General features: G+C 44.4%; 1 long non-coding RNA gene across 1 annotated transcript; it reads right to left on the bottom strand.

Moving 5' to 3' along the window:
* Nucleotides 1-30155: 30155 nt before the first annotated feature.
* Nucleotides 30156-41413, bottom strand: LOC138658372 (uncharacterized). Its single transcript, XR_011317473.1, has 4 exons — nucleotides 41360-41413; nucleotides 36344-36774; nucleotides 34070-34178; nucleotides 30156-30413 (listed from the first exon to the last, which is right to left on the bottom strand). It is a non-coding gene; the product is annotated as an uncharacterized lncRNA (long non-coding RNA).
* Between the last annotated feature and the right edge of the window lie 30676 nt (nucleotides 41414-72089).

Here is a 72089-nt window from a genome sequence, read left to right on the forward strand (position 1 = left end):
ATAGGACGAGCTCTGAGACGTGGGAACTCTGCTGACCGCAATCCCTAATCCTATCACACACTAGAAATAGCCGTGGATTGCTCCTAACGCTCCCTATGCAACTCGACACAGCCTAAGAAACTAGCTAGCCCTAGAGATAGAAAAATAAAGCCTACCTTGCCTCAGAGAAATTCCCCAAAGGAAAAGGCAGCCCCCCACATATAATGACTGTGAGTAAAGATGAAAATTACAAACACAGAGATGAAATAGATTTAGGAAAGTGAGGCCCGACTTACTGAACAGACAGAGGATAGGAAAGGTAACTTTGCGGTCACCACAAAAAACTACAAAATGACCACGCAGAGGGCGCAAAAAGACCCTCCGCACCGACTCACGGTGCGGAGGCGCTCCCTCTGCGTCCCAGAGCTTCCAGCAAGCAAGACAAAAATCAAAATAGCAAGCTGGACAGAAAAATAGCAAACCAGAGAAAAACAAGCAGGAACTTAGCTTCAGCTGGGAAGACAGGTCACAAGAACGATCCAGGAGAGAACTAGACCAATACTGGAACATTGACAGGTGGCATGGAGCAATGATCTAAGTGGAGTTAAATAGAGCAGCCAGCTAACGAATTAACCTCGTCACCTGTGGAAGGAAACTCAGAAGCCGCAGCTCCACTCACAACCACCAGAGAAAGCCCATGGACAGAACCAGCCGAAGTACCATTCATGACCACAGGAGGGAGCTTGACAACAGAATTCACAACACAACACTTTCCCATAGGAGTAAAGGTGCAAAGTGCATGTCCATCACACTGCTATAGCAATACATAGATTTGATACATTTTCATAGCTTTCGTTGTTCAAGTGTCTACTGGAAACCAAACATATGCAGTCACCAGTTGCAGAAATACAGTAAAGCGATACATTCACTTTAAAGAAGCACTTCTCCTCCTCCCATCAAAATTTTTATTCTTTTAATGTATTACAGTCATCATATTATACAGCACTGTGTACTTAGAATTGCTCATTTTGCCTTTTTACCCTGATAATTCTTCTCTTTTCCATTAAGTCTATGGTATCACGTGATTAAAAACTGACAAGCTCAATCCTCCTACAGTAGAATGTCCATCAGACTCTTCTGTGCGGTAGAACGTTCAGCAGACTCTTCTCTACAGTAGAACGTCCAGCAGACTCTTCTCTACAGTAAAACATCCAGCAGACTCTTCTCTACAGTAAAACATCCAGGAGACTCTTCTCTACAATAGAAGGCCCAGCAGACTCTTCCATATGGTAGAACGCCCAGCAGACTCTTCTCTACAGTAGAACGTCCAGCAGACTCTTCTCTGCAATAGAACGCCCAGCAAACTCTTCCATACGGTAGAACGCCCAGCAGACTCTTCTCTACAATAGAAAGTCCAGCAGACTCTTCTCTACAATAGAACGTCCAGCAGACTCTTCTCCACAATAGAACGTCCAGCAGACTCTTCTCTACAATAGAAAGTCCAGCAGACTCTTCTCTACAGTAGAACGCCCAGCAGACTCTTCTCCACAATAGAACGTCCAGCAGACTCTTCTCTACAGTAGAACGCCCAGCAGACTCTTCTCTACAATAGAACGTCCAGCAGACTCTTCTCTACAGTAGAACGCCCAGCAGACTCTTCTCTACGGTAGAACGTCCAGCAGACTCTTCTCTACAGTAGAACACCCAGCAGACACTTCTGTACAATAGACCGTCCAGCAGACTCTTCTCTACAGTAGAATGCCTAGGAGACTCTTCTCTACAATAGAACACCCAGCAAACTCTTCCATACAGTAGAATGCCCAGCAGTCTCTCCTCTACAATAGAGAACTGAAAGTTAGTAACAAGTTCCCTTTATTAGGTTCTGTGCATGAAACCTTGCTGAATCTTTTCAGCCATCAATATTTTCACAGTTGAATAATATTGGGCACTATGTTATCGCAGTTATCACTTTATTGGAACCTAAGGATAGGTAATTATCCAGTTGGTTAAATTACCAAATCTGATATACAGTATGTATAAACTTTGAGAACCCTCCAACACATCATCTGCATTTCATTTAAAAAAAATTTTTCTTGTAGTTATTATATTCACTGGGTGATTTAATATTCTATGTCTTTTCCATCTGCCAGTACACGGAGGCCCAGATATAAGCTGTGAGAAATGTGTGTGTTGTAAAACAATAGTAGGATCTAATATCATCCCAGAAACAAATTATGTGCGGTTAGTGGGCGCAGAAATGTCTTGGCAAAAAAGTAAGAGGTTGTTAAGAAATTATACAAATGTTATCGGCAAGGTAATATCTTTATATGTCCGCCATATTTCCATATACAGCAACTTTATGAATGAACTACAAAACTTATTATGAATAAATTTTAATATTTAATATTATTATTATTTAGTGGCTTTTGGATCAATCTCTCTAGGAAATTCAATCTTGTGCAAGCCTATATAAGTCCATCAGGGTGTTCGACGCCGTTATCTTGATTGTATCAAGCCATCGGGTTGCTGGTCCTCCTCTTCGCCTTGTTCCTTCTTATCTTCCACCATGATGTCCTTTTCCAGTGATTGCTCTGTTCATTTGATGTGTCCAAAGTAGGTAAGTCGTAGAGTGGTGATCCTTTCTTCGAGTGACACATGTGGCTTAATTTGTTCTAAAATTGATTTGTTTGTTCTTCTTGCCATCCATGGTAATGATAACCTTCTTCTTCAGCACCACATTTCGAAAGTGTTGATTCTTCTTCTGTCCTGTTTATATATGTGTTAATAGAACTAAAAAATCTTTTACTTCCTAAAGGTAATGCAAGCAAATAGTTCTGGTGTCAGTAGGTAGATTGGTGCCACGACAAGGAATACCCCTAGTTCCCTTTCTTTCTGGTGGACCTGCATTGTGTTCTGATGAACCCTAGTTTCTAGAGGTGAAAACACCTTGTAGAAGATAAGTGTGACATTAAGGGCTCGTTCACACTGCCGTATAAAACGGCCGAGTGCTATGCGATGTTGTACTATGGGGCAGTGCAGATCTGCAAGTATTTTCTAAGGCCGATTCGGTTTGAGAAAACAAATGCAGCATGCTGTGAATGGCTGCAAGACTCAGCTCACACGCATCCATACGAGTCTATGGGTGTGTGTGAAACATCAGATAGCACTCAGATGTTTATAGGATGCACAATGAGATGTTAATTCATCCTATTGTGGTACCCCAGTACCCGGTCAACTGCTGCAAGTGAAACCTTTGTCGAGTGGCAGTAGATTTGTTCTAGTGTGCCAGAACTACTTTGGGCACTGTGAGGAGATGTAATACATTGCCTGTGCATACACTGAGGATTCACAAATGTGAATTGAACTTTTTTACTTTGTTGCCATCTACTGGTCAATGTATGTGGAGCGCGTCCTTGGACTGTGGGGTACTCGGGTCGGGTCTGGCAGTACTTAAAGGGTTGGTCACGGAAGCGGTGACCTGGTCCGTGGGCCTGGGCATCCAACAAAAACGTTGAAGGGAAGTGGACAATAAAGTCTATGGGGGACAATTCAAGACGCCACCTGTGCTGTTGTGAATTCTGTGATCAAGCTCCCTCCTGTGGTCACGAGTGGTACTGCGGCTTCTGAGTTTCCTTCCTCAGGTGATGAGGTTAAGTCGATAGGTGCTGCTCTATTTAACTCCACCTAGTGCTTTGATCCTGGCCTCCAGTCAATGTTCTAGTATTGGTCTTGCTTCCTCCTGGATCGTTCCTGTGGCCTGTCTGCTCAGCATAAGCTAAGTTCTGCTTGTGTTACTTTTGTTGCTATATTTTCTGTCCAGCTTGCTTTTTTGGTTTTGCTTGCTTGCTGGAAGCTCTGAGACGCAGAGGGAGCACCTCCGTACCGTTAGTCGGTGCGGAGGGTCTTTTTGCCCCTCTGCGTGGTTGTTTGTAGGTTTTTGTGTTGACCGCAAAGCTATCTTTCCTATCCTCGGTCTATACAGTAAGTCGGGCCTCACTTTGCTAAATCTATTTCATCTCTGTGTTTGTATTTTCATCTTAACTCACAGTCATTATATGTGGGGGGCTGCCTTTTCCTTTGGGAAATTTCTCTGAGGCAAGGTAGGCTTATTTTTCTATCTTCAGGGCTAGCTAGTTTCTCAGGCTGTGCCGAGTTGCATAGGGAGCGTTAGGCGCAATCCACGGCTACCTCTAGTGTGGTTTGATAGGTTTAGGGATTGCGGTCAGCAGAGTTCCCACGTCTCAGAGCTCGTCCTATGTTTTGTGGTTTTTGTCAGGTCACTTGTGTGCTCTGAACTTCAAGGTCCATTGTGGTTCTGAATTACCTATTCATAACAGTACTGGAGGACCAAAGTACTATGCTTCTCAATAGAGGGAAAAAAGAAGTTCTGAGACCATTTTTTTTTCTTTGCACTGTGTTTTGCCTTTTTTTTTCCCTAGACATTTGGGTGGTTCAGGACACAGGTGTAGCGATGGACATTAAAGGTCTGTCTTCATGTGTGGATCTTCTCACTGCAAGAGTACAAAATATTCAAGACTTTGTGGCTCAGAATTCTATGTTAGAACCAAGAATTCCTATTCCTGATTTGTTTTCTGGAGATAGAGCTAAATTTCTGAGTTTCAAAAATAATTGCAAACTGTTTCTGGCGTTGAAACCTCGCTCCTCTGGTGACCCAGTTCAACAAGTTAAGATCATTATTTCTTTATTACGTGGCGACCCTCAAGACTGGGCATTTTCCCTTGCGCCAGGAGATCCTGCATTATGTAATATTGATGCGTTTTTTCTGGCGCTCGGATTACTGTACGATGAACCTAATTCAGTGGATCAGGCAGAGAAAAATTTGCTGGCTCTGTGTCAGGGTCAGGATGAGATAGACATTTATTGTCAGAAGTTTAGAAAGTGGTCTGTGCTCACTCAATGGAATGAATGTGCTTTGGCAGCAATCTTCAGAAAGGGTCTCTCTGAAGCCCTTAAGGATGTCATGGTGGGATTTCCTATGCCTGCTGGTCTGAATGAGTCTATGTCTTTGGCCATTCAGATCGGTCGACGCTTGCGTAAGCGTAAATCTGTGCACCATTTGGCGGTATTATCTGAGCATAAACCTAAGCCTATGCAGTGCGATAGGACTTTGACCAGAGCTGAAAGGCAAGAACACAGACGTCAGAATGGGCTGTGTTTCCACTGTGGTGATTCCACTCATGCTATCTCCGATTGTCCTAAGCGCACTAAGCGGTTCGCTAAGTCTGCCACCATTGGTACGGTACAGTCGAAATTTCTTTTGTCCGTTACTTTGATCTGCTCTTTGTCTTCCTATTCTGTCATGGCATTTGTGGATTCAGGCGCTGCCCTGAATTTGATGGACTTGGAGTTTGCTAGGCGCTGTGGGTTTGTCTTGGAGCCCTTGCAGTGTCTTATTCCATTGAGAGGAATTGATGCTACGCCTTTGGCCAAGAATAAGCCTCAGTATTGGACCCAGCTGACCATGTGCATGGCTCCTGCGCACCAGGAGGATATTCGCTTTCTGGTGTTGCAAAATCTGCATGATGTGGTCGTTTTGGGGTTGCCATGGCTACAAGTCCATAACCCAGTATTAGATTGGAAATCAATGTCTGTGTCCAGCTGGGGTTGTCAGGGGGTACATGGTGATGTTCCATTTCTGTCTATCTCATCATCCACCCCTTCTGAGGTCCCAGAGTTCTTGTCTGATTACCGGGATGTGTTCGATGAGCCCAAGTCCAATGCCCTACCTCCGCATAGGGATTGTGATTGTGCTATCGAGTTGATTCCTGGTAGTAAGTTTCCTAAGGCTCGACTGTTTAATTTATCTGTACCTGAGCACGCCGCTATGCGGAGTTACGTAAAAGAATCCTTGGAGAAGGGTCATATTCGGCCGTCGTCATCGCCATTGGGAGCAGGGTTCTTTTTTGTGGCCAAGAAGGATGGTTCGCTGAGACCTTGTATTGATTACCGCCTTCTAAATAAAATCACGGTCAAATTTCAGTACCCCTTTCTGCTGCTATCTGATTTGTTTGCTCGGACGGATTAAGGGGGCTAGTTGGTTCACCAAGATAGATCTTCGTGGTGCATATAATCTTGTGCGTATTAAATGGGGCGATGAATGGAAAACTGCATTTAATACGCCTGAGGGCCATTTTGAGTACCTAGTTATGCCATTCGGACTTGCCAATGCTCCATCAGTATTTCAGTCCTTTATGCATGACATCTTCCGAGAGTACCTGGATAAATTCCTGATTGTATACTTGGATGATATTTTGGTCTTCTCGGATGATTGGGAGTCTCATGTGAAGCAGGTCAGAATGGTGTTCCAGGTCCTGCGTGCTAATTCTTTGTTTGTGAAGGGATCAAAGTGTCTCTTTGGTGTTCAGAAGGTTTCATTTTTGGGGTTCATTTTTTCCCCTTCTACCATCGAGATGGACCCTGTTAAGGTCCAGGCCATTTATGATTGGACTCAGCCGACATCTCTGAAGAGTCTGCAAAAGTTCCTTGGCTTTGCTAATTTTTATCGTCGCTTCATCTGTAATTTTTCTAGTATTGCTAAACCATTGACCGATTTGACCAAGAAGGGTGCTGATGTGGTCAATTGGTCTTCTGCTGCTGTGGAAGCTTTTCAAGAGTTAAAGCGTCGTTTTTCTTCTGCCCCTGTGTTGTGTCAACCAGATGTTTCGCTTCCGTTCCAGGTTGAGGTTGATGCTTCTGAAATTGGAGCGGGGGCTGTTTTGTCGCAAAGAGGTGCTGATTGCTCGGTGATGAAGCCATGCGCCTTCTTTTCCAGGAAGTTTTCGCCTGCTGAGCGAAATTATGATGTTGGCAATCGAGAGTTGCTGGCCATGAAGTGGGCATTCGAGGAGTGGCGTCATTGGCTTGAAGGAGCTAAGCATTGCGTGGTGGTCTTGACTGATCACAAGAACTTGACTTATCTCGAGTCTGCCAAACGGTTGAATCCTAGACAGGCTCGTTGGTCGCTGTTTTTCTCCCGTTTTGACTTTGTGGTTTCATACCTTCCGGGCTCTAAAAATGTGAAGGCGGATGCCCTGTCTAGGAGTTTTGTGCCCGACTCTCCGGGTTTGCCTGAGCCGGCGGGTATTCTCAAAGAGGGAGTAATTGTGTCTGCCATCTTCCCTGATTTGCGGTGGGTGCTGCAAAAATTTCAGGCTAATAAACCTGATCGTTGCCCAGCAGAGAAACTGTTTGTTCCTGATAGGTGGACGAATAAAGTTATCTCTGAGGTTCATTGTTCGGTGTTGATTGGTCATCCTGGAATCTTTGGTACCAGAGATTTGGTGGCTAGATCCTTTTGGTGGCCGTCTCTGTCGCGGGATGTGCGTTCTTTTGTGCAGTCCTGTGGGATTTGTGCTCGGGCTAAGCCCTGCTGTTCTCGTGCCAGTGGGATGCTTTTGCCCTTGCCGATCCCGAAGAGGCCTTGGACACATATCTCTATGGATTTTATTTCGGATCTCCCCGTCTCTTAAAAAATGTCGGTCATTTGGGTAGTTTGTGATCGCTTCTCTAAGATGATCCGTTTGGTACCCTTGTCTAAATTACCTTCCTCCTCTGATTTGGTGCCATTGTTCTTCCAGCATGTGGTTCGTTTACATGGCATTCCAGAGAACATCGTTTCTGACAGAGGTTCCCAGTTTGTTTCGAGGTTTTGGCGAGCCTTCTGTGCTAGGATGGGCATTGATTTGTCTTTTTCCTCGGCTTTCCATCCTCAGACAAATGGCCAGACTGAACGAACCAATCAGACCTTGGAAACATATCTGAGATGTTTTGTTTCTGCTGATCAGGATGATTGGGTGTCCTTTTTGCCGTTGGCTGAGTTCGCTCTTAATAATCGGGCCAGCTCGGCTACCTTGGTTTCACCGTTTTTCTGCAATTCTGGGTTCCATCCTCGTTTCTCTTCAGGGCAGGTTGAGTCTTCGGACTGTCCTGGTGTGGATACTGTGGTGGACAGGTTGCAGCGGATTTGGACTCATGTAGTGGACAATTTGACCTTGTCCCAGGAGAAGGCTCAACGTTTCGCTAATCGCAGACGCTGTGTGGGTCCCCGACTTCGTGTTGGGGATTTGGTTTGGTTGTCATCTCGTTATATTCCTATGAAGGTTTCCTCTCCTAAGTTTAAGCCTCGTTTCATTGGTCCATATAGGATTTCTGAGGTTCTTAATCCTGTGTCTTTTCGTTTGACCCTTCCAGATTCTTTTTCCATCCATAACGTATTCCATAGGTCATTGTTGCGGAGATACGTGGCGCCTGTGGTTCCATCTGTTGATCCTCCTGCCCCGGTTTTGGTGGAGGGGGAGTTGGAGTATATAGTGGAGAAGATTTTGGATTCTCGTGTTTCGAGACGGAAACTCCAGTATCTGGTTAAGTGGAAGGGTTATGGTCAGGAAGATAATTCCTGGGTCTTTGCCTCTGATGTCCATGCTGCCGATCTTGTTCGTGCCTTTCATATGGCTCATCCTGGTCGGCCTGGGGGCTCTGGTGAGGGTTCGGTGACCCCTCCTCAAGGGGGGGGGTACTGTTGTGAATTCTGTGATCAAGCTCCCTCCTGTGGTCACGAGTGGTACTGCGGCTTCTGAGTTTCCTTCCTCAGGTGATGAGGTTAAGTCGTTAGGTGCTGCTCTATTTAACTCCACCTAGTGCTTTGATCCTGGCCTCCAGTCAATGTTCTAGTATTGGTCTTGCTTCCTCCTGGATCGTTCCTGTGGCCTGTCTGCTCAGCATAAGCTAAGTTCTGCTTGTGTTACTTTTGTTGCTATATTTTCTGTCCAGCTTGCTTTTTTGGTTTTGCTTGCTTGCTGGAAGCTCTGAGACGCAAAGGGAGCACCTCCGTACCGTTAGTCGGTGCGGAGGGTCTTTTTGCCCCTCTGCGTGGTTGTTTGTAGGTTTTTGTGTTGACCGCAAAGCTATCTTTCCTATCCTCGGTCTATTCAGTAAGTCGGGCCTCACTTTGCTAAATCTATTTCATCTCTGTGTTTGTATTTTCATCTTAACTCACAGTCATTATATGTGGGGGGCTGCCTTTTCCTTTGGGGAATTTCTCTGAGGCAAGGTAGGCTTATTTTTCTATCTTCAGGGCTAGCTAGTTTCTCAGGCTGTGCCGAGTTGCATAGGGAGCGTTAGGCGCAATCCACGGCTACCTCTAGTGTGGTTTGATAGGTTTAGGGATTGCGGTCAGCAGAGTTCCCACGTCTCAGAGCTCGTCCTATGTTTTGTGGTTTTTGTCAGGTCACTTGTGTGCTCTGAACTTCAAGGTCCATTGTGGTTCTGAATTACCTATTCATAACACTGTGGTATTCGGCCAGGACAGCCGACGCTGCTTAAATGGACCTCTGGGGCAGATGGCAACGCAGTGAGGATGGTTCTGCTCCCCACTGGTGGAGCGGGGGGCCCCAGGGATACTGGTGCAGTTGGTGAGGGATGATAGGTGGTGGGGTGCAGGACTGAGGGTACAGGAAATACTGTAATTGGAGGACACAGGGTTTGCAGCTTCCTTTACCTTTTACTGGTGAATTTCAGGTGCAGACCGGGGAACAGGTTACAGGTGTGGATGGGGTCCGGGTGGCCTGGGAGTAACTTGGGATCCACTTAGCCAGGTGGGTTCGGAGGCCTTCCTTCTGTGCTGAATTCTCTATCCCTTCCTGCCTGAAGCTTTACACAAGTTCCTCTCAGTATCAAAATTTCCAGCTTCATTTTAGTGACTGATGTCAGTCACACACAATAACATATACCTCCATGTAGCAATCAGATATAAATCAAGAGGACAAATGGAAGCTTATTAAAAAGGTATAAACACAAACTTTATTAACAACAATACCATATTTAAAAATTCAAGCGAACCGTCACCTAATGACAGTGCAATGCACACAACAAATTGCATAAGACACCAGACAAATAAGTCTACCGCACAGAGATAATATACAAAATTGAGATATACTCTATAAGTTTTAAAGGTGCAGGCACAAACATGTCCCAAGTAAATGTCCCAACAGTATAAATCCTATTAGAGGTAAACCATAAGTATGGTATGTAGATAGATAAATGACCTAACCATTGATAGGTGCCCCATAATAGACACCAAAGAGGTCAAGTAATACAGGGAAACATGCCTCACCTAGGTGCAGGTAGACCTCTGTACACACCCCGACGCGCGTTTCGCCGCTGTTCGCCTCGCTTTTTCAAGGGGAAGTATGGTCTTTGCTGCCTACAGGGCCTTTAAATAGTGCAAACATTAAAAACACCTGACCAGTCCCATAATGACGCCGTGAGAGGTCGGCGCATGCACGCGTCACCCCCCGGATCATGACCGGGGGTCATCCAGGAGATTGGAGAGCCCTTGTAGGTCCGTGTTGATCGGAGCGAGGTGGAGCCCTGCTATGGAACGGTTGAGGAGGACCGTGACCTGAGACCTGGGGATGCTGTGACTTACACGGAGGGAGACCGGCTGGGTGGCCAGGGGTGTCCAGCGATGCGCAGTCCTACAGGTTGCAGCTGAGGTTCCAGAGGGAGAAGCCCCTACTGCGGACCACCAGACAGACCAGGCGACGCGTGTCATTGTGGGTCCCACCCGTTCTCAACGGAGAGGAGTGGTCTGCGAGGTAAGACCACAACCTTCCCAGAACTAAACCTCGAAGACCCGAATATGTACATAGTTAACGGTTTCCTGTTTGCTGCTTTAAACCCGTCCAGGGTTAACTCCTAAGGGTCTCTTTGTTTACCCGGGATCCCTATTGTTTATAGTTCTTTTTTCTATTTTTGCACAAGTTCATCATTGTTTAAAAGACTGCTGGATCATGATGAACAGTGAATGATTCAAAACTGTTTTGTATATAGTTTGCACCTTCTTAAAGGTGCTCCCTACTGGTTTTACAAGCGAAAGAAGACTTTGCGAAGATAATGCTTCTGGACATGACGCAGAAGGTCTTGCTTTCAGTGGACTTGCAGACAGAGAGAATCTGCACTACTTCCTAGAGACTTGGGTCCCTCTTAAAGGGAATGTTAACATGTTGCTTTGGAAAAAGATCGAAACGTTAATAATGTTGAAAGTTAGTAAAGTTTGATAATGTTAGTAAAGATTGAGGACAGGAAAGCTTGAAGTGAACCCGTAGGGGTTAGAGAGAGAGTCCTCCTGAGAATCGTAGAATGATGGTCGGTACAATGACAGTAGGCTCAGCCAAGGAGCTAGGCGGTCCTGCATTGGTGAAGCTAGAACGGAAAGAAAAGTTGAGTTATTTATATAGTATTTTATAGTAGGCCTTTAGTTGGTTCAGCTTATACGCCCTTAAAGGAAAAGTTAAATTATTGTTCAGGGTTTGCACTTGGTAGAATACCCGGTTGGGTACTGAGAGTTATTTATAGTCAGAATGTTATTTAAAAATATTTAACCTTGTTTTTGTTTGTAATGTTCAAGTGTCCTCACCTCCCATAAAGGGAAGCATTATTCTAATTACCTGTTCTAAGCATTTAAAAATTTTGTATGTCTTTTGCTGCAATTTATTGTTGTTCTTCTTCCCAGTCCAGGAGTACTGGATTTAACCGGGGGGGGGGGGGGGAGTGCAGCGCCCCAGAGATCTGGTCGTTGCAGTATGACACTCTGCCACTAAGGGGAGTGATGGTACGTCTGATGGCACTGAAGGAGAAAAAGGCTTTATTCATTGGGCCACTCCTCACACTGGTAAAACTAGGGGTTGGGGAGGAAGTTAGTCAGAAGCTGACTGGGTTGGATTCAGGCAACATCCCGTGGCAGGGGGTGTTGCAGGGAGAAGACACAGGGGGGTCCCTGTGAGGCGTTGGGAACCTGGCAGGTGCCTAGCGAACAGAGCAGAATGTAACGGAACCGCGCCTGCACACCCTGCGGCGGTATCCAAGAGAGAGACACGAAGGGAAGGATATTGTGGAACAGTGTAAACGAGCTCAAGCACAAAGGAGTACCAGTAGGAGTCGTGCCGTGAGACCGAGGCAACATCCTACTGAGGCGCATAGTCGGTGGCCGGAACACCATAGGTGGCGTCACGAACCCCTGACAGACTGCACCACCTGTATTGGACACCTCTTAGCAGGGTCGCGGACCGGGTCTAGCGAACGAGAGAGGCCCGGTACCGAGAACGCGTGGCCCTGTGCCTGGGGGTGCTCCATATGCACAAGCAAAAACAATAATCAAAAGGCACAATTTATGTATTAAGGCTGAGAGCATATTTAGATCAAGCTCTCCTAGTATTTAATAACCGTATAATTGCTAAGGTGGACTACTCCGAACAATGTATCCAAAACAAAAGAAAAAAAGAGTAGCAAAAAGACCACCAAATAATAAAATGAATAAATAACTTTTATTAAATAATCAAACATAATCAGACTAGACATAATATAAGTACAAATAAGGGAAAAGTAGGAGACATGAAGGTAGACAAGGGAAAGGCTGTAGGTAAAAAATAGGACTTGGGCAAGCAGAAGAAAGAAATAGTCACAGTGTAATACAGTGGTCGCTCCCCCTTTGATAAAGCAAGCAAACGAAACGCGCGTAAGGGGTTGTGGGAAGGCTGCTTGAGGTCTGGATTTACGATGGGTAAAAAAGTGGGTATTTTACTATTTGTAATTTTGATCGTTACACTGTGACTATTTCTTTCTTTTGCTTGCCCAAGTCCTATTTTTGACCTACAGCCTTTCCCTTGTCTACCTTCATGTCTCCTCCTTTTCCCTTATTTGTACTTATATTTTGTCTAGTCTGATTGTGTTTGAATATTTAATAAAAGTTATTTATTCATTTTATTATTTGGTAGACTTTTGGCCATTCTTTTTTCACATAATTGAGTGAGTCCATAATTTTTCCCCTCTGCTTGCTCTAAAAAAGTAATCATTACCGACTACAACATTTTTTGTTCTTGATTTCTTTTAGTGTTTATTAAAGCCAGAAAGTTGTCATTTGAAATGACTGTAGTTTTGTGCCATGTCTGTGATCGGCTTTTATAAAAAAAAAATAAACAACTGAATGAACATCCTCCAAGGCCGGTGATTCCATTATTTTTGCCAGGGGTTGTAGTTGTTAGCAGATTGGCCTTTCCCTCATCCTCTTCCACTATTTCACCCAGATTATTTCTGAGTGGGCCAATACTATCATTTTTGTGTCTATTATTGTTTATGTAGTTGGAGAATATTTTTGGATTTTTTTTACTTTCTTTAGCAATGAGTGTTTCTGTCTCAGTCTTTGCTGCCCTAATTTGCTTTTTACACAAATGTTTTTGTCTTCTGTTATTTAATGCCTCGTCATCACTATCCTCTTGCTTTAATTCCCTAAAATGATTTATTTTTGTCATTTATTGCACCCCTTACCGCTCTGTTTAGCCATAGTGGTTGTCTCCCATTTCGATCCAGTTTACTTCCATAGGGGATATATTGTGCACAGTAATCATTAGGCATGTGTATAAAACTGTCCTATTTCCTTTAGGCATTTTTACTTTTAAAGTCATTGTCCTTCCTGAAGTTTTTCACCCTTTAAAAATCAACAACAAAACAACTTATTAGCCCCCTTACGACCTGTGTGGGCTGCATGGAGAGGGCTCAGAATCTGAGCCCGCTTCATACATGGCCTTGCCACATGACTTAGGATAAAAGCCAAAAATCAAAATCTCAATTTGCAGACACTGTGTTTCGGGGTACTGCCCCTCATCAGTGCAATGTGTGAGATCTGGTTTGGCTGTGTGAGAGGCATCTGACCGGGATCCAAGGGGTAAAATTACTCCTTGCGGAGAGTGACAAGTTAAGCCTGACTGGCTGAGATGAGGAGACTTATAAGCCGCAATACTTCTCTGGGAAGTATGCAAATTGTCTCTTCAGAGAGGAAGAGGAGTTTGTTTTTTTTCTAGCATGGGTTGATGTTTCCTTTGGTAGCATTTTGTGGTATATACAACTTTTTGGTTGATGTTATTCCATTTTTTTTTTCGAAGACTTAATAAGAAACATCAATTTTATAATTGTTTAATACCATGATAATTTTCTGCTTAGCGTCCCTTTTTGGCAGAAAAAAAAATATTTTAATGCAGAAATGTTTAATTTTCTTTTTTTTTTACATTGTTAAAAAATGTAAACTTTATTGTACTTTTTATTTTAGTACCACTGGAGGGATTTTAACCTTTTGAGCTCAATCATTCATATAGTACATGCCAATAATTCTGTCTATTAAACCTGTTAACGTTTGCCAGGTTGCGTAATGCCTGGACTGCTCGGACTTTTTAACTGGTGCCACTGTTTTTTATGGCCAGGGCGGACTTTTTTGGTTTTTATGGCCCGGACACCTTAGATTGCATACTCTATAATATCTGAACCTACAGTCTGACTTTGAACCCCATTAACCCAAAAGAATGTCTAGCGCTAACCGATGCTCCGACTTCAGCCGTAATATATCCCAGAATGGATTAGTGAGATGCAAAAAAAAAAAGGGCTGCGTCTCCACAAATGGCGAGGCCCAGTGTCCTGTTGTGTTTGGCCATCGCTTTGTGTTTTCACATTGAGCAGAATAACTTTTTGATTACATTACGGAATGCATCAATTCAGCGTTCTGCTAACTCCAGCATACCGTGACATGTGCGGAGCCAATTATTGCACATCATTAGTCAGGTCTCCTTCAGATACGAGGCTCCACAGTTATGGTAAATGACGCCACTAAAAACAGATTTCATATGAGAACCTAACAAACGCGTTGGAAATAAAATGAACGCCGAAGATTATATACCGTATTTTTTGGACTATAGGACACACCTTACTGTTAAAGACGCGTCGGCAGAAAATAGGAAAAAATATATAGTGCCTTCTAATAAAAACTCTTCTGCATGTGTAAAGAGGTCAAACCTACTAGTTTTAACTTGTAGATTGTGAGCCCTCGCGGGCAGGGTCCTCATTCCTCCTGTACCAGTTATGACTTGTATTGTTTAAGATTATTGTACTTGTTTTCATTATGTATACCCCTCCTCACATGTAAAGCGCCATGGAATAAATGGCGCTATAACAATAAATAATAATAATAATAATAATAATAATGTGCAAGGGTAGAATAGGAGGGTTGCTCTGCAGGATGTGTATTATATACAGTACATGTAGGTTAATCATAAGAAATTGAAAGAATTGGAGACTCACCCAGATCCTTCTTGATGTGCAATTTTATTCCATGGTAAAACGTGACATCAAACAATATTAAAGTGCGGAGTGCAGGTAGCAGGGGAGCTACGCAGATGAGAGGGCCTGACGGCCCACGGCCGTTTCGCGCTTGCTTAGCACTTCTACGGGTCCATGGAATAAAATTGCACATCATGAAGTATCTGGGTGACTGCTCCAATTCTTTCAAGTTTTTATGATTTACCTTGATGTTATCTATGTGAATTCACCACCCTACTGAGATCTTAAGGAGGCATATTAAGGTGTGAACCAGTGAACATTGCTTATTTTCAGCAACAGGTGCCTAATCCTCTTTTTACAAATTATATACATGTAGCTTTACAGCGCACATATTATGTGCACTCTCTGCAGCGCACACATACGCACAACACTGCTGCATGCACTGTACATGCATACTCAGTTGTGCTCTATATACACACACAGATCTGCTACATACACACTGCTATTACAACATACACACAGCTCTGCTACATACACACTCAGTTCTACTGTATATACACCCTCAGCTCTGTTATACACACACACAGATGTGCTGTATATACAAACACAGCTCTGCTACATATACACACACAGCTCTGCTACATATAAACTCATTTTACTGTATATACACCCTCAGCTCTGTTATACACACACACAGATGTGCTGTATATATAAACACAGCTCTGCTACATACACACACACAGCTCTGCTACATATAAACTCATTTTACTGTATATACACCCTCAGCTCTGTTATACACACACACAGATGTGCTGTATATATAAACACAGCTCTGCTACATACACACACAGCTCTGCTACATATAAGCTCATTTTACTGTATATACACACTCAGCTCTGTTATACAAACAGACACACACAGATGTGCTGTATATACACACGGCTCTGCTACATATACACACAGGTCTGATACAAGTCACTCAGCTCAATTACATAAACAAAACACAAAAAGCTCAGCTACAACACGTGAAGCTCAGCAGCATCAGGAAAACACACACAACTCAGATATAACATACTTATTCCTGCTATATCATCAAAACACCACACATAGCTCAACCACAATACAACCAGTTCACTAATATTAACACAGCACACTCAGCTCAGCTACATCATCAAAACACCATGCACAGCTCAACCACAATACAACCAGTTCACTAATATTAACACAGCACACTCAGCTCAGCTACATAATCAAAACACCACACACAGCTCATCTGCAACACATTTAGCTTAGCTACATCATCAAAACACAAACACAGCTCATCTGCAATGCACTCAGCCCCGCTACATCATCAATACACACACACTGTATTAATTTCCACAGCTTGAAGTTGCTTCCAGGCACATAGCTGGTCACATGTTCTGACAGGAGGTCCTGATAACTTTCTCTCCTACCATGCACTGATCATACATGTAGGTGTGGGCAGGGCCGGGACGAAGGGCAGGCAGGGTAGGCACCTGCCTACAGTGCTACTTCCTGCCTCCCTGGGGGTGGGCAGTTTGAAAGACAAATAGCTGATCAGCCGCCCAGCTGCCTTCCTTACGGCTGCAGGCACTCAGCACTCTCATGGCCCAAGCAAAGGCACACAGGTGAGCAGTGTAAGTAAAGATACCTTCACACTGAACAACTAAACAACGATATCGCTAGCGATCCGTGACGTTGCAGCGTCCTGGATAGCGATATCGTTGTGTTTGACACGCAGCAGCGATCAGGATCCTGCTGGGAGATCGTTGGTCGGAGCAGAAAGGCCAGAACTTTATTTCGTCGCTGGATCTCCCGCAGACATCGCTGAATTGGCGTGTGTGACGCCGATTCAGCGATGTCTTCACTGGTAACCAACTAGTTACCCTGGTTACTAGTGTAAATGTAAAAAAACACAAACGCTTCATACTTACATTCCGGTGTCTGGCGCGTCCCCCGGCGTTCTGCTTCCCTGCACTGTCAGCGCCGGCCGGCCGTAAAGCAGATTACAGCGGTGACGTCACTGCTCTACTTTACGGCCGGCGCTTACACAGTGCATGGAAGGTGATGGCGAGGGACGCGACAGACATCGGAATGTAAGTATGTAGTGTTTTTTTTTTTTTAAATTTACACTGGTAACCAGGGTAAACATCGGGTTACTAAGCGCGGCCCTGCGCTTAGTAACCCAATGTTTACCCTGGTTACCGGGGACTTCGGCATCGTTGGTCGCTGGAGAGCTGTCTGTGTCACAGCTCTCCGGCGACCACACAACGATGCTGCAGCGATCGACATCGTTGTCTAGATCGCTGCAGCGTCGCTAAATGTGACGGTACCTTAAGTCACTAACACCACTCACTGCCTTTGCTCCGGCCTGCATTATCTTCCCACACTTAATTGTATTTGCATCTTTAAGATACTAATACAATGGCAGGCACTGTACTGATTAAGGAGGGGGCCTCTGACTGCAGCGCCCTCCCCTCTCCTGTTCCCTATGTTGGTATGGCACGCTCCTCCCCCTACTCACATGCAAATAAGAGGTGGGTAGATTTTAATACTGGACCAATAAGGTTAGGAGGGGGTATATACGGCCCCTCCCTGGAGTATATATAATAGGGCTTGGTGCCTTTTTTGTCCTCTTCCCCCTGACCAGGGTCCAGGAGGTGCTGGTCCCACCATCCCTCACTGTTTAATCTGTAATTTAATGTTGAAATTTGTTTTATTTCTTAGAATTTAAGTCACAGCGGTAAAGGAACAGAAAGGACACATGGTGCGACTCGTCGGGCGACTTGCCTGTGAATATGCAGCAGGGGATATCATACTGTTTTTACGAGACTGTGGGGGGATATTATACCATGCAGGGGGCTGTTAAGGACACTATACTTGAGTCTGTGGTGACCATACTGTATTAGAGGCTGTTGTGGAACTTACACTGATAATCTCATGATAATAAGAGGCTGTGGTGCCCATACTGTATAGGGCACTGCGGGAGACATTATATTGTATAGGGGCCTATGGTAACCATACTGTGTAGGGGGCTATTATACTGTGTGTAAGGGGTAACAGTGGCCATTATACTGTATCGGACTAGGGGCCATGATACTGTATGGCGTGCCATATGGGCCATCATACTATATGTGGGGGCTGTGGAGGACATCATGCTGGGTAAGGAGACAGTGTGAGGAGGGGTACAGTTTGGAAAAGGCCCTGTGGTGACAGAATGAGGGCATAGTATGAAGAGGGAGCACAAAATGGATATCGAGAGAGGTAGCATGAAAAGAGGACACAAAATGAAGAAACGTTAGCATGGCAGGGGGACCGTGCGGACATATAGAAAGTGTAAGGGAAAATAGTGGAGAGGGGACAGCCGTAATTGGTATTGGCCGTGGTTCAGATGGTGTGGTCGTTATAAGTGATAATGGCAGACAGTGTGGTGGTTATAGCTCATTATTGCGGACAGTGTGGAGGGTGTAGCTCAGCAGGGCAGACAGTATGGTGACCATATACCATAGAAGGCTTATTTAGAGAACAGTATGGACAGATATTTTTAGAAAGAGGACATTATAATGACACACTAATTTTTATTCACACTGTGTCAGGATGTGCTGCAAAAGAACGGAGAGTATGGAAGTCTGCAGAGAGGAGCTGTGGATGTGAAAAGTCATAAGGGCATCTTCACATGATGGCAACAAAAAGAAAGAGACAACTCATATCAGAAAAAATGTTGTCTATAAGGTTCCTGGATGTAAATGTTTATTTGTGATACTGACTACTTCTCATCTGTACTGTGGCACCTGTATGGTCCTGCAGTCTAATGATGACTGGTAACAACACCTCCCAGTACATCCTTGTCATTGTTTATTGGAAGTTGTAGGTTCATGTGATATAATTGGATATTGGGCTGACTTACAATTGATTGCTATTCGAAGCTTGCTGCTGTATTACTGTACAGATGGGGGTTCAGGTGATGTATTCATGTACTTATGGTGGTTCTGGTGATGTATTCGTTTACTGATGGTGAATTTGGTGATGCATTAATTTGCTCATAGTGGTTATGGTGATGTATTCATGTACTGATGGTGGTTGTGGTGATGTATGGCGCCCCTGAAGGTCCAGTCGCCACAGAGGTACTGCATCTCATCCAGAGGTGTGGTACCCCAACTGTCTGGTAAGGAAGGGACACTGTACAGAACCCTAACACTTGCACCCAACACCAGAACTCCCCAGGCTAGGGAGGGATTAGGCAGAATGTGTGGGTGGAGAGTGAGGAGTTGTCAGAAGGGAAGAGTTGTAGTGAGTGGTAGAAGGGAAGTGGAGCTGAGCAGACGTGTGGGTCTGCAGCTCCTGTGAGTGAGGAGAAAGAAAGGAAGGAAGCTCCCAGGAAAGAGAAGAGAGGATCTCAGGGGCACGGGAAGTGCAGGAGCCACATGTGGGGCCTGCATCCAGTCTGGCCAGCATCAGGTTGGAGGGACCAGGTTGCAGTAAGGGGAACCAGCCCCTGATCTAGTGGAAGAACTTCAAGTCTTAACTAGGAACCCAGAGGCTGTAGCGTCTGTAAGAACCACAGCCACATCCACCCATAACTGGCTAAAAAGGCAGCCGAATAGAATCCAGGGTACTGATAGGACGTCGCCTGATTAGGTTCGTGGTTGCTGGCTTAGGACATTGTGTGTCAGACACTGGGCAGGAGAAGTGGAAGCCAGCATGGCCAGGAAAGGCTAATAAAAGTGGGATCTGGACAGGAGCCCCAAGTTGCTGGAGAGTCTGCTGGACCACTCACCTAGAGGACACAACACCTCAGCTGGGGAGTAACACCTAATCTGTGAGTAAACGTGAAAACTGCATCTTGCTGTGTCCTTCCAATTCTTTCCTGAGACGGCTGTGTGGCACCCCAGGAGTTCGGGTACCACAGTAGTGCTGCCTTCCTCTCGGGGAGGGTAGTGCTATGCCTGGAAACAAGAGGGATCTCTTTGGCAGGTAAACCTCACACACAACACCTTCTGAATCCAGTCCAGGAGGGGGAGCTCAAAACCCTGTTTTAGGGCAGCTTCCCTGGATAAAGATCCTGGTTTGGAGGAGGAGCTAGTTTAGTCTGGATCAGATAGTCTGGAGAGCAGACAGGAAAAGAGCAGAGGAGAGATTTCAGGGTTCAAGGAGGCTACAAGTGGGCCTCGGGGGAGCCAAAGTGCAGAAACTGGGTACTGGGAGCCCGAGGCTAGAGTGAAACTGTAGGACACCTAGCAGAACTGGAGGGCAAAGAACTACACGTATACTACCCAAATGAAGCCTGTGGTACAGCAGCACCCTGGAGTCTCCGTGCAGAGACCCCAGAAGGAACGGCACAAGCTGCCTACCATACAGGCACCTGTCCCAGGACAGGGGAAAGAACCAGGATCTTGTTAGGACATTACAGACAGCAAGGGACTATAGCAAACGTGCAGTGGAAGGCTCCCAACCTGACTTGCCAAGGGGATTCCACTTGTTTCCGGGCTGCCTGGACTCCTAATGTACCTGTTGCCAGTACCCTGGACTGTGGCCTGCCAAGTACAGTAAACCAGGTAAAGACTTTACAACTTGTGTCCTTTACTCATTAACTGGCAAACACCATCATCACCATACACTCTAGGACCCCTGGGGACCTCGCTTCACCTGTGGGAAGCGTCACCATCATTGCTGCAACAACATCCCCCAGAGGACCCTTTTAAAGCAGCGTCAGTCCCCCTATTGACCGAACACTACAGGTGGTGTCACAACAGACTTATTCACAATTCCCCTTTTAAAGACCGTTCCCTTTTACAGTGAGTCCCAGGGCCACGGACCGGGTCACCGCCACTGTGACATCCCTTTTATTAGCCGACCGGACCCGATACCGAGTACCCTGCCCTGGTGGGCGACTCACCTGTCCTGCACCGATACCACCAACAGAACTTTACAACACACCCTTTTGCCTGCTGTGGGGCCAAGCTCCACCGGTGAGGAGCAGAACCATCTCAGCAGCATTACCATCGGTTCCAGCGGTCCCTTTAAGCAACGTCAGCTATCCCTGGCCGAATACCACAGGTAACGTCACGCACATTTTTCCCTTTTTCCCATAAACTTTATTCTCATTTTCTCATCCCCTTTAATTGGACGCCCAAGGCCACAGACCATACCACTGCTGCATTGACCTTCCCCTTTAAGAACTGTGTTGGGCCTGGAACCGAGTATCCCACGGCCCTGTGTGGCGCTCCAGATGTATTTATGTATTGATGATGGTGCTAGTGAAGCATTCAGGTACTAATAGTGGCTCTGGTGATGTATTCATGTACTGATGATGGTTTTAGTGATGCATTCATATACTTATTTCACCTTCTCCCTGCCCTACAAAATAATCTCTGCACAGATCTCTGGGCATGCCAAAATGTCTTCATCTGCCCCTCCCTGCAATGTGACAACTGTACAGGTCACAGAACATGGATATTGGGATATATAAATACGTACATATACTGTATTTATATTTATTTGGACACACTTTTATAAGTATTCAAGAGCCACTAGCAAACTGTTTTCTTACTTACGATAATAATGGGCGCAAACTGTAAAGCGCTGCGCAATATGTTAGCGCTATATAAAAATAAAGATTATTATTATTATTATTACTATGGTGGACTACAATTGAGTATTACTGGATATTGCAGAGTAAATGTCTGTCTGGCCATCACTATAATTCAGGCTGATCACATCTTAGAAATGAGGGTATGCCAAAATGGATCCCATATTTAGTTTTTTTTTCTGAAATGACCACTTTTAAATACAAATGAACTATATATGACAATCTATACTTTGAAATTACAATCTTTGGCTCCATTTCTTGAGATCACGAGAAGCACTCATCTCCAGTACACCTGTGTGACATGTCCTATACGTGACAAGAATAGGATTTTGGTGATGACTGATACTAATACCCATCATGATAAACAGATGTTTAGAGCAAACAGAAGAATGAGATTTGCTCCGAGTCTTGGCCATGAATTACTGTGCGGAGGATGCACCTGTTGTGTAGACAATGAGATCACAATGAACTGTTTTCTATTTATTTTCAGGATATTGTAGCCATAAAGATGACCTCTCGTATTTAGTGTACTATGTAGATGAGGCTTAGAGGTTTCTACATGGTGGACCTATTGTACTGACAGTGACTACAGTTTGTCTCCATTGGTCGGGCAGAAGAATGAACATGGTTAGGGTACGCCATGACTTTTGGTGCAACCTCTGTGACACCAATGTATGTTGACAGTGACGGAAATTGCCGTGTCAGAGTAGTGCTGCGTCCCTTTTACTGTTTTTTCCATTGCACAGCAGCCTCACATTGTGCAGGAAACTACAGCATGGACCTTTCTAAGTTACAACGGTGGAATACAACTTCCTCCAGAGTTGGGTGGTGGTTGCGACCCTCAAATGTGGTGAGCATTTAGCCAATATTCCAGCCATATTCGAAGCCTTTATCTTGCGATTCCCCATAGATTTGTTCCAGAAATTCTACATAAGTGATTGCCCTATATTAATGCTAATATTCCTCCCAAAAAACCCTTAGTCGATAAAATGATATATCCCTTACGCTCTACAGCATTACCCTACTATGGTAAAACTTATGGTGGAATACAACTTCCTCCAGTGTTGGGTGGTAGTTGCGACCCTCAAATGTGGTGAGCATTTAGCCAATATTCCAGCCATATTCGAACCCTTTATCTTGCGATTCCCCATAGATTTGTTCCAGAAATTCTACATAAGTGATTGCCCTATATTAATGCTAATATTCCTCCCAAAAAAACTCTTAGTCGATAAAATAGATATCTTCCTTATGCACTACAGCATTACCCTACTACAGTAGAACTTATGGTGGAATACAACTTCCTCCAGTGTTGGGTGGTGGTTGCGACCCTCAAATGTAGTGACCATTAAGCCAATATTCCAGCCATATTCGATCCCTTTATCTTGCGATTCCCCATAGATTTGTTCCAGAAATTCTACATAAGTGATTGCCCTATATTAATGCTAATATTCCTCCCAAAAAACCCTTAGTCGATAAAATAGATATATCCCTTACGCTCTGCAGCATTACCCGACTACGGTAGGACTTATGGTGGCAGTCATCCTAAACTTGCTGCTTCCAGTGATAATCATGACAAGAGTATAGTGAAAACTGATACAATAGAAAAGTGAACCCACAAGAAAACTGATAGGGCGAGACTCATGATCAAGCAACAATTGGCTGCCTCCATACCAAACAATGCAGAAGAAAGCAATATTTTCGAATCTTTGAAGGGAACATGTCATCAGAAAGTGACCTACTATTTAAATCAGATTTTTATGTTAAACTAATTTTTTTCGTTACTGAAGTTTTGTTTTTCTTTATTTTTTTTTTAACATCTCCATGTATAGTAAATAACACAGTTCTCACCATTCACAGTAGATGTCACAGCTCACCTTCTCCTCCTGTATATGGAAAATGAAGAAAAAAAATGATCAAAGATGTAAAACAAATACATTTAACAAAATAATCTTGTTTTAATCGAATGCCCATTTTCTGATGAGATACTGCCTTTAAAAAATAATATAATATTAATCAAATGATCTTGAAGATTTAGTTTAAAATGTAATTGGCCCGTGTACGCTCAAAAAACATGGTAGATGGAGAATTATAACCAAATAATATGACAGGTATTTGAATCAAGTTGTGGAGTGCCACAGATACCTTTATTTACAAAGCTTGACTTAATATTACCCTACAATGAACCATGACTACAGGCATCAATCATCAGGCCATGTTCTCGGAAGAAAAATACCTTGACATTAACCTGGATTTACATTATTTAAACAAGTAAAATTAAGTTAGTGTTAACAAAATATTAATAAAGCTGCGTGACTCCCAGCCCCCTCTTCACTAGGCTCCGAGTAGCTTAACACCGGAAAATGTTAAGTAAGACGCATACAGCCTGGAACTTATCAAGCCAATACCTACGTAAGGAAAGTCGTTGTCAAGATTTCGATTTAGTATGACTGTACTCGGCTGTCTCTATCAGCCCCCTGGCTATCTCTGTTTGCTGTCTCTATCAGCTCCTTGGATGTCTCTGTCAGTCCCAGATATTGAATGACGTAACAGATTGTATGCTTGATTGCAGCTTCATTAAATCTCCTCTTCATTATGGCCGTGAAGTCACTGAACAAGTTCTTTAATTCTAGGAACATTTCGCTGGTGACAAAGACATGGCTCGTTCATAGTCTCATGTTTTATGTATTAATAAATGGATGTGAAAAATAGACCATAAAGATACGAGACAGAGAAAGACTTGACGCCTTTGAAATGTGGTGCTGGAGAAGGTCATTATCAATACCATGGATGGCAAAAAGAACAAACAAATCAATTTAGGAACAAATCAAGCCAGACATGTCACTCAAAGCAAGGATCACCAAGATACAACTTACCTACTTTGGACACATCATATGAAGAGACCAATCACTGGAAGAGGACATCATGGACGGAAGACTAGATGGAACAAAGCAAAGAGGAAGAGCAGCAACCCGATGGCTTGATACTTTAAAAATAACAGCAGAGAAGACACTTGTAGACCTATCTAAGCTTGCCGAAGATCGTTCATCCATCCATCAAGTCGCCATGGCTCAAAATCAAGCCAAAGGCCGCTAAATAAATAAATAAATAAATTAAGGACCATAATTTCTGCAGTAAGACGTCCAGCAACGAACTCTTTTAGACTTCAATGGGTAGAGAAATTTGGACACATGTCCATTTATCAGTCTCTAAAGTTGCCAACTTTTCCACTTTTGCCTGGAGATTCCTTAGTGTTTGGAAGTAACCCTGGCAAGTTTGGGCTTGTCTTTTTCCTAAAAGGGGGAAAGTTTTACCCCATCCGGAAGTGGAAAGTCCAATCTGTTTTTTGAGTGTTACCAATGCTAGAATTAAACATCCCTATGATGTCAGCTGAGATGTGGTAGGATTGACTTCATCTTGGATAAGTAGGATCCTAACCATATGCCATGACTGCCTAAAGTGGAAAATCCAACTGCCCTAGGTATGTGTTCCCAGCAGCTAATAGTGTAGCTAAATGTAGAAGTCAAACCCAATTCTTGGTGACTGAAAGGGCTCAAAGTCCCCTGTGATGCACAAAACATCTGATAGGTGTTGAGCCTTGTTACAGATTTTTAGGGATGCAGAAATCTATTGAAATTTGAATTCGCCAGTTTGCCAAATTTTTCCCCAAAATTCGATATGCAGTGAATCGCAAGTACTGCATGGGCTCCAATCACCCTGAATAAACATGTGTAACACTCTGAGGTCTTGAAGGACTACGGTATATTAAATCCTTTCCAAGTATTTTAACACAAACATAGCCTTATTAATGTCCAAGTGACCTCAACACATACCGGTATGTCTACGGGTCAACGGATGGCAACTGTTCAGCAATGCTTTGCTGTCACACATTCATTCAGTTTATGTTTAGTTCTTTACGCCTTTCTCTCACTATCTTTATTGCTAAGCTGTGAGCTGTGATGTCCTGTCACTATCCAGATTCTTCCTTTTTTATTTTTTCTTCTATTTTAAATTTTGCATCCCTTAGAATTTTTTACCTAATGCAACAATCCATTTGCTACTGCCTAAATGGATGGAAGGAGGGTACCAGAATCTCAGAATCTTTTTCAATTATGAGCCCATAAGCGACCCCAGCTCGACACTGGTCTCAGCACTTCATCTTACCCAAAATACTGAGGAGTAGCCCTTAATTCCAGAAGTTCTCACTTTGGTCAACATTTCACACGTGTAAAATTGTAGGAACCAGACCCTGTAATGCTTTCATGATTTAACCAACTCATCATATTGAGATTTATATTGTAGATTATTTTGCAGGGGATCACTTGAGCATTTGCTGAACAAACTGTTGAGACGTTCACGCCGGGCGAATGGTAACTTGGCTTGTTTACAAAAGAGAAAAAAAAAGAGTTTCCATGTGTGAAAATTCACATCATTCTGCACAGTACGCATGCATTAAATCATCTGTCCATGAGGGATTATGATTTACGGCGCATGAAGTAATCAGATGATGGTGTCTGGATGTAAAGCGTTCAAACTGTGCTGTGATGTATATGGCTTGTCACGCGGGATCAGGATCTTGCTGTTAAAAATTTTAAAATGGTTATAAGGGATTATATAGTCAGATTTTTTTGTAATGAGAAAAAGCGCCACTGCAGTACATAGGCTATGCCTGGTATTGCAGGTCTAAGTTGTGTATGAGGTGCACAGTATATTGTCAGTTGAATATAAGAGGACCAGAGTTTTTAGTATTAAAAAATATAATTTATTAAACACAAAAAACATAAAAAATACAGAGAAATTTAACCCCTTAATGACAGCCAATACGTCTTTTAACTGACCTGAGATATTAGAGAATAGCCTCCCCATACAGGTGACAATCTAGCAGCTGTCAGCTGTCCACTATAGCTGACAACTTGCTGTACCAGCCACGATCAGTGTTTGCACCGTCCAAATCTGTTTAACCCCTTAGATGCTGCTTTCAATAGTGACTACATCATTATAAATGGTTTACAGACTGTGGGGGCTTCCTCCTAATCCCAATTTGTGCTCTCAGATCATGATTTTGTGGTCCTGATGTTTGCCATGGCAATTCACGACCAAATTCTGGCCTAAGAGTCTGCCGGCTGTTGTAACCTGTTCAGAAGTTAGAGGCATTTAGATGGTAAAAATACACATTTTCATTTCTGTCATGTCACTTTGCATTAATTCCGTAAAAGCAACTGAAGGGTTAATAAACTACCTGACAGCAGTTTTCAATATGTCAGGGGGTGCTGTTTTTTAAATGGTATCACTTTTGAGGGTTTCCAAATATATGGGACCCCTAAAGGCACATCAAACATGGATAAGTCCCTAAAAAAATAAATTTTGTAAATTTCCTTGAAAAAATGAAAAATTGCTGCTACATTTTTAAATCTCCTAAAAAGCTAACAAAATAAAAGAACATTTTACAAATGGTGCTGATATAAAGCCGACATGTGGGAAATGTTATTTATTAATGTTTTCCTGTGGCATGACTATCTGGATTAAATGGATAATCATTCAAAGTTTTAAAATTGCTAATTTTTAACATTTTTCTCAAATTTCTGATATTTTTTATAAATAAACACAAAACATATGGACCTAAATTTACCATTATCATAAAGTATAATGTGTCACAAAAAAAAAATCTAAAAATCACTGGGATTTGTTGACACTGGTCAGATTTCAAAAATTTGGCTCCGTCACTAAGGGGTTAAGTATCATATATAGTATATAAGCATGAAGATATAAAGGATAGTGTGATCCCTATAGTGCAAAAAACGCCAAGGGGTCGTAATCCTGGACTACAAGAGGTAGCGATGCACAATGTAAGAATACAATAACTGGCATGGATACAAGTAAATATGAACACCTATACTAACAGGTAAGATAATGTCCTTCCTAGTACTCCGTCAAATAGTTCCAGCCGTGCACCGATACTTCTATGTCATCAAGGGCACTTATTGCCCACAACCAAAGATTGCATAGTGAAAGGTTAATTACCCATAGCCTGTATGATGCCGTCCAGGACACGACCTCTCTCCCCGACACGCGTTTCGCGAGAGTAAATCTCGCTTCCTTGAGGACGGCATCATACAGGCTATGGGTAATTAACCTTTCACTATGCAATCTTTGGTTGTGGGCAATAAGTGCCCTTGATGACATAGAAGTATCGGTGCACGGCTGGAACTATTTGACGGACTACTAGGAAGGACATTATCTTACCTGTTAGTATAGGTGTTCATATTTACTTGTATCCATGCCAGTTATTGTATTCTTACATTGTGCATCGCTACCTCTTGTAGTCCAGGATTACGACCCCTTGGCGTTTTTTGCACTATAGGGATCACACTATCCTTTATATCTTCATGCTTATATACTATATATAATACTTAAATTTCTCTGTATTTTTTATGTTTTTTGTGTTTAATAAATTATATTTTTCAATACTAAAAACTCTGGTCCTCTTATATTCAATATGCTATAATTGAGTTAGTATTTTGGTACAAATTTTACATGCTGGCTTATTCTTGTATGTTATGCTAAGTATATTGTCAGTGTAGCAGATATAACAATTTTGTGGATTTGATATAGTAGTAGGCAGCTACGGACTGGGACTGAAATTCAGCCCTGGCATTTGCAATCACACAGGCCCATGTTGTTCCCATTTCCAAGCACCAGATGGGATATATTAGTAATATTACCCTGGATGGTGGAAAGCAAGATTTACTACAAGACCAATATTTATAATGATACCTGTGGCCTGCTGGTGTAAGTGTTAACAGTATGGGTCTTGAGAACACCGATTCTCTTAACAACGTCGCCGACAAGGCAGCCCACAACCAGACAGGCCCTTCTGGCATTTGCCAGAATTGCCAGATGGCCACTTCCGGCCCTGGTAGTAGGAATGCCGGTCCTGTACCAGTTCCTTGTGGTAGAAAACTTTATTAGGGGTTTACTAGAGGAGAGCGAATGTATTAAGATTAGTGTTGAGCGATACCGTCCGATACTTGAAAGTATCGGTATCGGATAGTATCGGCCGATACCCGAAAAATATCAGATATCGCCGATACCGATATCCGATACCAATACAAGTCAATGGGACATCAAGTATCGGAATGTATTCTGATGGTTCCCAGGGTCTGAAGGAGAGGAAACTCTCCTTCAGGCCCTGGGATCCATATTAATGTGTAAAATAAAGAATTAAAATAAAAAATATTGATATATTCACCTCTCCGGCGGCCCCTGGACATCACGCTGGTAACCGGCAGGCTTCTTTGTTTAAAATGCGCGCGTTTAGGACCTGAGGAATGACGTCGCGGCTTCTGATTGGTCGCGTGCCGCCCATGTGACCGCCACGCGACCAATCAGAAGCCGTGACGTCATTCGCAGGTCCTAAATTCCTAGAATTAGGAGTTTAGTGAATGAGAATGACGTCGCGGCTTCTGATTGGTCGCGTGGCGGTCACATGAGCGGCACGCGACCAATCAGAAGCCGCGACGTCATTCTCATTCACTAAACTCCTAATTCTAGGAATTTAGGACCTGCGAATGACGTCACGGCTTCTGATTGGTCGCGTGGCGGTCACATGGGAGGCACGCGACCAATCAGAAGCCGCGACGTCATTCGCAGGTCCTAAACGCGCTCATTTTAAACAAAGAAACCTGCCGGTTACCAGCGTGATGTCCAGGGGCCGCCGGAGAGGTGAATATATCAATATTTTTTATTTTAATTCTTTATTTTACACATCCCTATGGATCCGATACCGATACCCGATACCACAAAAGTATCGGATCTCGGTATCGGAATTCCGATACCGCAAGTATCGGCCGATACCCGATACTTGCGGTATCGGAATGCTCAACACTAATTAAGTTTCAAATTATCCAGCTTAGTTGAATGTTTCCAAAAAATTTCATTTGTCGCAAATTGCAAACCTCCAATTTTCCTGAAAGGACGTGTGTAATATTCTGATGTCTCCTTGGACTGTATCCAATGCCTTTTGATCTCTTCAACATGTCATGTCGAAAATGGTATCTGATCAAAGCTTTCAGTGGCTGTTGTGCCTACTACACTGAAACAGTTATGGAATCACCTACTCCCATGCTGACCACAGAGGAAAATCTCCTCCTGGAAAATCTTTCACTCAATATCAGCTCTTTACTGCTGATGCTAACACCTTTCTCCTATTATGGCCTCACCTTCCTGGCAGATATGCCTTATCCACTACACTACACAATCATCATTATCATCATCCCTGATCCGGCTGATAGTTATCTCTGTGTGGGAAATGTCTTTGCCCACCTTCTTAGTTCCCACTCGGCTGCCACTATTTCTGCCCCTACCACCACAGCTGACAGAGCCATCAACACCTGTAGGATGCTAGCAGGTGCGTAGGATGCAGTGACACACAGGAGGCAGAGCAAGGGTTAACAGGTCTTTTATATCAGAACAGTGAAAGTACAAGCAGGGGGGTAAGGGATGTGAACTTGCGGTTGGGGAAAGTGAAATGTAGAAGATAATAACAGGTTAACTTATCAGTCTCTGTGCGGTGGAGGAAGGTGGCTGGAAGATCCCTGGGCGGCGCCGCAGGTGATGCAAAATGTCTCCGATCCAGTCCCGCAGAAGGGCGAAGTACCGTCTCCTTGCGATGATAAATCCTCCGGGTGCTTTGGCATATGATCTCCTGATCCGCACACACGGTGGGGTAGAGATGAAGTTCGGCGGCACAGTGGAAGAAGCAGAAAGTTCAATAGACAAGGCCACAGTAGAGGAACACTGTCCAGAAGCACACAGTTCAGCGGACACAGGCACAGGCACGGGACAGTCCTCAGCAGGCAACGCAAGGATGGGACTAAGCGGTGCCTCCGCGGTGGTGAGCGAACCAAGGAACACATTCTATCCTGGTCACTACCCGGTGCGGATGTCTCTCTGTGCTTAGGGTAGTATGTGTCAGCAGTATTGCTAGCCGCGGATACAGGCACAGCTAGCTGGCGTGGGTCCGTCGAGAGGGAGTCAACCATCTCACTACTCACAAGCTCGTTCCCCACCAAATGTCCCGTCTTCCCGCTCACACTGCTATTTATGTCAGACCCGCCCCCACCAGTCAGGTATTCAGAACTGTGGCAGTCAGGCCCAGACACGCAGCGGGGACCGCTGACTCGGTACACCTCCCTACACACCACTAGGTGTTTCAATCGTGTCCTCTATCTTCTTTGGTCCTATTTCAATCGAGTACAAATGGTGACTGCCAGCTCATCTAGAAAATCATCTAGAAGAAGTTGTTGTGAAATGTCTTCCTATTCTCTCGGCGTTCTGTGGCTTATATGACTAATATGACTGAAGAGCAGAACAGACACATTGTGAATGAAATTGAAAGTCCGCAATGTGAAAGAACAACTATTATGGTGGTAAAGGAGCAGGACTATGCAGAACATTGACTCAAACTGACAGTGTCACTGTCAGAGGTAAAATCATCTTGCTGTTATGTGCTGTATGTTCCATAATGTCCTCCACTTCCTTCCCACTAATGTAAAGGAGAACAATTGTGACCTGCATTTGGCAGTGGTGGTGCTGCTTCTAGCAGCTCCCAATTTCTTTTCTGTAATAAAAGATTGACAGTCACTTCCAAATAGATAACTGGTGCAAATTACACTCTCTGACAGAAGTTATGTCGCTTATCCAATTTATGTAAATAAAAGCTTATAACCTGACGTTAAATTCATCCATTGGTTGTATAAATTATTCTTTTGAAAGCTGAAATCCTCCGAAATGTAGTTTAGGTTAAGAAAATAAATTGGCATCAATGCAGAAATATTGATCAGTTAATGGACACAGAAGGGTCAGATTTTGGCAAGACAAAGGTTTTGTCGCCTGGTCATATAATGCACCCAATCCTAGTTTACATCCTCATCTGTGCTCAGTTAATGATCAGTTAATTAGTGTGTGTGTATAAAGAGAAACCCAGCACCCCAGACCTTCACTTGAACTGCAACTTGAGCTCTGACAACATGCCAAAAATCCGCCCTGCGACCAAAGCCTGGATTATCAAGAGACTGAGGAGCAGATCCACTGCCGAGGTGGCTGGCACCTTTATTGTGTCTCAGCGTCAAGTACAAAGAATTAAAAAAAAGATTTGAAGAGACTGGAGATGTGTTTGACAAGCCCAGGTCCGGCAGACCCCACAAGACAACTGCTCAGGAGGAACATTTCTTGGTTAGAAAATCCAAAGCAAGCTCTTCTTCCACTGCAACAGAACTCCAACAGGCCTGGTCACCTCAAGTCCCTGTGTCAACTAGAACAGTTTGTAGGATTCTGTCTCAAAATGGCCTCCATGGTCGAATCAGTGCCGGAAGCCAGCACTAAACAAAAGGCAAATAAAAAACCATGTGGCATTTGCAAAGTCTCACAGCCTGCTAAACAGATGGATGCTGGAAAAGTGGCAGAAGGTGGATTTCTCTGATGAATCTTCAGTAGAATTACACCACTGCCACCGCAAACACTGCAGGAGACCTACTGGAGCCCGTATGGATCCAAAGTACACCCAGAAAACAGTTAAATTTGGTGGTGGAAAGATCATGGTCTGGGGTTACATTCAGTATGGGGGTGTGCGAAACATTTGCAATGTTTAAGGCAATATCAATAGCCTAAAATATCAAGAAGTATTAGCTACCTCTTATATTCCAAATCATAAAAGGGTCAAATTCTGCAGCAGGATGGTGCTCCATCTCATACATCCATCTCTACAACAACGTTCCTCCAGGCAAAAAAGATCAAGGTGCTCAAGGACTGGCCAGCCCAGTCACTAGACATGAACATCATTGAGCATGTTTGGGGTTGGATGAAAGAGGAAGCTTGGAAGACAAAACCAAAGAATCTAGATGAACTCTGGGAGGCATGTAAGACTGCATTCTTTGCTATTCCTGATGACTTTATTAATAAATTGTATGAATCATTGTTGAACCGCATGGATGCAGTCCTTCAAGCTCAAGGAAGTAACACAAAATATTAAATATGACTCTAATAGCACCACAACTTCATTCACCAATGTTATGCATCATATATTTGTATTTTAAGTTAATTATTTGTTTGAATATCACATTACTTTCTGTGGGAGACAAAACTTTTGTCTTGCCAAAATCTGACCATTCTGTGTCCATTAACTGATCAATATTTCTGCATTGATGACAATATATTTACTTAACCTAAACCCCATTTCGAGGGTTTCAGCTTTCAAAAGAATAATTTATACAACCAATGGATGAATTTAACGTCAGGTTATAAGCTTTTATTTACATAACATGGATAAGCGACATAACTTCTGTCAGGGAATGTAAGACTAGCCATCTCCCTACATAACTAACAAATAAAGTTGAACTCTTTAGCGCTATAGTATATAAACATGAAATATATGAAATTTCAATCGCATTATTGCTCTAGATAATAGTAAAGGCGACCTGGTTGGTCACATTTTTGGGAAGTCCAAGTAGTCTGTGACTCGTGCAATTTTCTGCAATATGTAAAATGGTGACTGCCAGTTTTGGTGATTCATCCAAATCAAATTGCTCATTGTTCAAATTCACAGCCCAGCTGCACCATATCATCAATCACACTGGCACTACTGCTCGTAACTCTCCTAACTCTCTTCCTCTATGGGCTGAAGTCTATATTATTCACAGACTACTAAACGCATCTTCTTCACTGCTGCATCTGTCTGGAGTATTTGTCCAATGTTTTAGAGTTTTCTCTGCTTATCTATATTACTGAGCTGTGATGTCCTATCACTATCCAGACTCACCCTAAAATGGCGGCTGTATTCCCTGACTTGGCTTTTATACAGGCTTTGACAGTCTCTCCTGATTGTCTGTGCTATAACATGCGATATGATTCATGCAAGGCATTATGTCAAAGCCCACAAAGTCACGCCCGTGATCATGTGAGCCTTCTCTGATTGATGTAATCTTTTGCTTGGTGAAAATGGCGCAAAGCTTTTTTTTGGCAATGTGCGCTAATTGAAACGTGAGTTGTTCAAATTTACTGGATCCATCGAATTTCACAAAATTTGACTGCTTTATGAGAAACTGGGAGCAAAGGGCAAAAAATAAAAATGCATGTGACCATTAGGCATTGCTCCAATATTTTTCTAGCAGTTTAGCTGAATTTTTCAACATTTTTTTACCGATATTTGTAGGTGATCTGCAATGCTGCTGGCATCTAGGATTTCAAAATATAAAATTGTGATTAATTATAATAAGCGACAGCCTATTGACGCTGCAGGTCGGAGATTAGTCAGTGGAGTTTGACACGCACTTAGGATTTCATAGCACAAGTAAAAATCATTACCTTCATCCAGAGACATGTGTAAAGAGTAGAGCATCTGTTCCAGGCTGCGGAAAGGCTAAAAGGAGCGCCTGTTTGCAGATTGTCTTGTCAGATCATCACTGTCTTTCATCTGATAGGATCAAAGAGTCCAGGATTAGTGTTAAAAAGACTTTGGAGAAAAGAGAACTTATTGGTTTTTGGGATTGCTGCGAGCCTTCAGTAGTACGCTGCTTAAATCAACTTGTCAGGTTCACCTCAATGTTGTATTTGAATGTATTGATTTTATTAAGCCTCTGCTTTGCTCATGAATTGTTCTGCTAGATTTGGAGAAGTAGATTGTGGTGGTTTTATATTTTCTTCTTTTGGTCACCATGTTGTGTTTGCTCTTGGAGGTACACTCATAACAATCATTCAATTGCATGTTTACTTTAAAGGGGTTTTCGGGACGCTAATACTGATTGTCAATTCTTAGAATAGGTCTACGATATTTCACCGGTGGAGATCTAGAGAACAGGACACAGCTACAGGACAAGGCACAACCATAACCATATTGTGTGGTTCTGTATCTGTGTGGGCTCTCACTGGAATGTTACAACCTTTTCTTCCTGCTGTTTGGAGTCCCAGAAGTTGGACCTTCACCAAACAAATATTGGTGATTTAATCCTATAAGGATAGGATTACATTTTCAGAAAACTCTTTTAATAAAAAAGATTTTCTCTTCTCTTTATCCACCCTTTAAAAAAAGATGACACTTGCAGATCAATTAGAGTAGACCAGTTTAAGTTTGGCCTTATTTAGACTTAAGTCCTAAGTTAGGCCTTTGTTCTCATACAGAAAAAATGGTCATCATCAGTGCTTGGTCAGTGTTGCAGTTTTGTCAGTGATTTTCTCAAAAAACCTAAATACAGTAAATTGCAAAGCTTTAGTACACGTTTGTTGTTTGTACAGAGACCATACTCACATTTGTCACCTATCAGTCTCTATGTGTCTTTCTCCCAAATCCTACACTTCAGCTACCCATACTCTTGTCCACTCATTTGGTCGACAGCCCTCTCTTCCAACATCCCCTCAAACACAAACTCATGGTTCAAACCCTGTTCGATAACTCTACAAAGGCCGCACATTAGGAGGTTGGCAGATCATGCAGAAACAAGCTTTTTTATCTTGTGTGTATGGGGGCCTTGAGGGCATTATCCCTTACTTCCCAGACCCAGCTGTTAAGGGACTTATCATTCCACTTATACTTGTCACTCTTGCCCTTACTCAATGGTTCTGTCCTTTTTGTCAAGGATACCTGTCACTATGTCATTCCTTCCTGCCTCTCAAGGTTAAAAGAAAATGGTTTCTGTCACACTGATGCCTAACTGGCCGACTCCCTGTTGGATGTCTAGATTATAAATTAGGCACTCTCCCCACCACATTCTCACTCACACGGAAAACAAGGGCCACTTAAATCCTGAAACTTTCAAGGGCCATGGGTAGGCCAACCATCTGTCTACATTTTCAATATTTTACTATCCAAAACTGAGTCTTCAGGTCACATCGCAGGCCTTTACTATAATCCATGCCGACATGTAGGGATTTTCTCAAACCCATTACAATACCCAACTACAGCCTCCCATGGTTTTGAGTTCATCTTTCTCATCGAATTTTTCTGATAACTCTATCAGCCCCAAAATACTACCTATCAGGTTTTCGCTCACCATCTACTCTGTGACCAAGTGTGACAGCCAACTAGTCTAACACTACGAGGTCAGCACTCATTCTGACAGGTAACCTTTGTCTGTGGCTCCTTAGACGTTTCTGACACAAAATCTAACCCCTTGTCCACCATTCCTACTCAGCAATTTATAAGTCACACACCTTTTCACCAAAATGGGATGGATAATCACTCTTGGTGATCAAAGTCTCCACCTGCCATTTGTTTAAATCAACATGACCATGTCCTCCACTTCAAATGGTAAATCTCACACTTCACCCAATGGCACCAATCAGCCGTATTTTATGGGCTCCTTCATGACTCTTCGACTAATGCAGTAGCGTAGCATGTAAGTTAACAAGCTGTCTACTCAGGTAGGTGCAGGCTCTTTCTGGGTTTAGCAAGGACAAGAAATCTCCTCTTTTACAGTCCCCAGAATCCATCTAATCCTCCACCAAGTCATACAGGTGAGCAAATCTCAAGGAGATCAGATTGGACAAATCTGCTTAGATTCAGCTGTCATATTTGATTTGGTCTGAATCTATACTGACCTGACAGTCCTGAAGAAGGAGTTAAAATAAAAACTTTACACTCACCTGTCTTCACCTGTTCTTACTCCGCCTTCACATCTTCTTGGTCCTTTTGTTTCTTCATCTTCTGTTTTCCTAAATTTTGGCGCATGAGATCCATCTCAGGCCTTTGTTTGACTACATGTGGTCCCATCGGAGAACAATGTACTGTATATAGTACACATGAGACCAATCACAGGCTTTAGATTGACCTCACTTTCCGAAATGGAGGAACAGAAGACTGCCTGTAGGGCCTATCTAATTAAAAAATATTTTCCAACTCATTAAACAGAAACTTTACAATTAATAAAGCGGTGTTCCTCACTTAGGATCTTCATTTATTAACCAGAGAAGAGAGAATGTTTTGTTCTGGAGGACACGGCTTATCAATGCATAACCTGGACGAATCAATGATTTCAAAATGAACACTGAAATACCAAAAATCCCCGGTGGTGGCACTGCAAGAAAATTAAACAGATGTCATTAAGTTCCTGAAATAATTTTGTGACCCCAGGATCTAAAATAAAAAAGGTCCATCTCTAAGATTATGTCCATATTAGTCAAAGATTGTAGAGGCCCAGAATTTCCAGAATTTATCACAAGAGCCTAGTGTATGGTTTATATCTAGCTTTATTTCATATTAATCACATTTATTCAATTGTGTCATTACATGAAAACATTTGGAATTTCCTTTGAAAGGTTTCCAATGCAAATATCCCCGATACCCGTTATGTTTGAAGTATGATAGGCGGCTGTTCTATTTCCAGGACCATGTTTTCATGTATTTATTTAATTACAAAGGCAGAAGTGAGTGAAAGAGATTGTTCTCTGTTACATGGACGAAGTCACCGGCCCCCGAACGTATTCATTCCTTTACAGCTCCATGAAAAATGATTTGCTACTGCTTTATGTTTCTTTTAAAGGCTAATTTTTCTTGAAATATTTCAATTAAACTTAAAGCGGGCTGTATAAATAGTACATACTGTTCATCATGACCACGCTCTTGACTCATGGAAAGATTGAATCAATGGTTGCTTTTTCTGTTTATTTAGTGTTGATTCTGAGATCAGGGGCGTAGCTAGAGCTGGTGTAAAGATAAGTGTGGATCGTCCCCCAAGGGCCGTGTGGTACTTGGTACCGGGTCCTTCGGTTTACAGGGGGATGTCACGGAGGCTGACCTAGTCCGTGGCCCTGTGGTATTAGGCCAGAGTGACCGACGCTGCTTTAAGGGGTCCGCTGGGGTGATGTTATGGCTGCTAGATGGTATACCTTCCCACAGGGGAAGTATGTCCCCAGGTCTTCCCAGTGTGTAGATGGTGGTATGGTGAGAGGCGCAGAGAAGAACGAGGACACAAGGTTGCAGTCTCTTTACCTTTACTGAAGACTTCAGCATCCACAGTCCAGGACACCAGATCATAGGGCAGGCAGAGTCCGGCCAGTTTGGAGGCAAGTCCAGAGTTCCCTTGTCCAAGTGGAAATCAGTAGCCTTCCCTTGCGCTGCAGTGGTGTAGTCCCTTACTGCCTATGGCTTTACATAAGGGTCTCACGGATGCGATGTTTCGCTCTCTCTGTTCCCTGTATTGGATAAGACAAAACCCGTATGTCTGGTGACTTGAGCCTGTTTATAGGGTCTCTTAGATAACCCGACTCTGTAGGTGCCACCATGCCTCCTGGGTGTAGGGGCTGACAGGTAACCTGCAATTAGCTGTCCTGTCGGTCTCTGAAATAAAGCGTACAGGTCCTTACTCCCTCGGTGTTCCGGCTACCGGGATTTTGCGCCTCAGAAGGAGGCAGCCTGAGCGGGACTGGTTTCCTTGTGGTATCCTCTCCCTTGCTGCGACTTCTTTCACGCTCGCTTCAATACCATTCTGCCTCTCAATGTCTCTTTGGGAGCTGCAGCTCTGAGGGCATGCACAGCTCCTTTAGCCTTCTGTTCTCCACAGACTACTGTCTGAAACTTTTCTAACTTTCCCTACAGACTACCATATATATATATATATATATATACATATATATATATATATATATACATATATATATATATATATGTATATATATATATATATATATACAGTACAATACAGTACAGACCAAAGGTTTGGGCACACCTTCTCATTTAAAGGTTTTTCTGTATTTTCATGACTATGAAAGTTGTACATTCACACTGAAGGCATCAAAACTATGAATTAACACATGTGGAATTATATACTTAACAAAAAAGTGTGAAACAACTGAAATTATGTCTTATATTCTAGGTTCTTGAAAGTAGCCACCTTTTGCTTTGATGACTGCTTTGCACGCTCTTGGCATTCTCTTGATGAGCTTCAAGAGGTAGTCACCGGGAATGGTCTTCCAACAATCTTGAAGGAGTTCCCAGAGATGCTTAGCACTTGTTGGCCCTTTTGCCTTCACTCTGCGGTCCAGCTCACCCCAAACCATCTCGATTGGGTTCAGGTCTGGTGACTGTGGAGGCCAGGTCATCTGGCGTAGCACCCCATCACTCTCCTTCTTGGTCAAATAGCCCTTACACAGCCTGGAGGTGTGTTTGGGGTCATTGTCCTGTTGAAAAATAAATGATGGTCCAACTAAACGCAAACCGGATGGAATAGCATGCCGCTGCCTGATGCTGTGGTAGCCATGCTGGTTCAGTATGCCTTGAATTTTGAATAAATCCCCAACAGTGTCATCAGCAAAGCACCCCCACACCATCACACCTCCTCCTCCATGCTTCACGGTGGGAACCAGGCATGTAGAGTCCATCCATTCACCTTTTCTGCATCGCACAAAGACACGGTGGTTGGAACCAAAGATCTCAAATTTGGACTCATCAGACCAAAGCACAGATTTCCACTGGTCTAATGTCCATTCCTTGTGTTCTTTAGCCCAAACAAGTCTCTTCTGCTTGTTGCCTCTCCTTAGCAGTGGTTTCCTAGCAGCTATTTTACCATGAAAGCCTGCTGCACAAAGTCTCCTCTTAACAGTTGTTGTAGAGATGTGTCTGCTGCTAGAACTCTGTGTGGAATTGACCTGGTCTCTAATCTGAGCTGCTGTTAACCTGCGATTTCTGAGGCTGGTGACTCGGATAAACTTATCCTCAGAAGCAGAGGTGACTCTTGGTCTTCCTTTCCTGGGGCGGTCCTCATGTAATAATAATAATCTTTATTTTTATATAGCGCTAACATATTCCGCAGCGCTTTACAATTTGCACACATTATCATCGCTGTCCCCAATGGAGCTCACAATCTAGAATCCCTATCAGTATGTCTTTGGAATGTGGGAGGAAACCGGAGTGCCCGGAGGAAACCCACGCAAACACGGAGAGAACATACAAACTCTTTGCAGATGTTGTCCTGGGTGGGATTCGAACCCAGGACCCCAGCGCTGCAAGGCTGCAGTGCTATCCACTGAGCCACCGTGCTGCCCTCATGTGAACCAGTTTCTTTGTAGCGCTTAATGGTTTTTGCCACTGCACGTGGGGACACTTTCAAAGTTTGCCCCATTTTTCGGACTGACTGACCTTCATGTCTTAAAGTAATGATGGCCACTCGTTTCTCTTTACTTAGCTGCTTTTTTCTTGCCATAATACAAATTCGAACAGTCTATTCAGTACAGTATGACTATCAGCTGTGTATCCACCAGACTTCTGCACAACACAACTGATGGTCCCAACCCCATTTATAAGGCAAGAAATCCCACTTATTGAAAACCATACCCGGTGACTACCTCTTGAAGCTCATCAAGAGAATGCCAAGAGTGTGCAAAGCAGTCATCAAAGCAAAAGGTGGCTACTTTGAAGAACCTAGAATATAAGATATAATTTCAGTTGTTTCACACTTTTTTGTTAAGTATATAATTCCACATGTGCTAATTCATAGTTTTGATGCCTTCAGTGTGAATGTATAACTTTCATAGTCATGAAAATACAGAAAAATCTTTAAATGAGAAGGTGTGTCCAAACTTTTGGTCTGTACTGTATATATATATTTATATAAGGGGAGTGACCTAATAAATAGGAGCAGAAGCTCCCCCTGGTGGCCTGGAGTGTGAACGTGTTGCATGTTTGTGATACCTGGATGCAGTTATCCTTCTTTGCCTCCAAACACATTATCACTCTCTCGAGAGTAAAGCAATACCACTGCGACGACCAGGACCCTGGGGCGCCGCAAGTGCAATACTGTCATTGCTCTGGTTATGTTTTTTTGTTGAAATTATTACGAAAATGCCAAACTTGTGTATTATTTTTTTTTATATTTTAATGATTAAAACAAATTCAGGGGCTTTAGATGCCAGAATTGATGGAGCCCTTGCTGTGATTAGGCCATTTAAATACCACGTGTCAGTAATTGACAGCAGCATTTAAATGGTTAAACAGTGCCGATCGGACTTCGCTCAGGTTGCTGCTGTTGTAGGCAAGTGCTGGCATTATGATACAGCCTGCACCTTCCGATTATGGAGCTTGTACAGTTACTGACATGGCAATGTACCGGAGGGGATTAAGAAGTGCGCACAAATTTGGCAATCATACTTCAATGTGCTAAGGATCAAGATTGGCGTACAAAACAATGGGCTAGATTAATTTCCCCAGTGCTGACAAATTTCCAAAAATTCCATGGAGGTGTTTGCATAAATCAAGAAACAATCCCTTGGTCCTAAAGCCCCTTCCTATAAAATTATCTGCCACGTCTTCTACCCTTGAGTCCACTTCTCCCAGATAATTTATTCTCCTACTTACTGTTCTTGATTATAGAAGAACCAACCAAAAGTTCAATAATTATCATATTACCAAGGAATTTTCCCATAGAATATTACTTTTCCGGGAAAATATGATGACTCATGGAAACGAGATGCCGCCTATGATTCCATAATACCATACCTTAGACTGCTGTAGGTGGAGCACATAGTTGGCAACAGACCCGAATTTGGCAGGACCGTCACGATTTTTTGGGATACAATCTTGACAAATTTGGGGCTAACAAAGGCTCAAAATGGGTGAGGTTTAAGAAATTCCTATGTGGAATTAGGGGCGTTCCAGACAGCACTTACCGGTAACTTGTTTTTCCCAGCTAACCCCTTTTTCATCTATCTACAGAATAGGTATAACTGGTTGATTGCTCGAACACTGTTCCATTCTATCCCCATAAGTCACTGCATTCAGCTTTTTCCAGAAGCCCCATAGAGAATGAATAGAGTGGCGGTTTGGAATCCGACCTGCTGCTCTATTTTGTTATGGGGATAAAAGTGTCCCATTGAGAATATTAGCTGCACCTCCTGCTACATAAAACAGTAGTGTTATAGATGGCACATTTTAGGTGGAAGGCATTCTATAGATATCCCATGCCCTGCAATACAGTGCCTGAGCACTTGGGAAGAGAGAGAGGACCCCGCTGATCATAAGAGCTTACACTCTACGGGAGAGAAAAAGTAAGGATGCCACTGACTGAAAGAGCTTACACTCTACAGAAGAAAGAGAGAGGACCTCACTGACCATAAGAGCTTATACTCTACAGAACAGAGAGAGGACCTCACTGACCATAAGAGCTTACACTCTACAGGAGAGAGAGGATCCTGCTGATCATAAGAACTTACACTCTACAGAACAGAGAGAAAACCTCAATGATCATAAGAGATTACATTCTACAGAACAGAGAGAGGACCTCACTGACCATAAGAGCTTACATTCTACAGAACAGAGAGAGGACCTCACTGACCATAAGAGCTTACATTCTACAGAACAGAGAGAGGACTTCACTGACCATAAGAGCTTACACTCTACAGAACAGAGAGAAAACCTCAATGATCATAAGAGATTACATTCTACAGAAGAGAGAGGACCTCACAGATCATAAGAGATTACACTCTACAGAAGAAATAGGACTTCACTGACCAAAAGAGCCTACACTCTACAGAAGAGAAAAAGAAGACCCCACTGATCATAAGAGCTTACACTCTACATAAGAGAGAGACTTGCTCAATGACTCTGGAGATAGAAAACAACTGCCATACAAACTGTGCTCTTCTGGGAACTGCTGATCTGTGAAGGCCAAGGTACTGACCATCACTGTAAAAGGTATCCACTAGATGTCATAGCTGCAGGAAGCTCACGAGGTCACGCAAAAAGACAATAGGCTGCTCTCTGATGCCTCAGCAGTGTGGGAAATGATACTTGGCAAGTTTATTATTTTTTTGCGCACTGCAAATTGAAACTCCAAGTATTCCAGTTCTCGAGAAACCAAGACTTTTAGGATACTCGACTCAATAGATCCAGGCTTCTTTAATAGCTATGGATTAAGACCTAAAAGCATCTAATTGCATGGGGTTTCCTTACTTTTTCTACAGTTCTTCTTCTGGCCAGTATCTATTTAAATACTATAAGCTATCATTTCAGGATAATATCTACATATGATTTTATACTATTACTATCACTTTTTTTAACCATAATTTCCAAGAAATGTACAGTTAGGTCCATATATATTTGGACAGAGACAACATTTTTCTAATTTTGGTTATAGACATTACCACAGTGAATTTTAAACAAAACAATTCAGATGCAGTTTAAGTTCAGACTTTCAGCTTTCATTTGAGGGTATCCACATTAAAATTGGATGAAGGGTTTAGGAGTTTCAGCTCCTTAACACGTGCCACCCTGTTTTTAAAGGGACCAAAAGTAATTGGACAATTGACTCCAAGGCTATTTCATGGACAGGTGTGGGCAATCCCTTCGTTATGTCATTCTCAATTAAGCAGATAAAAGGCCTGGAGTTGAATTGAGGTGTGGTGCTTGCATTTGGAAGGTTTTGCTGTGAAGTAAACATGAGGTCAAAGGAGCTCTCCATGCAGGTGAAACAAGCCATCCTTAAGCTGCGAAAACAGAAAAAAACCATCCGAGAAATTGCTACAATATTAGGAGTGGCAAAATCTACAGTTTGGTACATCCTGAGAAAGAAAGAAAGCACTGGTGAACTCATCAATGCAAAAAGACCTGGGCGCCCACGGAAGACAACAGTGGTGGATGATCGCAGAATAATCTCCATGGTGATAGGAAACCCCTTCACAACAGCCGACCAAGTGACCAACACTCTCCAGGAGGTAGGCGTATCAATATCCAAATCTTCCATAAAGTGAAGACTGCATGAAAGTAAATACAGAGGGTTCACTGCACGGTACAAGCCACTCCTGAGCATCAAGAATAAAAAGGCTAGACTGGACTTTGCTAAAAAAACATCTAAAAAAGCCAGCACAGTTCTGGAAGAACATTCTTTGGACAGATGAAACCAAGATCAACCTCTACCAGAATGATGGAAAGAGAAAAGTATGGCAAAGGCGTGGTACAGCTCATGATCCAAAGCCTACCACATCATCTGTAAAACACGGCGGAGGCAGTGTGATGGCTTGGGCATGCATGGCTGCCAGTGGCACTGGGTCACTAGTGTTTATTGATGATGTGACACAGGACAGAAGCAGCCAAATTAATTCTGAGATATTCAGAAACATACTGTGTGCTCAGATCCAGCCAAATGCAGCCAAACTGATTGGTCGTCGTTTCATACTACAGATGGACAATGACTCAAAACATAAAGCCAAAGCAACCCAGGAGTTTATTAAAGCAAAGAAGTGGAATATTCTTGAATGGCCAAGTCAGTCACCTGATCTCAACCCAATTGAGCTTGCATTTCACTTGTTAAAGACTAAATTTCAGACAGAAAGGCCCACAAACAAACAGCAACTGCAAACCACCACAGTGAAGGCCTGGCAGATCATCAAAAAGGAGGAAACACCGCGTCTGGTGATGTCCATGAGTTCAAGACTTCGGGCAGTAATTGCCCACAAAGGGTTTTCAACCAAGTACTAAAAATGAACATTTTATTTAAAATTATTGAATCTGTCCAATTACTTTTGGTCCCTTTAAAAACAGGGGTGGTACATGTTAAGGAGCTGAAACTCCTAAACCCTTGATCCAATTTTAATATGGATACCCTCAAATGAAAGCTGAAAGTCTGTACTTCAACTGCATCTGAATTGTTTTGTTTAAAATTCTTTGTGGTAATGTCTGTAACCAAAATTAGAAAAATGTTGTCTCTGTCCAAATATTTATGGACCTAACTGTATATCTCATTGGTTCAAAAGGGGATGTTCTTCAGCATCAAAGGAAAGTTAAGTTAAAACTTATCCTTTAATCATATAGCATAAACAATTGGCTGAATGTTAAAAAAATGTTGGAGAATATCCCTTTTTGGACCACTGGGGCTATTTAACCTGGAAGCTAGACCAGTGCATACAAAAATTCTAATAGGCCTTATAGGCAGGACCAAATTACGATTAGTGTTGCTAAAGGAAGAAAAAATAAGTGTGACGGGGAGAGGATCGGAGTTGTAGGGATGGGATATTGGGGGGCATAATTCGGACAATAATAGTCCATTTGGGGGTCTTACTTTCCTCTCAGCTTATGACATGTGGTGATGTATTGAGCAGAGATCTCCATCGGTGATTCCTCTTCCCCCAGTAGGATGCGGAGTTTCCTCTCCTCATCCATTGATGTGAGTGGAGAGTCTCTGGAAGTGGGAGGATCACACTGCTGAGTATTTGTTGCAGTGCGGCAAGAAGTGCGCCTCTTCCTCCAGGGCCCCCTGCTGACAGTGCTGGCACAGTCTGTTCTCCTGCGGCTTGTATGTCTGTCAGAGACTCCCTTTTTCCGCCTCTATGTTGTTGGCACTCAGTTTGTACAGACTCAGGGTCTGCCTGAATGGCGTAACCTCTTCAGATAAGGGGCCAAAGTATAGTGTCTCCACAGTGACTGGTAGATGATGAGTTTCTGGGTGTTTTCTAATTCACTTTTCTATCCCCTTATGTATTGCTTCTTGCAGCTCTCTGAGATCTCCTTTAATTAGGGTGTGTTGCTGACTTTGGCTGGACAGCTCAATAGGGCTTTATGATGATACAGAGCATCACCCCCAGTTCCTATGTGTTCCTGGTGTGATAGCGCCCTCTTGTGTATAGTGAGCCAAATGGGGAATCATCCCAGCTCTGCATGACAGGCTATATTTGTCATGCCGTGATGGACATGGAGGAGATATTTTCAGAACTCCAGGTGGAAGACTGCGGCTGGGCTGAGATCCCACTTTGTCCGGTGTGGATAGGTTGCTGGGCCCCATACCTCACTGCTGTACAGCAGTATAGGGGTGATGACGCTGTCAAATATCTTAAGCCAGACTCTCACAGGTGGTTTGAGTTGGTACAGTTGACTTCTGATAGTGTAGAATGTTCTGCATGCTTTTCTTTACAGGGCCTCTGCTGCTTGCTTGAGGCTCCTGGTTTGGCTTAGGTTCAGAACAAGGTTGGTATAGCTGCTGATCACCTCCAGCATGGAGCCATGTAATGTGAGGGAGGGAGTGGGGTTTTGTTCTGGTTTCTTTTCTGAAACACCACGACTTTGGTCTTCTTTTGGTTTATGGGTTTACTGTATCCATGTGGTGCTGAATGTTTCCAGCACTGCCAGGCTATCTTGGAGGCCTATTGTCACGACTCCCGGGTATTACTGCTGAAGGGAGAGCTGCACGCCACAGCAAGGGAGCTGAGAGCAGAGCGATGGGGAACTCACTGGGTAGCAAACAGGACCTGAACCACGTGACAGGGAAGGAGGTGGTCGAGGGCAGTGCCAGACGCCGGGGTGCAGAGGAGACGATATACACTGGAGAGTAGATAAACGTGCCAAGATCAAAACCAGGAGATAATGAGGTAACCAAGGGGTGAGGCAGATGGATGATCAGAAAGGGAGCCAAAGGTCAGAAAACCAGCAGAACAAACAAGCAGAGTAAAGCGGGAGAGCAAAACAAGAAATTGCAAACTGAGCACACACTCAAGGGGTCAGACACACAGACTAAACAAAGTATAGCTGACAGGGAATCCTAGTCTAGAGTGTGTATAAATACCCCTCCCAGATCCAATGAGAGGCCAGCAATATTAACCCTGAGAGAGCAGGACATGAACCATGTCCTATACCATGACACCTCTCTTTGTTGGGGAGAGAAGCAGGAGGTCATCTGCATAGAGCAAGAACTTCACCTCTTGGTCATGCAGACTGAGGCTTGGGGTGGAAGAGGATTCCAGAGCTGCAGCCAGTCTATTTATGTACTCTAGATGTTGAATTGGGTTGGGCTCAGGCTGCATTTCTGTCTGATCCTGCGGCTCTGCCTGAAGAAAGTCGTCCTTTTCATGTTCACATTCATGCTGCAATGGTTCTCAGTGTATGAGCTCTTGGTGATGTCATAGGTTCTGCCGCCTATTCCGCTCTCCAGGATTTTCAGGAACAGGCCGGGGTGCCACACTGATTCTAAAGCCTTCTTAAAGTCCAGAAAACATGCAAATATTTTACCTCATTTTTTGCTGTGGAAGTGGGTCTTGATGAGTATGTGCAGGGTGTAGATGTTGTGGTGGGTCTATGTCCATGGCTGACACCAAGAATTTTTGGGCCCCATACTGGCAACATTTTTGGGTCTCCTTGAGACTCTGCCCAGGACACACCCCAGCTCCGCTTCCACCCTTCAAACCACATAATCGCGTACACGCCGTCACCTATGCATCACAAAAGAGGCGGAGGAATCAGGAAGGCAGCGACTCCGTAGCACCAGAAAGGCGCCTGCGCAAGATGTGTGCACAATACTTTTTCATTCCCTGGGGCTGGTGAGCAGAAGCACAAGATGGAGGCACAGACTGGGTCCAGGCTCACCCTCTGTACTTCTGCTCACCGGGCCCCATACAGCAATAAGGGCAGTAATGCCCTGATGGTGGCCCTGTCCATGTCTGTTATGGCGTAATCTTCCCCACTGCTGCCAGTGTGGGAGTTTAGTCTAGATCTCCCTAATGAGTCCCCCCTGAAGCGATCTTTCAGTATATACAGCCCAAGACTCTGGCACAGGTTCAGCGGTGTTCTGTCGCTTTTGTTCACAATTCTGTCATAGCTGTTTATTGCTGTCTGTACTGAGTCACTGTAAAAGAACTCATCTCCCAGTACGTATGTAATTCCATCAGGTCACATGTAGTCCTTCTCTGTACCGGTCCTGGCATTGAGGTCTCTACAGATGAGCACCCTGCCCTTAGATTGGAATTGGGCTGCCTCCCTCTTTAGGAAGTATGGGGATTCTGATACTCCGAGCACCACACCAAAACCACAGACTGTCTACCCTGGAAGTTTCCTGGGATACTTATCTCTAACACAGGAGTGGGGAGCTGAATTGAAACTTTCCATTCCAAGAAATGTAACCCTGGTTTACCATTCATCTCCGTATGGTAATAGTTGGAAACTGGACATTGTACTTGTGGTTACATTTAATAAGATTGTTCATAACGTTTTACAAAAGTTGCACTGACAGCCTCGTGGTAGATGCTCCACCAGAGGAAATGAAATGATTCTGCAAATTGCCCGTGAACTTCCCGTCTACATTTATTGAAGAAACCTTCAGAGACTGTCCGAGACCAATTTATCTACAAATTTCTATATTGTATATATCATGAAGGAATGTGAAATATCTGACCTTCAGCACCAAATGCCTTCTCCATATAAATGGAGTAAAATATGTTTATTATTCACTGCTGACAATTTCTCTTAGACTTCGAGATTTTTGAGCTCTACCTTTCAGAAGAGTTTTGAAGTGGAGCCAAAAGAAACAGAACCTATGAAAAATTCTCATCTTAGGCCAGCACAAGAGATCCTATATCTGTTTATCTCTTGGGTCCAACCCAAAACAGTATCCTGATATACATCAAGGTTCTAGAGTCGCCTACGCAGTTGAGTTATGAGCTTTCCAGCATTACATCTGACAGGCCAGAAATGATCTCTTTCCGGTGGGTTTGACCTGTTCTAATCAGATCCAGTAAATGGCTAGAAATATATATTCCCGACGACAGTATGGCATTTTCCATAATTCTGTTTGAAGACTTGTTGGAAGATGGTATCAAATCACAGCCACTCATTAAGAGTCAGACTGTGAAAGTCGTCTTACTTTTTGGCTATTGGCTCATATAGACGGGCCGATCCAGGTGCTTTTCTGGCCTATTAAAAATAGTCCTAATGCACAGAATGATCACTGATATGAACATTCCGTGAGCATAGAACATCACATTATTAGTAGTGATGAGCGAATTTGTTCGGAAAACGATCGCCAAACATAAAGTCGGCACAAATATGGCACATTCGGATTCGTGATCGGAAATAGGAGCAAAATTTTATAAAATCGGAAAAAATCGGTAACATTCGGGAAAAGTACAGGAAAATATTTGTGTTGCCACAAAAGTATTTTCAGCGCTTTAGCAACGATAATGGTGGAGTATCATGAGCGTTTGGCACGTGTTTGATGAGGGGAGGGGGTTTGCACAGCTCAGAGGTTCAGTGCTCTTGTAAATAGTAATTTTTTCTTTCCTAACTTTATGTGTGTACATTGCGGCTAGCCAATAAGGTGCAGGAGACAGCCACAATGTCCCTCTTCATTTAAAGAGTGGACATCTTGTTTTAGCACCATTTTGACACTATAACAGCGCTGGGAGGCTGCTCCTGACACTGGCACTGTTAGCAGCAAGATTTTAGCTGGTTAGCTAGGCGGTTATATATTAGTCAGATAGTGTTGCTAACTAGTGTCCAGTGTGACTGTTAAATTTACCTTCCAGTATTTTTGGGGGGGCCATTACTGATGTCCACAGACAAAGCCAGCAGAGCACGTCCTACAAGTGTGTAGCTAAATGTGAAACAGCCTGCAGTTTCCCAGATTGTAGCTAGTTAGCTAGGCGGTTGTATATCAGTCAGATAGTGTAACTAGATAGTGTCCAGTGTGTCTGTTAAATTTACCTTTCAGCATTTTTTTTTTTTTGGCCATTACTGATGTCCACAGACAAAGCCATCAGGGCCCATGTCCTACAAGTGTGTTGTGCACTGTTTCTATTGTGCTCCATGCATGACTATAGCATTCTAAAAAATATTTTTTTCACTAGTTAATCTGAAACAGTCTGCTGTATCCCACCTTGTCATTTAGTGTTGTGATGATAAGAAACTATCTGCAGATCTAAGGCACATTAAAAAAATTATATAATTTTTCAGTTGCAAAAAGTTAGACAGCCCGCTGTATCACACTTTGTCATTTTATGGGGTTGAAATTATGCTGTAGAGGACTGATCCAGAGGCCACCCAAAATTCTTGTGTTCCTAACGTCATACATTAAGGGGACCTGACTTAAATAAAATAGTTTGTAACATTTAGTGCATTATAGGGGCCTGATCAAGAGGCTACTGACCCAAAAATTCTTCTGTTCCTAGTGTCATACAGTAGGGGACCTGACATTAAAGGGAACCTGTCACCCCGTTTTTTCAGATTGAGATAAAAATACTGTTAAATAGGGCCTGCGCTGTGCGTTACAATAGTGTATGTAGTGTACCCTGATTCCCCACATATGCTGCGAAATACATTACCAAAGTCGCCGTTTTCGCCTGTCAATCAGGCTGGTCTGGTCAGGTGGGCGTGGTGACATCGCTGTTTCTTCCCCAGCTTTCCGTTGGTGGCGTAGTGGTGTGCGCATGTCCAAGTGCCGAATCCACTGCGCGCAGGTGAAGAAAAAGCGCGTGATGTGCGCTATTACCCTTGTCATCGGTGGGTCGGCCATCTTCCTGAGGCCGCGCATGCGCAGATGGAGTGCTCTGCTGCACGGGGCTTCAGGAAAATGGCCGCGGGATGCCGCGCGTGCGCAGATGGAGATGGAGATGGATTGGCAAATTCGCCACTGGTGCCCTGTGCTCTTCACAGATGAAAGCAGGTTCACACTGAGCATATGTGACAGACGTGACAGAGTCTGGAGATGCCGTGGAGAGCGATCTGCTGCCTGCAACATCCTTCAGCATGACCAGTTTGGCAGTGGGTCAGTAATGGTGTGGGGTGGCATTTCTTTGGAGGGCCGCACAGCCTTCCATGTGCTCGCCAGAGGTAGCCTGACTGCCATTAGGTACCGAGATGAGATCCTCAGACCCCTTGTGAGACCATATGCTGGTGTGGTTGGCTCTGGGTTCCTCCTAATCCAGGACAATGCCAGATCTCATGTGACTGGAGTGTGTCACCAGTTCCTGCAAGATGAAGGCATTGAAGCTATGGAGTGGCCTGCACGTTCCCCAGACCTCAATCTGATTGAACACATCAGGGACATCATGTCTTGCACCATCCACCAACGACTGTCCAGGAGTTGGTGGATGCTTTTGTCCAGCTCTGGGAGGAGATCCCTCAGGAGACCATCCACCGCCTCATCAGGAGCATGCCCAGGCGTTGTACAGTAGGGAGGTCATACAGGCACATGGAGGCCACACACAATACTGAGCATCATTTCCTTGTCATGAGGCATTTCCACTGAAGTTGGATCAGCCGGTAATTTGATTTTCCACTTTGATTTTGAGTATCATTCCAAATCCAGACCTCCATGGGATATTCATTTTGATTTATATTGATAATTGTTATGTTTTATTGTTCTGAACACATTCGACTATGCCATGAATACAAATTTGCAACTGGAATATTTCATTCAGAGATATCTAGGATGTGGTATTTTAGTGTTCCCTTTATTTTTTTGAGCAGTGTAGTTTGTAGAATCTAGTGTGTTATAGAGGCCTGATCCAGAGGCTACAATAAATTATTCTGTTCCTATTGTCATACAGTAGAGCAGGGGTCCCCAACTCCAGTCCTCAAGGCCCACCAACATGTCATGTTTTCAGGATTTCCTTTAGTCGTAGTACATACAAGGGACAAATACCACAACACCATTTCCAGACCACATATTACCACCACATAGTGACTGAATACTACAATATTGATCAGTAATAAAAAAAACAAAAAACACAATACTATCACCATAAGTGCCAGTATTCACAGGAGATCTGTACTTAGTATGCAGTGTCTGTGTAGAGGTAATACAGAGATCACTGGTGGTATTATACACAGGAGCTCTGTATATAACGTATAGGTAATACAGTGATCACTGGTGACATTGTACACAGGACCTCTGTATATAGTATACAGTGTACAGTGTCAGTGTATAGGTAACACTGACTCACCAGTGACGTCTCTAGGTGAAGTCCTTCATCTTTCATCCAGCACAGACCGCCATCATTTCTTCCAGCCAGGACTCGTTTCTGCAGGAAATAACACAGTTATCTCGAGCTCCGCTTGCAGAACACATTACTTAATTTTTCACAACTTCTACATTACACCACATGAAGAAAAAAAGGCGATATAGTGTCACTCTGCACAGTAACAGGACCGCCCCCCCATTTAAAACAGTATACTCAAAAAATAAATACATCACTGCAGTAATAATATCCCTTAATTAGCCCCTATGGCCCCGTGTGTCTCATTCCTGGCTCCAGCCATATGTTCTCCCATCCTGCACTCATGAGTATCCATTCTACACCATATGATCTCCCCATCCTGCCCCATCTGTCTCCATCGTATCCATCCTGCCCCATGATCCAATCCTGCCCCATGTCTTTCATTCTGCCCCGTGTCTCCAATCATGCCCCGTATCTACATTCTGCCCATGCCTCCAGTCCTGCCCCCAGTGTGTCCAGCAATCGGCCCCAGTGTGTCCAGCATATTACCCCCAGTGTGTCCAGCATATTACCCCCAGTGTGTCCAGCAATCTGCCCCAGTATGTCCAGCATATTGCCCCAGTGTCCAGCAATCTGCCCGTGTGTCCAGCATTGCCCCCAGACAGTGTCTCCAGCAATCTGCCCCAGTGTCTGACTTCAGCATATTGCCCCAATGTGTCCAGCAATCTGCCCCAGTGTGTCCAGCATTGCCCCCAGACAGTGTGTCCAGCAATCTGCCCCAGTGTGTCCAGCAATCTGCCCCAGTGTGTCCAGCATATTATCCCCAGTGTGTCCAGCATATTACCCCCAGTGTGTCCAGCAATCTGCCCAGTATGTCCAGCATATTGCTCCAGTGTCCAGCAATCTGCCCCAGTGTGTCCAGCATTGCCCCCAGACAGTGTGTCCAGCAATCTGCCCCAGTGTGTCCAGCAATCTGCCCCAGTGTGTCCAGCATATTACCCCCAGTGTGTCCAGCAATCTGCCCCAGTGTGTCCAGCAATCTGTCCCAGTGTGTCCAGCATATTGCCCCAGTGTGTCCAGCATTGCCCCCAGACAGTGTGTCCAGCAATCTGCCCCAGTGTGTCCAGCATATTACCACCAGTGTGTCCAGCAATCTGCCCCAGTATGTCCAATTGTCCAGCATTGCCCACAGTGTGTTCAGCAATCTGTCCCAGTGTGTCCAGCATTGCCCCAGTCTCCAGCATTGCCCCAGTGTATCCAGCATTGCCCCAGTGTATCCAGCATTGCCCCCAGACAGTGTGTTCAACAATCTGCCCCAGTATGTCCAGCATATTGCCCCAGAGTATCCAGCATTGCCCCCAGTGTGTCCAGCAATCTGCCCCAGTGTCTCCAGCATATTACCTCCTGTGTGTCTAGCAATCTGCCCCAGTATGTCCAGCATTGCCGTCAGTGTGTCTAGCAATCTGCCCCAGTGTCTCCAGCATTGCTCCAGTGTCTCCAGCATTGCCCCAGTGTCTCCAGCAATCATCTGCCCCAGTGTGTCCAACAGTCTGCCCCAGTGTGTCCTCCAGCATTGCCCCAGTGTGTCCAGCAGTCTGCCCCAGTGTCTCCAGAATTGCCCCAGTGTCTCCAGCATTGCCCCAGTGTCTCCAGCATTGCCCCAGTATCTCCAGCAATCTGCCCCAGTGTGTCCTCCAGCATTGCCCCAGTGTGTCCAGCAATCTGCCCCAGTGTGTCCAGCATATTACCCCCAGTGTGTCCAGCAATCTGCCCCAGTGTGTCCAGCAATCTGTCCCAGTGTGTCCAGCATATTGCCCCAGTGTGTCCAGCATTGCCCCCAGACAGTGTGTCCAGCAATCTGCCCCAGTGTGTCCAGCATATTACCACCAGTGTGTCCAGCAATCTGCCCCAGTATGTCCAATTGTCCAGCATTGCCCACAGTGTGTTCAGCAATCTGTCCCAGTGTGTCCAGCATTGCCCCAGTCTCCAGCATTGCCCCAGTGTATCCAGCATTGCCCCAGTGTATCCAGCATTGCCCCCAGACAGTGTGTTCAACAATCTGCCCCAGTATGTCCAGCATATTGCCCCAGAGTATCCAGCATTGCCCCCAGTGTGTCCAGCAATCTGCCCCAGTGTCTCCAGCATATTACCTCCTGTGTGTCTAGCAATCTGCCCCAGTATGTCCAGCATTGCCGTCAGTGTGTCTAGCAATCTGCCCCAGTGTCTCCAGCATTGCTCCAGTGTCTCCAGCATTGCCCCAGTGTCTCCAGCAATCATCTGCCCCAGTGTGTCCAACAGTCTGCCCCAGTGTGTCCTCCAGCATTGCCCCAGTGTGTCCAGCAGTCTGCCCCAGTGTCTCCAGAATTGCCCCAGTGTCTCCAGCATTGCCCCAGTGTCTCCAGCATTGCCCCAGTATCTCCAGCAATCTGCCCCAGTGTGTCCTCCAGCATTGCCCCAGTGTGTCCAGCAATCTGCCCCAGTGTCTCCAGCATTGTCCCAGTGTCTCCAGCATTGCCCCAGTGTCTCCAGCATTGCCCCAGTGTCTCCAGCAATCTGCCCCAGTGTGTCCTCCAGCATTGCACCAGTGTGTCCATCAATCTGCCCCAGTGTCTCCAGCATTGCCCCAGTGTCTCCAGCATTGCCCCAGTGTCTCCAGCAATCATCTGCCCCAGTGTGTCCTCCAGCATTGCCCCCAGTGTGTCCAGCAATCTGCCCCAGTGTCTCCAGCATTGCCCCAGTGTGTCCTCCAGCATTGCCCCCAGTGTGTCCACCATTAGGTTATCAAAAAACAAAACAAAAAAAAACAAACAGAGTCTCCTCACCTGACCAGCGCTCCAGGCGGCGAGCTCCCTCCAGCAGCGCACACTCGCCGGCGACTGACAATGACATCAGACGCCGGCGACGTGTGCGCTGCGGCCGACTTCAGCTGCCAGCCTCCAATTGGCTGGCGGCTGTTGTTAACTATTGACGTGCGGGCGCGCGCCCGCACGTCAATAGGAAACCGCGGCAGCGCCGGAAGGGGCCCGGTGAGCAGATTAGAAGGGGCCTGATGCGGGCCCCCTCTCTCTGCCCTCCGGGTCCGGGGGCACATAAATGCCGGCTGGCATTCACAGTCACACTTGGGTGGATTAGCAGAGGGTTAATCTGTGCGGTAGCCCAGGGGCCCCCCACATCACTGGGCCCTGGGCTACCGCCCATATTGACCCTCTGATAATCCGCCCCTGTGGAGGAGAGTAGGAGGTCTTGGGAGAATCGGAGATTACGTGAGGGAAGATAGTGGGAGATTAGTTCAGAGATACAGGGAGGGGATAGGTTGTGGATGGCTTTGTAGGTCAGTGTTAGTAGTTTGAACTGGATTCGTTGGTGAATTGGGAGCCAGTGGAGGGATTTGCAGAGGGGAGAAGCAGTAATGGGGAGAAGATGTAAATGCTGTCCTAGATGCCGATACCTCGTGCCTGTCTGATTGCTGCAGTGTCATGCTTCAATTTGTACTGTGGGTAAATTGAGGCCACTTTCCTGGTGTCTGTCCCTCATTTGATGTGTTTTGGCAGCTCTTGGGGCCGTTATAAGGTGTTTCTTTTTGCCTCCCATTGACATAAATGGCGTTCGGCTATGTTCAGCGAATAAGCGACGAATTAATTGGCAAATTTTGCAAATTCGGCAAATGTAATTCGAACCGAACATTCAAATATTCGCTCATCTCTAGTTATCGGCAGTACATGTCTCATTTTCACTGTGGTATGCCGGAAACTCACATGCCTTCTGCTGTGTGTTTCAGTCTGCCCCATCCAGTACATGACCATCACTGTGAGTTGAGTCTTGTGCTGGTTGTGAGTCATAGGGGAATGATGCCTAACTCTGCAGGAATTTGTATCCACCCTGTCCTGCAGAGATTTGCTTCCCCACCCTATAACCTGGTAGCAGGTGATATATTAGGAGACTCCACCCTCCATTCCTCTTCTGAAAGTTGGTTTCTAGCCTACTAACACCGGTTCATGCATATCACCCTATTCTGTATCCCGTTAATGATCCTGTGATACATATTGGCTTGGAACAGTGGGCGCCTACCTGATCGTTTGAATTAGTGGCTGCCCTAGTCTTTCCCTGTGCCCCGGATTACCACGAGATGCCAGGGTCATGTACATTGCTATGCTCCTATCTTAAACCTTATCGGTTCCCTTCTCTCCCAAGGGAGGTGTGAGGCTGAAGCGTATAGTATTATGTTAACCAGACAGACAAGGGGTAATACAGAGCAGGGATAGTTAAGCAAAACCAAATAGAAGAGGATGAGAATAAGTATGCAAACCAACCCCAAGCAGAAATCTCCTGTACAACTTTACAACACCTAACATATATTATGCTCCACATTAGAGTCCATTGTTCCACTTAACCACATTTTACCCTGTTTCTGGTCAGGACTGGTACCGTCCGCACTTGGTTGGGACCCCGGAACAAACAGTTCAGTTCTTTTAATAACATGGCCCATGTGGCCAGTTCACCACTGCTCCAACGGTCCAGGGGCATATAGTCCATGTCTTTCCGACCCGCCACTCCTTGGGTCCTGACATTTAGGGTTTTGCCCCTCCCTCCTATTTCCAGTCCACGGTCCCTTTAAATAATGTGTGCTGCATTTAACCTCCTGCAAATAAAATTCAGGTTAGCCAAAGACAATTTCACAGTTTAAAATACAGTCCTTGAAGCAGCCACACACAGTCCACATGGCACCGTCACTCTGTCAGGGTCTAAGTCCTGCAATCCAGCAGGGGATGCACAACAGGCACAAAGAAACTAGGAGGGGGAAAACAAAAACTTCTCAACTTTTCAACTGCTGCTGCTCCAACTGCGCTGTTTTCTTTACTTTACTGCTTTCATGGGGCTAGTTACAGTCACTGTCCCATCATGGCATCATAAGGGGTACTGTAGGAGCGTCCATTAGCACACGATGCTCCACTCTCCCTCCGATCCCGTTCATCATAAGCAGGGCTCCGTGCCCATGCAGCTGCAGACTTTGGCACCATGGCTTCTGATGCGACAAAGCAGGGAGCGGTGGACCCTAGCGGCTCATAGGGCCGGAGATGTAGCTCAGCTCGCGCCCTGTCCCATTCCAGAAACTCCCGCTTCTCCTGAGTCTTCCAAAGGGGGTAGCAAATCCACAACCACCGCAAGGAAGCTTCGGGGGCCGCTCCCCTTAAAAAAGGCAACCCGGTTACCCTCCTGTAGAGGCCTCTGGAACCGGAATGATGTCGCACTGACGAGCACCTTATCCAACATGCGGGCCTCCTGGATGAAGCTGTACCCACAGGACTGGTTAGTGTACACCGCTGGTCTCTTTGCCGACCATAGCACCTCCTTCTGGTCGACGCAGTTCGGCCCAGATCTCCCATTCCCTTTTCTTCTTCTCCACCACTCCTGCTATCCAGGCCGCCTGCCCAGGTGATGGAAAGAAACCCTCCTCCCGATATAGAGGTGGGGGACTAGAGGCAAGGGCGTCAGCAAAGACAGGTGTGCGTTCTGCGGTCTGGGACCAAGGGACTCTCACCGGCAGCTCCGCTGCAGCTGCTCTCCATCCGTCAGTTTCCTCCTCTGCTGCTGTGACCCTTTTTTGCTCAGGTGGGCTCGGCGTGGGGTCTTCCATCATGGCTTCCGGGTCTGGTGTCTGCGACTCGAAGTTGTCGTACTCCACATCCTCCCAGTTCAGACCCTCCAGGTCAGTGTCTCCTAGGCCATACTCCTCCGCCATCCAGCCATCAGGCCCCACTTCCGGGTCAGCTTCTACCTTCCGGGTGCCATCTTGCTCCTCTCCACCACGGCGCTCAGCTCCTCACAGCCGCCAGCACTTATCCTGGTGTCCAGTGGAAAACGATTCAGCCCACATGCCCCTTCAAATTCGGACACTCCCCACAGCCGTCCGGGGGAGGTCCTCTCCCGGGCCTTCTGCCATTCCCACTCAATCCGGCCAATTCCACCACAGGACCGAGTACAGGAGTGTGCCATTGCTTCCACCACCGCTGCAGGTGCTACGTTTTTTTCTTCCTTCACAACGCCCACCGTGAGTGGGCACAGCTTACAAGGGGACGCACCCAAAGCTCAGGCCACTGCCTCTGCCAGACAGATTTTCAGGCCACCATTGACTTAGGACGCCCACGATAGGCGAAGCTGTCGCCATCCTCGCACACCATCCAACAGTCTTCACATGTCATGGATGCTCCTTCTGCTAAGCTGTCCCTGGTATTTCCTATCAACGTGTAATCTGGCACCATGTCCCCCATTCCCACAGTTTTCTGGGTTATTACCGATCTAGCTGGTCCCTGGAGCTCCCCATCCACTTTTCCCATCATGGGCAAAACTGAAGGATGCCACTGCCTATCCTTCTCAGACCGTAGGTCCCGGACGTCACGGGAGTTACCCGAAGGCCTAACCGCTGATTCCCTCCAACTGCTCAGATCCACACGTGTTCCGAAGACAGACATATCACACTTCTCCATCTCCAATTCTTTGTTTTTCTCAGAATTCAGCTAACTACCTTCTAGAACAATTCTCCTCACACAGCTCTAGCTCCTCCCAGTAGCCCTCCTATTGGCTTAAATATTTAACTGTTACTAAACTATTTCTTATCCCATATTATTCTAATATATAACGCTATAGTGCCCCCACTGTCCTAAATCCTACTGTACATGACCCTTACTGAACACTAACCCTAACTGTATCACTACATATCCCTACCTCTATTCCTCACACCTAGAGACATATAAACAGTGGTGTAACTACCGCGGTCGCAGCGGTCGCCAGTGCGACCGGGCCCTGCAGGTCAGGGGCCCGGGCCCGGCAGGTCAGGGGCACCCAACACCATGTTGCAGTGCAAGAGATTCCTCCTGCACGGCAACAGTCCGAGGCGTATCTAGGGGGAGGGGGCAGACGGGGCACGTGAGAGACAGGAAGCAGCTCCAGTCATCATGCCGGGTGAGACTGTCAGCTTCTGCTCTGCAGCCCCGGGACAGAAGGTGAGAGCAGGGGGGGAGGTGCGGGACGGAGCCGCTTTAGTCAGGAGAAGCTGAGGAGCTGCGGAGCTGCAGAGCTGCAGCCGATTTACATCAGCCACCCCTGTACCAGAGAGGAGATTGTGAGTTGTGTATATGAGCTGGTATCGTGTGTGTGTGTGTGTGGTGTGTGGTGTGTGGTGTGTGTGTCAGGGACTTGTGTCCCTTGTCCCCGTGTGCCAGTCTCCCTTGCCCATTTGTCTCTGTGTGTCCCCATGTGCCTGTCTCCTTTGTCCCCTTGTGCTAGTGTCAGTCTCCCTTGCCCACTAGTCCCTGTGTGTCAGTCTCCCTTTCCCACTTGTCCCTGTGTCCCCTTGTGCTTGTATCCCTTGCCCACTTGTCCCCATGTGCCCCTTGTGTCAGGCTCCCTTGCCCACTAGTCCCCTTGTGTCAGTCTCCCTTGTCCCCTTCTGTCAGTCTCCCTTGCCCACTAGTCTCCCCTTCTCCCCTGCCTCCTAGCCCCCATGTGTCCCCTTGTGCCTGTCTTCCTTGCTCCCTAGCCCCCCTATGTTACCCTTGTGCCTGTCTCCCCTAGCCCCCTTGTGCCCTCTCCCCTGCCCCCTCGTCACCATTTGCTCATGTCTTTCTCACTGCCCCTGTATGGAGGGGCTGCATTATACTATTAGGGGGGCTGCGTTGTATTCTATGGGGGTTACATTGAGTTGTATGGCAGGGCTGCAGGGGGGGGGCCCCATTTGTAAGTTCGCACCGGGGCCCCTAACTTTGTAGTTACGCCACTGCATATAAACATTACTTGCACAATGTATAAACACAAGTACATTGGTCAACACACTAGAATAGACACAAGTACATTGGTCAACACACTAGAATAGAGTCAAATGCTACCACATTACACATATTTAAACATATAAACTGTACCCGGTTTTATTTGACAGGTATGCACAGGAATGCAGGGTCCAAACCAGCCGCCTGCGCAACACAGAAGAGCTGAGGCAATTCAGGAAGGAAAACTCCAGGAGATCAACTGAATTGATTAACCTTTGCCATGACAAAGCAAGGAAAAAACATGCACATGTTGCGTTCGGCGGGCACGTCAAAACGAGGCACGGGGACGCATCCGCATACAACGCATGTCCCTGCGTACACAATGTTAAATATAGGTGTGCAAGATGCATGCGGATCTTAAGGAAAAATTATGCAGGCCTATGCTGCGCACTGAAACGCTAGTGTGAAACCAGCCTCAGTCACACCCGTCCAGGGTAAGCCTGGCCCGTGGCCTAGTGGGCCCATACCCACCACAAGCAATCATTTTTTGCTGTCATAAAAATGATCACACCAAATGAGCAAGCATTTTGCTTGTGGGTCAGGTAGCTAATGGTCTCTTTATACACAATTCCGATTCTAGCTTTCTTTAATTAACCCCTTTCCGCCATCGGACGGAATAGTACATCCTATGGCAGAATCCTCGCCTTGAAGAGGGCTCCGGTGGTGAGCCCGCATCAAAGCCAGAACATGTCAGCTGTTTTAAATCCGCCCGCGCCTATTAACTAGTTAAATGCCGCTGTCAAACTCTGGAGTGCTTATACTATATGCTGCAATACTTCAATAATGCAGCATACTAATCACAGTCATTTATTAAGTGCAAAGGAGAGCCATAATGGCAGTGACGGGATATTTTAAATAGGCCCCTGACTGACATTACAACCCATCAGTTCTCCATTAGTCACATTTCAGGTGAGCGCTCCATTTAAAAGCTACTGTCAGAAACTGACAGTGGCATCTAAATGGTTAACATCAGCAACAGTGGCATCTGAATGGTTAACAGCAGTGATCGGACCTAAGCTCCAGTCGCTGCTGATAGAAACAGATTCTGGCTATATAACACTGTGTGTGTAGCGGGTATTCCGTATCCCCCTGAGAGACACCTCAGACCGCCAACTGAGGAGAGATGCTTATTTTGCCTCATGGCAGAAGCAGCCCTTTTTACACGAGTTGATAGTTAAGAAGGAGCGTTCTCCATTTATTGGCCTGTCTTACTGGGCCATACAGCTTTGTCCTTCATTGGTTGCTCAGGGGAGTAGGCATTACCAGTTGCAGAGACTGAAGTCGCACCTTGGTCCTGAAGCCTGAGTGTGCTCAAAGGTCCCTCTGCCAGATAAGAAAACAACAGTGTCATTAAAGGCACTTTGCAGATGTAAGGTCTAATTGCAGATTTAGGATTAGATCCCCAAGTCTGCTCTTGCAACTGAGTTTGGTGCATGCAAAAACTATTTGATGGGAGCTCCATAAATTGAGGTACAATGACCAAGCTGCACCCACAGAAACCTGACACTGTACCATGGGTTAATGCCATATTAGCAGAAACATTGTAAAGTGAGTGGTCAAGTCAACTGACATTACTGGGAATGTGGCTTCCGAAGATTGCTACCTACATGTATATCACTGATTGGATTACTTTTTGAATGGTTGCTGTATTTTGGTGTTAGTTGCCTGGAGCAACTTGCCAACCTTTGAGAACTCAATTTTGTAAGACCATAACTGCGTTACATCCCTGTGCCTGGTCATGCATCCAGATCTCGTTGATTCTCCCCATACACTTCTTCCTCAGCTACTGATTGAAATAAACTTTTTTGAAAGCTATACTTTCTGGGAAGCTGCAGAAGGTTTCGGAAGCACCTAAAAGTTTTGTTAACACTTTGAAGAGTCTGGGATTCTTCCCTTTTACCGAGATCCTCCTGGATATTCGAGGAGTGCTATCAAAAATGAACCAGATCCTGGTTGTCACAGTGGCATTGCTTTCCTCACGGGGAGAGTGATGTCAAGCATTGAAGTGAGGGTAGATCTTCTTTATCAGGTACACACAAACATGCAACATGTTCACACTCCAGGCCAGAAGGGAGAGCTCTGATCCAGATTGTGGGTGGCTCACCTAGAAATATATTCTGGTCTGGAGTGAAAATGAGGCAGTCTGTCAGAGAGACAGAGGAGAAGGAAGTTGAGAGGCCATGCAGCCACGTGAGAAGTGCTGCAGCTCCAAGAGAGAAAGAGATAGACGAACAGATTTTAGAGAGCGTGTAGGAGAAGTGAAGAGCAGGAGAGTGAGAACAGGGAAGAATAGCTGCGACTGGGCTACCTCCCTACAGAGAGCAGATACCGGTAGCTGGAAGACCGAAGTTGTGAGGGACTCCATGACTCACAGCAGAAACCGGCAGGACAGCTGGATTACACATCACCTGTCCGCCCCGACACCTGGAGACACAGTGGCACATAGAGCCCGGGTCATGATAGAGACCCTGTAAAAAGGCTTGAGCCACCTGTCATACAGGTTAGTGTCCAACCTACAAGGAGGCCAGAGAGACTGCGTGAGGACCTTGTGCGAGGCTTAAGGCAGCAAGGGACTTCTTTCTACACCATCCTTATTCCCCACACCGGGAGCCCTGGGGACCCAGCTTCACCTGCTTCATCGTTTGGTTTCCAGGAACAAATTGTTATCAGTGACTAATGCCCATCACTCAGTCTCAAACAACAAGACAAGCAGTCCACGGGTTACAAACTAGACGCAATCTGTAGCTTTTTTCATAAATCAAATATGTCTGTAAATTTTAAGAGGGACGGGGAAAATTTAAAAAGTATACTCACCTCACTGCTGATTACTTCAGCCACCCCTTGTTTGCCACCCACATCAGCGTCCTTAACTGTATTCCAGGAATTCAAGCCTTGGTGGTTATCAACATCATGACCTTATGACACGGTATAGTGACTTCCGGGGCCTGGAAGGATTCGGAAGTCTTGGAGATGTGACACGTGACAGTGGAAAGAAGAGGCCCAGTTAGTGAGCAACATGGTGGCCAGAGAGGTATTAGGGGTTTTTTAACCAATGCTCACACCACCTAAGGAGAGTAAAACTAATCCCAAACTGTTCTTCAACTATATCAATAGTAAAAGAATAAAAACTGAAAATGTAGGCCCCTTAAAAAATAGTGAGGAAAGAATGGTTGTAGATGACGAGGAAAAAGCTAACATATTAAACACCTTCTTCTCCACGGTATTCACGGTGGAAAATGAAATGCTAGGTGAAATCCCAAGAAACAATGAAAACCCTATATTAAGGGTCACCAATCTAACCCAAGAAGAGGTGCGAAACCGGCTAAATAAGATTAAAATAGATAAATCTCCGGGTCCGGATGGCATACACCCACGAGTACTAAGAGAACTAAGTAATGTAATAGATAAACCATTATTTCTTATTTTTAGTGACTCTATAGCGACAGGGTCTGTTCCGCAGGACTGGCGCATAGCAAATGTGGTGCCAATATTCAAAAAGGGCTCTAAAAGTGAACCTGGAAATTATAGGCCAGTAAGTCTAACCTCTATTGTTGGTAAAATATTTGAAGGGTTTCTGAGGGATGTTATTCTGGATTATCTCATTGAGAATAACTGTTTAACTCCATATCAGCATGGGTTTATGAGAAATCGCTCCTGTCAAACCAATCTAATCAGTTTTTATGAAGAGGTAAGCTATAGACTGGACCACGGTGAGTCATTGGACGTGGTATATCTCGATTTTTCCAAAGCGTTTGATACCGTGCCGCACAAGAGGTTGGTACACAAAATGAGAATGCTTGGTCTGGGGGAAAATGTGTGTAAATGGGTTAGTAACTGGCTTAGTGATAGAAAGCAGAGGGTGGTTATAAATGGTATAGTCTCTAACTGGGTCGCTGTGACCAGTGGGGTACCGCAGGGGTCAGTATTGGGACCTGTTCTCTTCAACATATTCATTAATGATCTGGTAGAAGGTTTACACAGTAAAATATCGATATTTGCAGATGATACAAAACTATGTAAAGCAGTTAATACAAGAGAAGATAGTATTCTGCTACAGATGGATCTGGATAAGTTGGAAACTTGGGCTGAAAGGTGGCAGATGAGGTTTAACAATGATAAATGTAAGGTTATGCACATGGGAAGAGGGAATCAATATCACCATTACACACTGAACGGGAAACCACTGGGTAAATCTGACAGGGAGAAGGACTTGGGGATCCTAGTTAATGATAAACTTACCTGGAGCAGCCAGTGCCAGGCAGCAGCTGCCAAGGCAAACAGGATCATGGGGTGCATTAAAAGAGGTCTGGATACACATGATGAGAGCATTATACTGCCTCTGTACAAATCCCTAGTTAGACCGCACATGGAGTACTGTGTCCAGTTTTGGGCACCGGTGCTCAGGAAGGATATAATGGAACTAGAGAGAGTACAAAGGAGGGCAACAAAATTAATAAAGGGGATGGGAGAACTACAATACCCAGATAGATTAGCGAAATTAGGATTATTTAGTCTAGAAAAAAGATGACTGAGGGGCGATCTAATAACCATGTATAAGTATATAAGGGGACAATACAAATATCTCGCTGAGGATCTGTTTATACCAAGGAAGGTGACGGGCACAAGGGGGCATTCTTTGCGTCTGGAGGAGAGAAGGTTTTTCCACCAACATAGAAGAGGATTCTTTACTGTTAGGGCAGTGAGAATCTGGAATTGCTTGCCTGAGGAGGTGGTGATGGCGAACTCAGTCGAGGGGTTCAAGAGAGGCCTGGATGTCTTCCTGGAGCAGAACAATATTGTATCATACAATTATTAGGTTCTGTAGAAGGACGTAGATCTGGGTATTTATTATGATGGAATATAGGCTGAACTGGATGGACAAATGTCTTTTTTCGGCCTTACTAACTATGTTACTATGTTACTATGTTACCTCCTGCTGCCTTGCTGCTTGACATCTGGTTCTCTTCTTTCTATTGTTGGGAGTACCGCATCACTAGCCTCTTTGCTATAGGCCAGAACTTCTGGCTGTGTCCAGGATGGAGCTCACTGCATGTTATAAGGTTGCAGTGATGACACAATGGTATGATAATAATAATAATAATTTTTATTTATATAGTGCCAACATATTCCGCAGCACTTTACAATTAAGCGGGCACATGTACAGACAATAAATTCAGTACAAGTTAAGACAATTTAAACAGGGACATTAGGGGTGAGGTCCCTGCTCGCAAGCTTACAATCTACAAGGAAATGGGGGGACACAATAGGTGAAAAGTGCTTGTTATTTCAGGTCTGGCAATTATAATAAATAGGGATTTTCATATAAAGCTGCATGATCCGGTCATCAGCCCGTGTGTTTAAGTGCAATAGTCAAGTATCAAGTGCAGTTATCGTGTGCATGGAGGGTGTGGAGACAGATGAATAGTAGGGTGCAAATTCAGAATAATATTTGGAAGGCGGGAACAGGGCAAAGTTAGTTTACTGAGTAGTTGATTTGGTAGGCTTGTTTGAAGAGATTGGTTTTTAAAGCGCGCTTGAATAGGTCGGGGCTAGGTATCAGTCTGATCGTCTGGGGAAGTGCATTCCAGAGAGCTGGTGCAGCACGAGAGAAGTCTTGAAGACGGAGGTGCGAGGTTCGGATTACGGGGGATGTTAGTCTTACGTCATTTGTAGAATGGAGGGCATGTGAAGGGCGATAGACGGAGATGAGAGAGGAGATATAAGGCGGTGCAGAACTGTGGAGAGCTTTGTGGGTGAGAGAGATGAGTTTATACTGGACCCTGTAGCGAATGGGTAGCCAGTGTAATGACTGGCACAAGATGGAGGCATCGGTGAAGCAGCTGGACAGGAGTATGACCCTGGCTGCCGCATTCAAGATGGATTGGAGAGGAGAAAGTTTGGAAAGAGGGAGACCGATCAGAAGAGAGTTGCAGTAGTCCAGACTGGAATGAATGAGAGCGACAGTAAGAGCAGTTTCAAAGGTGAGAAAAGGTCGGATTCTGGAGATGTTTTTAAGATGCAGGTGACAGGAGTGAGTGAGTGATCGGATATAGGAAGTAACGGAAAGTTCGGTGTCGAATACAACCCCAAGACAGCGGGCATGCTGTTTGGGAGTTATGGTTGAACCCTCCAGGGTAATTTTGATGTTGGGTAGAGTGGGGTTAGTAGAAGGTAGAAACACAAGAAGTTCCGTTTTGGAGAGATTTAGTTTCAGATAGAGGGAGGACATGATGTTAGAGACAGCAGACAGACAATCCTTGGTATTTTGAATTAGAGTGGGGGTGATGTAAGGGGAAGAAGTGTATAATTGTGTGTCATCAGCATAGAGATGGTACTGGAACCCAAATCTGCTGATTGTTTGTCCAATAGGGGCAGAGAGAATAGAAGGGGGCCTAGGACTGAGCCCTGCGGAACCCCGATAGTAAGGGGACGAGGAGAGGAAGAGGAGCCGGCAAAAGATACAGTGAATGTGTCCTTGAGGCCTATGGAGTGGAGCATAGTGCTGTGCAATAAGCTCCTGCCAGGACACGGCCAGAAGTGGTGCTCGACAGCTGAAAGAAGAGGACCTGACCGTGGGCATAGAATTTAGTGGTGAGTTTAATATTAGGGGTTTTTTTTAATCAAGGCACCAAAGAAAAATAAAAATGTAAAGTTTTTGTTGATTTTCAAAGGAACTCCAAGTGTTCCAAATTCTATGGCAAATTATAAAGTGCCTTATTTTGCTTTATTTATCCAAATACATCATTTATTCAATATTTCTGTTTCTCTATATTACATATCACCTTAAAAAAAATTATTAAAAGTTCTGTACCACTGGAGGAGTGGATTTGTAGATTTTGTTTTATGAGTTCACGACAGAAATACGATCATTGATTTTATAATGTCAGGAGCTGGAGTGGCGCCAGGCTTCCCCTAGAGGTTACCGATGGGAATACGGCACTGCGCTTTGTTTTCTTTCCTGGATACGGCACATGTGTCTTACCAGCTACTCTACCAAGGTGCATTTTAGAAATTGGAGGAATTTTGGGGGGGAACTTTTCCTTAAGTAGCTCTGACTTTGAAGGCTTTTTTTCTACGTGCTCTCTATGATTATCCAACAGAGAAAGCAGTCATTGAGTTTACGGGAAAGGCAGGGGATAAAAGTTTATTGATGTGAAGATATTTTATAAAGCAGTTACTGTAATGTACTATTAACATATGTTTACGCTTAGCGCATAAAGAGAGACGTTTGGTTATGGAAATATCGGCAGCGTTTTAAGTAGAAGGCAGTGAAAACATGTCAGAAGCACGGATACCTGATTAAAGAACAGTCATTGGGTTGAATGCCCTGGGGGGACGCACATAAAATAATTTACACTCTGAGCTGAAAGGATTGAATGGCAGAAATTGAAGAATATAAACTGTTATATCCATAGTATAGTAAGAAATTTGACATGTAAATTTTGGACCCAAGAGAAAAATGTTCTTAAAAAACTTTAATTTAATTATTATTTTTAAAAATGCATGTATGTGTTATTGGGCATGTTTATTTTACCATATGTTCTATTAACTTCTATTCAAACGGAATGATTTTCCATTTTTGCGCTTTTGCTTTCCCCTCTCCTTCTTCCAAGACTTGTAACTTTTCTATTGTTGTGTCCACAAAGCCATATGAGGGCTCGTTATTTGCGAGACGAGCTGTGATTTTCAATTACACCATTTATTTTATCATGCGATATACTGGAAAGTAAGGAAAAATTCCAAGTGCAGCGAAAAAAGTGCAATTTTGCAATTTGTTTTCTATTTATAATGTTCTCTATAGGATAAAACTAACCTGATAATATGATTCTCCAGGTCAGTATGATTATTATGCAGATGCCAAATACGCACAGGGTTTTTTTTTTTTATTTAAGTGGTGAAAAAAATTAGGACATTTGCAAGAAAAAAAATTTCACTTGTGTCGTCATTTTTCGAAACCCATAGCATTATCAATTTTTCGCTGATGGGGCTGTGTGAGGGCTTATTTTTTGCTGCACCCTGAGGGGACATTTTTAGTGAATCCATTTTGCTGGCAAAACCACATCAAAGTCAGGGAGCCAGCATATGACATACTGGTATGTTATATATCGGTATGCAGTTAATCTGTAAGGAGTAATCACACTTTACTGTATTGTTCGAGATTTGTGATGTAATATATGATCTGGCCAGTAGAGGGCAGCGGTGAGAGGCCAAAGTTGGAGCGCAGGGTTTTTGAAAGGTTGGGCGGTTTGGAGTAGTCGAAGGAGAGTCTGGGAGGAAGTGAAGCTGAGGATCTTTGGAGAATGTCTGGAAAGGGCAGTGCAACTCTGAATCTGTTGTTGGTGACTCTGGGATGCGCTGTTTGGCTTGACATGAGCCAACTTGGTGAGGACAACCAAGTACACAGCATCTTGGGCTAGGCCATGTGAGCGCTTATCTCTTCAGAATTCGGAAGCTCTGTGTTCGAGAGATCAGGATTCCTTAAGTGCTATAAAATGGTGTTTCAATCTCTAAGGACTTAGGGAAGCCCTTCGTTGGAGAGATTGGCATCCCCTAAGAGCTTCAAGATGGAGTTTCTGATCATTCGGGACACAGCTCAGCAAGGACCCTTCTACTTCAGTTTCAGGATATACGGGTACCATCCTGCCACGGGTACACTCAACTTAACAGTGCTGACATGTCAACCTATGTGCGTTACGATTTACCATTGTAATAAGTCAAGGTCTCACAGTTTCTTAGCATTCAGTCCCTCTCAGTTTGCAACAATTTGCGATAACTGGCACATCTCCCAACAGCAAGCATCATACAGTCATCTCACAAAACTTGATCCGATTTTTGACGTTTTACGTGGCTAATAAAATTTGCTTTCAGTGTGCCTTTTATGTCCATCCCAAGTGCCAAGATCTTGAAAATGTGATTATTTCCTGACCATAGCAACACCTACTACTTACTCCATTTTCATAACCTTATGGCTGCTCCTTGGTGTTGCAAATTAAATGTTGAGGAGTGTATATATGTAGGTGTGAACCATAATTTCATTAACTTAAAAAAGTAATTGATTGTCTCCATTTTCATTCTTTTCCTCGCTTTTGTCATCCATGTCTACTCTCCTCTGAGAAGAAGACAATAGTCTTTATAGTGCCACCTATAGATGTCTACGTTCTGTGTGAAGCTTTTTACCACCCAAAATCTGACTTGGTATGAAGGCTCCCTAAAGATTCAGTAATTGACCTATAGGGTAGACACCTTTACGTGGTTCTGTAGAGACCATCCTTTTCTATCTGTAGAAGAGTTGATTTGCATGTTGTTTCACAAAGAGTAAGTAAAAATACCAAAACAGATGGTAGGAAATGAGAGCAGCGCCAAAAAGGCCAATATAAAATGTACATCAAAAAGGACAAATTACAACAAAATGCAATTCCACTGTCATTGATTTCCTGTATCTGAATTTTTCTGTCCTCACCTGCATTGAACACATTATGTTGTCACTACATGTGCAACCGAAAATTAATGGCGCGGTCCACTTGATGTCTCCAGATAAGAGGACAGACGTCTCCCTCCCGCTGTTGAAGAATTAGTTTTTTTCTCATTTTTAAGCAAAGCCAGACATTATCGTACATTAGAACCAACGTCCGTCACATGGAAGAGATAGAATTATTAGTGAAGACAGTCATAAATGGCCATCAGTCTGACTCCACCATGATTTAGGCCGGATTTTGTTGTTACATGGAGCTGAATCATTAGGCTGTAAAATCTACAGTAATCATACTCCTCACGTTGTCCTGGGGCACAAGAGAAACTTCTTCTACATCAGCTGAGACTTTAATATCTATGTGATCAATGAGGAAATGCAGGAAACGTGCAGCCACCTCACACACGGGCAACATTATGGCGGATACCGCTGTGCGCTAACAAAAAACGTTTCCACATTATGAGTAGCGAGATCAACAACTCTCTTTACTTTTTTATAAAACTTTGTTTTATCTTTCTATTATCTATGTATGTATTATCTATCATCTACTGAATTTATAATCTATCTATTATCTGTCTATTATCTTGTATCTATGTATTATCTATCTATCTATTATCTATCTATCTATCTATCTATCTATCTATCTATCTATCTATCTATCTATCTATCTATCTATCTATTATCCATCTATTTATTACTGTATTTATTATCTAACTATCTATTATCTATCTATATATCTATCTATCCATCTAGTTCAGATGGAAACGTTCTGAAATTATTCTTCTTCGTAAGATTTTTTTAAATGACCATAACCTGGCTTCTTATAGGAGTGTGTAGACATTTTCTATCCAATACACACTGCTTAAAAAAATAAAGGGAACACGTAAACAACAGAATATAACTCCAAGTAAATCAAACTTCTGTGAAATCAAACTGTCCACTTAGGAATCAACACTGATTGACAATCAATTTCACATGCTGTTGTGCAAATGGAATAGACAATAGATGGAAATTATTGGCAATTATCAAGACACCCTCAATAATGGAGTGGTTCTGCAGGTGGGGACCACAGACCACATCTCAGTACCAATGCTTTCTGGCTGCTATTTTGGTCACTTTTGAATGTTGGTTGTGCTTTCACACTCGTAGCATGAGATGGACTCTACAACCCACACAAGTGGGCTCAGGTAGTGCAGCTCAACCAGGATGGCACATCAATGCGAGCTGTGGCAGGAAGGTTTGCTGTGTCTGTCAGCGTAGTGTCCAGAGGCTGGAGGTGCTACCAGGAGACAGGCCAGTACACTAGGAGACGTGGAGGGGGGCGTAGGAGGGCAACAACCCAGCAGCAGGACTGCTACTTCTGCCTTTGTGCAAGAAGGAACAGTAGGAGCCCTGCCAGAGCCCTGCAAAATGGCCTCCAGCAGGCCACATATGTGCATGTGTCTGCACAAATGGTTAGAAACCGACTCCATGAGGATGGTCTGAGTTCCCGACGTCCACCGATGGGGGTTGTGCTCACTTCCCAACACCGTGCAGGACGCTTGGCATTTGCCACAGAACTCGAGGATTGGCAAATTCACCACTGGCGCCCTGTGCTCTTCACAGATGAAAGCAGGTTCACACTGAGCACATGTGACAGACATGACAGAGTCTGGAGACGCTGTGGAGAGCGATCTTCTGCCTGCAACATCCTTGAGCATGACCGGTTTGGCAGTGGGTCAGTAATGGTGTGGGATGGAATTTCTTTGGAGGGCCGCACAGCCCTTCATGTGCCATTAGGTACCGAGATGAGATCTTCAGACCCCTTGTGAGACCATATGCTGGTGCGGTTGGCCCTGGGTTCCTCCTAATGCAGGACATTGCCAGACCTCATGTGGCTAGAGTGTGTCAGCAGTTCCTTACAAGATGAATGTGTTGAAGCTATGGACTAGCCTGCCCGTTCCCCAGACCTGAATCCGATTGAACACATCTGGGACATCATGTCTCGCACCATCCACCAATGTCACGTTGCACCACAGACTGTCCAGGAGTTGGCAGATGCTTTAGTCCAGGTCTGAGAGGAGATCCCCCAGGAGACCATCCACCGCTCCATCAGGAGCATGCCCAGGCATTGTACAGTAGGGAGGTCATACAGTCACCTGGAGGCCACACACAATATTGAGCATCTTTTCCTTGTTATGAGGCATTTCCACTGAAGTTGGATCAGCCTGTAACTTCATTTTCCACTTTGATTTTCATCATCATTCCAACTCCAGACCTCCATGGAATATTCATTTTGATTTACATTGAAAATTGTTATGTTTTATTGTTTCTGAACAGATTCCACTATGTAATGAATAAAGCTTTCCAATTGGAATATTTCATTCAGAGATATCTAGGATGTGGTATTTTAGTGTTCCCTTTATTTTTTTGAGCAGTGTATATAGTGCTCAGCAAAAATGAGTACACCCCCATTGAAAAGTAAGATTTTAATCAAAATCTCACTGAATACAAGAATAATTTCCAAAATGTTTACAGGCTTGAGTTTCAGGGTGGGGGATGAAACATTTGAGTGATCCTCTAACCAAGTAACCATGATTACAACTACGATGGCGGAGCCTAGGGGTTCGCTGACACTGGCGTATAATCTCTCATGTGAGAGAATTGGACCGATTATAATAATGCTATTTTGCTCAAACTCTGGGTTTGAGGCGAGTGTCATCTTAGTGTGACACGGGTCCAGAGAAAGTAGAGAACATCATTTCTCCATCTTCTTCATTCTCTGTATCTGTGGCAGTCCTATGTTTTACTTGCACCCATAGACTTTTATGGGTTTGCATGGTCCGAATATTGGAGCCACTCATAGCATGATTAAAATGTTTCTTCATGCCATTTCGGCATGAGAATATGATCACAGATCTTCTCTGCCCCATAGCGTAACACTGGGCCGAGTGCTATCGTCAGTGTGAGCGAGCTCTAATCGTGGGTATAGGGGAATCTCAGCAGATGACTGCGCTGTTACTGGAAAAATATCTCTACAAGGCCAAGATCTATATTATCACCATACAGTGTCCATATAGTGGTAGATACCAGTCGTGCAGAATATATAAGTGATCACAGCACAGTTATAGATGGTGACTTACCGTTGTCGTCCTTTCTGATGGAATCATTCACTTTTCCCGTCTTTTCCATCTGGCCCAGACCGACATGACAACTTCTTCCAGCCAGGACTCGTCTGCAGAGATTACAACCCAGACACATCTAACTTCTCACATTTCCTGCCCCGTCCTCATCTATCCTTAACCTACACAAACTGCTCATCCTGCTGATACCCCAATACTGAGCAACTTTTCAAAGCATTTAACACCATTTTTCTGGCATCAACGTTTTGAGGGGTTTATTAACAGGAATCAGGTTCTCCTCACAGGGAGGA

This window comes from Ranitomeya imitator, chromosome 1, assembly GCF_032444005.1.
Source record: "Ranitomeya imitator isolate aRanImi1 chromosome 1, aRanImi1.pri, whole genome shotgun sequence".
In the NCBI taxonomy this organism is placed as follows: Eukaryota; Metazoa; Chordata; class Amphibia; order Anura; family Dendrobatidae; genus Ranitomeya; species Ranitomeya imitator.